This window comes from Oryza glaberrima, chromosome 3 (genome assembly GCF_000147395.1).
Source record: "Oryza glaberrima chromosome 3, OglaRS2, whole genome shotgun sequence".
NCBI lineage: Eukaryota > Viridiplantae > Streptophyta > Magnoliopsida > Poales > Poaceae > Oryza > Oryza glaberrima.
The window spans coordinates 10,888,912-10,944,936 of NC_068328.1; the positions used below are offsets into that span (position 1 = coordinate 10,888,912).

General features: G+C 41.3%; 4 protein-coding genes, 1 non-coding gene and 2 pseudogenes across 5 annotated transcripts; 4 read left to right on the top strand and 3 right to left on the bottom strand.

Moving 5' to 3' along the window:
- Window positions 1-15,077: 15,077 nt before the first annotated feature.
- On the top strand, window positions 15,078-16,385 carry LOC127769075 (aspartic proteinase nepenthesin-1-like). Its single transcript, XM_052294781.1, has one exon. It carries the CDS (start codon window positions 15,078-15,080, stop codon window positions 16,383-16,385), a length of 1,308 nt encoding a protein of 435 aa, XP_052150741.1.
- A 5,539-nt stretch (window positions 16,386-21,924) lies between these two features.
- On the top strand, window positions 21,925-23,710 carry LOC127766090 (aspartic proteinase nepenthesin-1-like; annotated as a pseudogene).
- A 50-nt stretch (window positions 23,711-23,760) lies between these two features.
- LOC127766086 (inactive glucose-6-phosphate 1-dehydrogenase 4, chloroplastic) lies at window positions 23,761-29,808 on the bottom strand. The gene is made up of 12 exons (XM_052291119.1): window positions 29,555-29,808; window positions 28,859-29,078; window positions 28,358-28,614; window positions 27,049-27,143; window positions 26,465-26,579; window positions 26,120-26,325; window positions 25,789-25,897; window positions 25,671-25,711; window positions 25,030-25,150; window positions 24,748-24,947; window positions 24,225-24,425; window positions 23,761-24,150 (listed from the first exon to the last, which is right to left on the bottom strand). The coding sequence occupies exons 1-12, from the start codon at window positions 29,636-29,638 to the stop codon at window positions 23,910-23,912; spliced, it is 1,890 nt and encodes a 629-aa protein (XP_052147079.1). The 5' UTR covers window positions 29,639-29,808; the 3' UTR covers window positions 23,761-23,909.
- A 128-nt stretch (window positions 29,809-29,936) lies between these two features.
- Window positions 29,937-35,249, bottom strand: LOC127766087 (transcription factor TGA2.2). Its single transcript, XM_052291120.1, has 10 exons — window positions 35,045-35,249; window positions 34,505-34,550; window positions 34,232-34,419; window positions 33,097-33,177; window positions 32,951-33,010; window positions 31,783-31,860; window positions 31,626-31,677; window positions 31,251-31,522; window positions 30,861-31,106; window positions 29,937-30,596 (listed from the first exon to the last, which is right to left on the bottom strand). Exons 3-10 carry the CDS (start codon window positions 34,295-34,297, stop codon window positions 30,450-30,452), a joined length of 1,002 nt encoding a protein of 333 aa, XP_052147080.1. The 5' UTR covers window positions 34,298-34,419; window positions 34,505-34,550; window positions 35,045-35,249; the 3' UTR covers window positions 29,937-30,449.
- A 452-nt stretch (window positions 35,250-35,701) lies between these two features.
- TRNAA-CGC (transfer RNA alanine (anticodon CGC)) lies at window positions 35,702-35,774 on the top strand. Its single transcript has one exon. It is a non-coding gene; the product is annotated as a tRNA-Ala (tRNA).
- A 6,756-nt stretch (window positions 35,775-42,530) lies between these two features.
- On the bottom strand, window positions 42,531-42,976 carry LOC127765322 (uncharacterized; annotated as a pseudogene).
- Window positions 42,977-52,540: 9,564 nt separating this feature from the next.
- Window positions 52,541-53,522, top strand: LOC127768129 (zinc-finger homeodomain protein 2-like). Its single transcript, XM_052293659.1, has one exon. It carries the CDS (start codon window positions 52,788-52,790, stop codon window positions 53,319-53,321), a length of 534 nt encoding a protein of 177 aa, XP_052149619.1. The 5' UTR covers window positions 52,541-52,787; the 3' UTR covers window positions 53,322-53,522.
- Window positions 53,523-56,025: the final 2,503 nt, after the last annotated feature.

Sequence of the window (56,025 nt, forward strand, 5' to 3'; positions counted from 1 at the left end):
TTTGTTCATCCCAAATTGCATACGATGAAAAAAAAAACAGATGTAGCCAAAGTCAGATGATGGGTCATTAGTTTTTGTGCCAGTTCGCCAGACATGGTCACATGGAAGTGGAACAACATTAAGCAGCAGAGCTGCAGATCGAAGCAAGAGGCCTGGGCCCTGGGTTGAGCTGATCAGCTGAACAAAATTGAACTGCAGAAAAACGCTTGGCCTCCTTGGCCTCGACCATGGGACGCCTCGGCCAGTCGGCTGAGCGCCTGCTGGCTGCTGCACAGCGTCACGACCGCCGATGAGGAACTTCACCACCACTTACGGGTTGCGCTCGCTGCGGGCCTCCCCGAAATCTCTTCTCCGTGCGTGTGCGCACAGCACCTCGCGCCACGGGACACCGCGCTCGTCGGGCCACTCGAACAGCGTCATGACCTGGAGGATGACCCTGTAAAGCCTGAGCGCCTCCCGCGCGCCGCGAGCTCATCAGCAGGCGTCGAGTGCCGCGGAGGTGGAGGCCTATCTATTGCAAACCCACCGACCTATATACTAGTCGTGCCGTGCCAGCCCATGGACTGCACACATGATCTAGGCACGACCTAGTTAGACTTGGGCCGTACTGGGCCGGCTCGAAGGCACAACAGCTTATTGTGCTTTTCCATAGATTAAGTTTATATTTACTCCCTCGGCTCTTTGGGCTATATCTTATATGGTTGTAAATAAGTCTATTTTGTAATTCTCTTCTCTTTGGGCTTTGCTTTATATGGTTGATTAAGTCTATTTTTATCCCTCCACTATTTTTCTTCGACCGTGCCATGTCAAGCCGGTCCACCATGCCAAGGCATCGGCCCATGCACGGCCCAACTATCGGGCCATGCTGTGCTTGGGCTGGGCCGTAGGGCCATATGGCCATCTATAGACCCGACTATAGATGGCCATATGGATCACCCTACACGGCACGACCCAGGAACGACCGGACCTGGGGCAAGGTCAATCGGGTTGACACGGCTCGACTTACACGCTGGGCCGGAACATGCTTGGGCTGTTGGTGTAGCCCATGGATGGGCACGGCCCAATAAGACTCAGGCCATGTCGGGCTGGCCCGAAAGCATGATTGCTCATTGTGCTTCTCCATAGAATAAGTCTATATTTCCTCCCTCATCTCTTTAGGCTATGTTATATGGTTAAATAAGTCTATTTTACATCCCTCTTCTCTTTGGTCGTGCCTTATATGGATGAATTAAGTCTATTTTGGGTCCCTAAACTATTTTTCTTTAGCCGTGCTATGCCGGGCTAGCCCACCGTATGTGTCAAGGCAACAGCCTAGGCACGGCCCAACTATCAGGCCGGATCGACACGGGCCCGACACCAATCGTGCCATGCCATGCTTGGACCGGCTGTCAAGCCTTCAGCCTTATGGTCATCTATAGATCCGATGAACTGATTTGGGTCGACTAGGTAAGATTGGTTAGGGATAACGTTGTGTTGAAATGAGGGGTATTTTTGTTAGATTGGGCTAGTGAATCGATATTTTTCTTTTTTCTAAATGATACTCTAACGGTGAAGTGAAAACAGGGTCAGACGATAAGTATGATTTTGAAAAGCGGGGTCAAGTAAACTTAAAAATGTGAGGTCAGATTAGCAGTTAGAATTTAAAATAGCGTCAAATGAGCAATTGCTCCAAATTTTACAGAGCAATTTCGTTTATGCTCCTACTTTGATATCTAAGTCCCTGTTTGTTTCAGCTTAGGATTATTATAAACTGGATTATTAGGAGTAAGCTGAAACAAACAGATAGCTTATTATGATATATTATTACAATCTATAAGCCAGATTACTATAATCTAGTAATCCACTCTAAAGGTGTTTTTTTTAGATTATTGGGTTGCTAACACCTAACAACCAGCTAATAATCTAGAGAATATGTCGGCTTATTATAATTCAGCTTATAGTAATCTGTCTCAATAATCTAGATTACAATAATCTTAAGCTGAAACAAACAGGGCCTAATACTGATTTTATCCCCAACTTTTTAGGGTTTTTATTTTTACCCTTATTTTTTTTTTGCTGAATGATCATCTTAGCCCCTATTTTGGATAGTGAAGTTAACGGTGTTGGAGACTTTTTGAAGCCAACATCCAGCCTTAGTGGCCAAATGTCTGTAACAGTTTCGTAGGTGAATACAAGTATCAAGTCCTATTCGAGACAAATTTAATCTATACAACTCAGTACAGCAACCTAAACGCAAGTATATATATATCTCTAAGGCCATCCTAACCAGAACCAGAAACTATCAAGTACTTTTCATACTTGCTATGTCATATAGACACTATATGTAGAAACTATATATTTAATGGATGGTGTCTTCAAATTAAATTCTTATCCAATCACTTTTCTTCTCTCTTCTTTTATCAACCTATCTCTTTGGTTCTTGTGTATAGATGGTTTCTTATATGAGAAATGATTTCTTCATCTTTAATGGGATTGTGACTTTGTGAGAAATGCACTATCTCTGGATAAGTTTGGCTGGAACAGGATTTCGAGAACGCTTTGGGCTGTAATTATTAGATCAGTCTGAAAGTGCATAACGCTACTGTGGAGCCGTGTAGAACTCTAGGTTGCTTTCATACGTAAAACTAAAACCGCAAAGACTTTAGCAGCCTACTACGTTATCCAATAATATCTCCGTCCCGGAATAATTCATTTTTCATCCTTCCTACTCCTACATGTACAAATACAAATAAAAAAAAGACTAAAATACCATTAATTTACCAAATCCCAATTTAATCGTTCACCACTTTATCTAGTTCTAATAATGCATTTGGTTATTTCTTTCGCAAACTCCAATACAATGATTATTAAAAATAAATTTATTTTAAATCAAATAAAAATGGAATAAAGATATAAAAAGGGAATAAAGATAAACTTATTTTGAAATGGAAGATCAAAGAAACACAAACTTTTCCCAACCATGAGACCCACCTTAGTACCCATGGAAGGTATCAAGCATTATGATTTGTGAAAGATTTCAGTACTCCATCTGTCCTTAAAAAAACAAATTTAATATAGGACGTGACATATCCTATTATTATAAATCTGGATAGAATACTATCTATCTAATATTCATAGTATCATGATGTATTATATTATGTACTACATTTGTTTTTAGAATGGAGGGAGTAAATTATATATCTATAGTTTACGACCCTACCCATCGTACCTTATGACCTTCTTAGGTTATAGCTTAGGAGTATAAGCTTATATGCATTGCTGATGCACTTCAGAGTTGATAGTAATAATTGTTTGTACATATGCGGGTTAAGTTCAGATCAGTATACTAATTCACAACTATGGAATGGAATTAGGGGTGGACAGGAAGCTCGTGGCTCGTTAGGTCACTCGGCTCGTTTGAATTTACTAACGAGCTGAGCTGGCTTCAAGTTAAGCTCGTTAGAGATAACGAGCTACCTTGAGCTATCTCGCGAGTTGCTCATGAGCCTTAACGAGCCAGAGCACATGAGTTGTGGGTCTGTGGGTTGTGACATAGCCGCATAGAATAGAAGGCCCATTACCCCAACTCGGCAACAGAAAACCCTAGCTAGTGTCGATCGGTCAATCCCCTTTCACTACTCCTCGACTCGATCCCCTTCTCGTCGTTCTCGACTCCTCTTACTACCCGTCTCCGCCACATTTATTGGCTGAACCTTCTGGCTGCGCGCGCGTCGCGTCCGCACGGCAGGGAGCGCACGCATATCGCCTCGCCTCGGGACACCTGCCTCACGATGTGGCCCATGCATCATGTGGCCTGATGATCCAACATCGACCTTGTCCTATGGGAAATATGAGTTTCATAGTGTGAAGAATTTTCCACCTTGGACCGCATCTTCTTTCGCCGCCCGAAGGAGCTGCGCCGGCGTCTTCTCTCGTCACCTTTATCTGGTCGTCCTCAGCCACCGAATAGGGATGGCAATTTCATCCGCGGGGCCGGGTCCCCTGCGGGGACTCGCCCCTACGGGGAAGAGGGCGGGTTAGATTTTCAACCCGCGGGTCCATCGGGTCGGGGCCCCGGCCTAATGCGGGGGCGGGGGCGGGGAGGTATTTTCACCTGCGGGTTTGCCTTCGGGGGCCCGAAAAAGGAGGCCCATTAGTTATTTTCCACACAATTCATGGAAAAAGCCCATTAAAATTGGCCCAATTACTACTATAGTACAAAAGGAAAGAGTCAAACCCTAAATCAATCTCTTCCTCCCAGCCGCCGCTAGGGTGAGACTAAGCATGAGATGGCGACGCGACTGGCTTGTCTCGCCCAAGCCGTGCGTTGTCAGCCTCTCCCGCCATCCCCGCGCTGTGCGCGTCAGCCTCTCTCGTCGTCTCGACGCCGTGCACCGTCAGCCTCTCCTGCCGCTCGCACGTCGTCGGCCTCTTCACCGCCCCTACGCCTCGCGCCGCCGTCCCTACGCCTCGCACCGTTGCCCTCTACTGCCACTGTCTTCTTCTTGCTGACTGGTAACCGACGCTCCTCTCCGTCGCGCGGGGCCCCGACCGGGTGACGGATCTCTTGCGGGGGCAGGGACGAGTCCTGCTTTGCACCCTCATCCTTCCTCGGGGCCGGGAACAGGTGAGGAAGTTGGGGGTCGGGGTTAGGGCCGTTCTTGTCCAACCTGGCCCCGACTCGCCCCGTTGCCAACCCTACCACTGAAGGAGCGCGGCGCCGGCGTCTTCTCTCGCCGCCGCATCCGGCCGTCATCAGTCACCGAAGGAGCGCCGTCCTCTCCTCCTCTACCGGCTTCGACTGATATGGAGGAAGAACGAGAGGTGCGGCTATGACTTGTGAGTTCTGATTTCTAAGTATCATTTAAACTGCTGATGTGATTTCTGAATATGTGATGTGATGAACTGCTGAATGCTAATGTATGATGTATCATGTATGTGTGATTGTGGTTATGTACTTGTGAAATTGTATATTTGTATTTGATTTGCATACTCAAATCACCTATGTAACAATGTATCATGCTTGCTGTTGCTGAGGCTTGGGAGCTGTTTGGATGGTTTGGTTCGCGAGCCTAACGAGCTGGCTCGAGCTTTCAAACGAGTTGAGCCGAGCTGGGTTTGTAGCTCGTTAGGATAACGAGCCGAACCGAGCTAGCTTGTTACCCTAACGAGCTAGACCGAGCTGAGCCGAGCTGGCTCGCTATCCACCCCTGAATGGGATGGAAGAGGGTTTAAAAGTAATACTCGGGAAGATAGATGAATTTTAAGCGAGGACGACGTAAAGTTTGTTGTGGCAGCATAATTTCAAGTTGAAATAAACTACTGTTGAAGTAGACCCAAGTATTATTTTTCTTATTTTCCTTCATTTGACGATGTTCTTTTTTTTTTTTCAGAATTGAGAGGGCAAAGCCTCTGCTTATGAAAGCTACTATTTCCGTTCAAAAAAAATCTCTTTCCATCATTCACAATTTATCACCAAATCATTATGTTTCGTTCCAACTAATTAATTTGAGAATGCTAGTCGGTGGACTAATTGGCTTAATCTTCCTTTTAATCCATGCAGGCTCGTGTACTATAATAACTATGTGATTCTCTGTGCTTTGTTGTGGGAACTAAGTAGGTTTTAATATGTTTTTTCTCAATAATCAAGTTAAAAGTAAAATAGATGTTAGTTATTAGCGACAAATAAAACTGGTTTGCCAAACTATGTTCGGAGAGAAATAAATTTAGTAGACCTTATAAAAGATTATATATAAAATATGACATCTCATGCTTTGATTACATGATAAATATATGTTAAGTATTATAAAATTAATGGATATGTATGTTCAAAATATTGTGAATATAATATGAAAGGTGGCGATTGAATATGCTTGCTTGTTTATTTGTAGAATTTAATGAATTGTAGATGATGTTGCATGCTTGCATGAGTTTTGTATGTAATTATTGCTAGTGGATGATGAGGTGGCATGTTTGCATATTGAGCTTTACGCTAGTAGGTTTCAACTATATAGAAACTAGCGAATACCCTGTACCTTGCGTGGACTTACTATGCGAAAGTAGTGAAATATATAAAACAACACATGTAGTGCTTAGAAGTATGCTATAACACTGTAATACTTTGGTTTCTTTAGAACACATTTTGAAGCAAATATGATTATCCAAAAGGATGATATTTAGGGCAATTGAACATCGTTCAAGGATGGTATTTGGTTTCATTTAGAAAGCATGCACCCTCTTTTAACTTCCTCTGAAATTTAATTTAGACAAACGGTTCTTATAATAAAAATTATATGAAACCTGAAAAGTATGTACTCCCTCCGTTCTAAAATATAAAAAGTTATGGACCTCAAGGTTTGTCACAAAATATAATAACTTTTTCAACAACATTCTTTTCTAAACCAATCACAATCTTTTCACCATTCAATTTTCTTACCTATCTCCACTTCTCAATCAATCACAACCTTCTTCTATTTAATTCTGCCCACTTTCTTAATACCTGTGTCCAACCCTAAAAATCCTTATATTCTGGAACGGAGGGAGTAGTAAATAATCAATGAGAATGACCTATCTTGTGTTGGACTCTAGATTTGCCTGAAGTCATGCACGGCGTAGCAATTGCTCCGTGGTAACTTGAGAAAAAGAAAAGGAATGGTTAAGCACACAAAAAGAAGAAGAATCCTCAGCTAGATTTGGGGTAAAGAAATGGCCAGTCGCCTAATTAATGAATTTTGAATATGTTCTTGATGAAGTTAACTTAGGAAGTAAAGAATTGTGAACTGTTCGCATCCTTTCACAGTTTAATTTGCTGATGCATCAATTAACACCATTACTAAGATAAAGAAAATAACATCATCTATGCATGCAGGCACTGAACCATCTTATATGCATATGCACTTCTCTTTAGCCATTTAGATGAAATCCAACGGTCAGCCTATTCTCGATGATGTGGCTACACACAATCCGAGCTAACGGTGACACTTATATAGGATTTATAGATAGACATAGAATATCGGATCACCACACTAAATCTGTGCATGCATGGTAGATCTGGAGCTAGCAATTTTCAATCATTAGAAGCAACACTAAATAGAAGTATGGTGGTCGTTTGTGTTGAGTGCTAATATGTCTCAAATTTGCTAGAGAGATATCTTTTGGGACTAGTAATTAAAAAAGACACATTAATGCTACAAAGTAAAAGAGCTAGAAATTTACATTAACATCTTAATAAGAAAAGCTAGAAATTTGCATTAATTTTTTAAAGGATAAGATTATGTGTCCATTTATCAAATCTATAGTACCATGCATCCCTGTACCAAATTAATCTATAGCTAAGATCTTCACCGTAAAATATATGGATTTATTAAATTTGAAATTAATAAATGCCAAGTTGTACTTGAATAATAATCGGGAATTTCAATGTATGTTTCTCTGAGAAATTAGTGATGACGAAGGAAAGTTTGTTTCAACAACACAATTATAGGGTTAATTAAACTACTGTTGAAGTCGACCTGAATGTCTACTTTTCTTTCATTTGACGATGTTTCCACCTCTTTTTTTTTTCATTTAGAAAGAGCAAAGCCCCTGGTTGTATTAAAAACTAATTAAACAGGATGCAACAGCAGCAGTTTGAAGAAGTATTTCGATCGGGTCAAATACCGACGGCTGTAACTGCTCTGAGTTTTCTCCCATTCTCTGCTTAGGAAGTATAGTACTCTCTATTTCAAAATCTATGCCATATTTTATTTTGTTAGAACAAGAGTTTAATCAACAACTACTCTATTACAATATAGTTTTTTGAAGCAACGATAATGTTATTAGATTCGTCTTTAGAACTACTTCCGTATAATTATACTTTTATGTCACAAAAATAATATATTAGTGAAACAATAGTTAGTCAAAGTCTCATCATAACAAAATAGAGTACTGACTATATTTTAAAATGGAGGGAGCATTCTCTCTCCACTTTTTTATTCTCTTATTTGCTATTATAGTTCTGTTAACTTTTAGACATAACATTTTACCATTAGTTTTACTATAATATTAAAAAATGTAATTCTCACTTAAAGCATCTATAATAATAATAAAACAAGTTGTAGTAAAATAAATGATTTTATATAGTTTTTTAAGTAATACGAAAAATTAAACGCCATGTTCAACCGCCAACAGCATCATATGTTTCAAAATAAAAAGTGTTTTTCTTGCTGGCTTGTTCCCTCGTGGTATTGTCATTTAAATTTAAACATTTAAATGAAAGCAAACTAAGAATGTATTATTTTGTTATGTATCAATCGACAAATATGCTAGCTTAAATTTGATCTACCAAGGTCAAAAAAAAATCTAGCTATGAGCTGTTCTTTTTGTTTTTATATATAGATGGGATTTGGAACTAAAAGTTTGTGAGAAAATAGATGGATACTCCCTCTGTTTCGTATATAAATCGCTTTGACTTTTTAGTCAAATTTTTTTAAGGCTTGCTAAGTTTATAGAAAAATTTCACAACATCTATGGCACCCAATCAATTTTTTAAAATTTAATATTAATATATTTTGATAATATGTTTGTTTTGTGTTGAAAATTTTGCTATATTTTTCTATAAATTTAGTCAAACTTTAAAAATTTTGATTAAGAAAAAAAATAAAATAACTTATAATATAAATATAAAATGGAGGGAGTATTTGATTAACATCTGTTAGGTTAGAAGCATGCAAGGGTGCATGCTTTAAGGTGCAAAAGTTCAGCTTTACTCTGATTATCGGTGTGGTCCTACATGTTATTCCTTTCAACTTTCAAGTTCTCCCAACTTGTTATCTCTAAACACTTTTGAACTGGAAATTTTTCGTTTGGTCGCAACAGTTGCTCCTGGAAGTTCGCACATGGGTACGCGCTACGCAAGAATGTGTTTCCACGCAGTGACTGGTTAAGTTCGAAGTAAAAAACCATTAAAAGCACTAGTTGCTGCTGGTATTTCTAAATTTTTGGCTGTGATTGAGAAGTCATATACAGTATACCTGTACAATTCATGGTTATACCAAAAATGTGATGTCATTCCTGTCCACTTCTAATTGGAAAAGTTCCATCTCGTTGTTCTTATCCCAGTACTTCCAACTGGAAATTTTTCATCCAATTTCGTTGTTCCTATCTATCCCTGTCCATTTTGTCATAACATTAATTTCCTCTTGGAAGTTTGCACATGTGAAGGCGCCCCCAGATGTGTTCATGGCACGACTAGTTCGAAGTAAACCATATTGACAAGTTGCTAGCTTAATGTACAGTATTATATTTCGAGTAATATGTTGTGGATTGTGATTGACAAAGCTGTGCACGGATGGAATCTAATTTTACCTTAGTTGATAAGAATTTTTATATTTAGAATTGATATATACCAAATTGTTCACGGTCAGTCCGTTGGAGCATCGTTTTCAGATGCGAGCGAACCGAAGGCCCCCACGTCGCTCTCTCGCGGGCGGCTCAGGGGGCGAAAACAACCCTAGCCGCCCGTGCCTCCGCTCCTCCTCCCCCGCCTCGCCGCCGCCAGAGCTCGCCGGCGGCAAAGCCGGCAGCGAGCAGGGAAGGCGGCGGCGAGGCCCTTCTTCTTCTTGACGACTCCCTCCTCCGGCGTGATGCAAGCAGTGTGAAGCCGACAAAGACAACCTCACCGCAGTCTGACGGAGACGACGGGGCTGTGTGGGAGGCGGCGGATCCGGTGCTCCCGAGGCCGGATCTGGCGCGACGGCACGGCGGCGGCGCGAGGCGACTGGGGGCAGTGGCAGCAGCTCGGTTTGCCCGTGCGCGAGGTAGCGCGGGGCGGCTGGGAGTGGTGGCGGTGGTGACTCAGCAGCGGGCGCGGCCTGCCCGGCGTGAGGCCTGGGCGAGGTGGCGGCGGTGGCCCAGGGCGACGGCAGCGGCTCGAAGGCTAGGAGCGGCTGTGGCGCGGCTTGCTCGGAGCGGCGGCGCCCAGGCACGGCGACCATGGCTCAGCGTGGCGGCTGCGAGCAACCCCATGGCGCGGAGGCAGCCGGGGTGCCGCTGAGCGCCAGGTGGGCTGCGCGGTGGCCGGGCAATGGGGGCGCCGGAGCCGAAGCGGCGGTAGTGTCACCGGTGTTGGCGCAGGCCCAGATAGCAATGCCAAAGGGAGCTGGCGGCGGTGGGTCGTCTTCCTCGTGGTCGGTCGGCACCCTCGCCCTTCCTGGAGCTCCTCCCCTTCTTTGCGGGGAGTGTCTAGGCTGGATTGAGGTGGCAGCTTGCCAACGGGGGAAGCTCAGGCTGCCGAAGCAATGCCACCCAGTCCCGGGTTCTCCTTTGGCCAGATCTGGCAAGGAGGCCGGCGGGTGGTGGAACGGAGGGGTCCTGGGCCAGCTCTCAGGGATGGTGGTTCGATGAAGTCGGCGGATGACGGGGCGTCGGTGCGGTGTGGTGGTGGGCGTTGCGACCCCCGTGAGGGCGTTGTTTTTGAGTCTTAGTGTCATGGTGGTGTTGTTAGCTCGGTGGCGATCGGTCTCGCTTAGCGATGGCCGGTTTGGTGCTTAGCTTCCCTCTCTGTAGCGTGTGTTTAGGCGGTTGGCACATGGTTCGGGGTGTGTGCTCTGGTGCACATCCTTCCTCAACAGCCAGCTGTCGATGTAAAACTTTTCTTGTAACCTTTCTTCCTATCTTAATTACATTGAATAACCTCCTTCGGTCATTTCGGAAAAAAAAAATAAAGGTCCGTTGGAGCCACAATGTTAGTTTATTCAGATTTAAGAACTCCAAAACAAGGAACTAACACATATGAAGTGATACCCATATTGGTAGACAACACACTAGCTTCTAAAATCCGCATTAGCTTGATTCTTACGCAGAATGAACCCATGTACACAGGGACGTTTTTGGTTGCCCTTATGGCCGCATGCAACTTGGCTACCTGGATTAGTATTGCAACCAGACTGTGTGTATGCAAATTACATCAATGGGGCCAGGGCGAGAAGAAAAAGACTTGTGAGCTTCGCTCGCCATCGTATAATTAAACGGTAAATCGCTGAACCAATGCAAACTCAATTGCATAGAGCATATTCTATACATTGTCTCAACCTACCTAAACTTTCTGTGCCGTACCAACCACACCAATACTATTCCATACCTCCGTTGGCAAGACGAGCCTTAGGCCAGTCCCAACCCATAACACTAGATATAATTTTCATAAACTTCACATCATCAAGAAATTAATACTAGACACTACTCTTCCAATGCAAACACCACTATTCCATACTTCAATTTAATGCTACTTATCTCACATAATGTCTTAGATGTTGTATAGAAACCATGTCTCATGCAAGACATGGTTTTCTTCTCTTTCCTCATTTATTCATTTGCCACATCATTTTTTATCCTAGGTGGCAACTTATTTAATGCTATGGACACCATCCTAGTCATTGGTTAGGAATGCCCTTATATTACTGGGTCGGCATATTAGGCCATTCCCAACCCAATGACTAGGATGGTGTCCATAGCATTAAATAAGCTGTCACCTAGGATGAAAAATGATGTCGCAAGTGAATAAATGAGGAAAAAGAAGGAAAACATGTCTTGCATAAGACATGGTTTCTACACAACATCCAAGACATCATGTAAGATAAGTAGCATTAAATTTAAGTATGGAATACTGGTGTTTGCATTGGAAGAATAGTGTCTAGTACTAGTTTCTTGATGATGTGGAGTTTATGAAAATTATGTCTAGTGTTTTGGGTTGGGAATGGCCTTATAGGCTCATAATATAGGGGGTGTTTAGATTCAGGGGTGTAAAGTTTTGGCGTATCACATTGGATATTATATAGGGTATCGTATAGGGTATTTGGGCACTAATAAAAAACTAATTACATAATCCGTCAGTAAACCGCGAGATGAATTTATTAAGCCTAATTAATCCGTCATTAGCAAATGTTTACTGTAGCATCAAATTGTCAAATCATGAAGCAATTAGGCTTAAAAGTTTTGTCTCGCAAATTAGTCGCAATTTGTACAATTAATTATTTTTTAGCCTATATTTAATACTTTATGCATGTGTTCAAACATTTAATGTGACAGGGTGTAAAATTTTGGGATCTAAACATGCCCATAGCGAGTTATCAGCTCGATTATGAAACTAATAATGAGCAAGTTGTAACTTAAGTGGTTGGTCGTTACAATTTGGTCTAACAAGATGGATAGCTAGATTTATCCAATATTTCTTTGATTAATGTGAAAGTTTTGCTCGATGTGCTCGATTAATATATGTATAGATAATATTAAGGACCGATAGTATAAAAAAATAATACTCCCTCCGTTTCAAAATGTATGACGTCATTGACTTTTCGCATAATGTTTGACCATTCGTTTTATTCAAAAGTTTAGTATAAATATGTAAAAGTATAAGTTAAGATTATCTTTTATTTGATGATAAAATAAGTCATAATGAAATAAATGATATTTATATAATTTTTTTAAATAAGACAAATGGTCGAACGTTGACGAAAAATCAAAGTGTCATACATTTTAAAATAGAGGGAGTACTCAGTACTCGGATAGAACCTGAAGTCCGCTTTACATCTTGGCAGTTTCATGGAATTCTAAAACTTATCTCTAAGCATTAAAACCATTCAATAAGTCATGTATAAACTTTCCACATCGTTTGCTTTGCATCCTCTGATCAGATTCAAAACGAAATTATTCTTTATATAGGTAAAAATAATCTAGGCTGCACAAGCCATAAAGAATAGTTAATCAATGGCATAAACAATTATATAATATGGTTAAAATTAAGTGTTTTTCTTGGAATAATCTGTATTTTAGAATGGACTTATTTTATTTAGGTTTATACACAAACTATACCTTATATAAAGTTATAATCCACTAAATTTAAAGCTCAACATGCAAACATACTACATCATTATCCACTAGCAATAATTTTTTATTAAAAATCTCATGCAAGAATGCAATATTATCATCTATAATTTATATTGAATTCTATAAACAACATGTAGACATATCCAATTATCACATCTCATATCATTTCCACAACATTTCAACATAGATATATATCCATAATTTTTATAATACTTAATATATATTCATCGGTATTACTTAGTTTGTTTCATGATTAGTACTTATAAACCATGGCTTTTCATCATTTTTTTCAATATTCTGTTTCGTGCTATGCAAATCTTTGCCAACAACATAATATGTCATCTATAATCTCCTACGCAGTGTGCTAAATTTATTTCTCTTCAAACAAAGCTTGGCAAGCCAATTTTATTTGTTGTTAATAATTAATATCATCTTTACTCCTTCCTCGACCGTTAATAAATATTTTAAAGATTACTTAGTAATTCCCGCAGCAAAGCGTGGAGAAGCACTTAGGTTTGTTTAGGTTTATACACAAATGTGCAACTGAAACATTTTCAGGATTTTTTAGGAAAAATGTTTATTAATAAAAATTCAAATGCAATTTCATCTGTGAGACATGACTATGATCTCATAAAAAAGGATTAACTGAATTGAGAAATTTCTGGAAAAAAAAAAGCTAATGACAAACTAGACAAATTAGGTCCAATGCTAAAATATATTTTTATTTTTTTCTCTTAAAGTATGATATTATTCAGATTTAAAAACTATTTTATCTTAGCTCAACTGGTTATGTTCCTTGTGGTGGAACTAGCCCACCCGGGTTCAAATCCTAGATTTGACACGGGTGCTCGCATTTACGGCTAATTATTCTTTCGGTGGTAGACGACATACCCGTCGACAACGATGCGCTCGTGGTGACTTCGTCTCGTCAGTCTCAAGATATGCCAGCCCAACGATGCGCCCGTGGTGACTTTGTCTCGTCAATCTCCAGATATGTCGGCCCAGTCTTCTGGATGTGCTCATAGGGGTAGGGTCTTCCGGAGGTGATCATAAGGGTAGCTAGCCCAGTGTCCTAGAGGGTCTTCCGGAGGTGCTCATAGGGGTAGGGTCCTCCGGAGGTGCCTGTGGTGACTTCATCTCGTTAATCTCAAGATATGCTAGCCTAGTCTTCCGGAGGTACCTGTGGTGACTTCGTCTCGTCAATCTCAAGATATGCTAGCCCAGTCTTCCGGAGGTGCTCATAGGGGTAGCCAGCCAGTGTTCCAGAGATGCTCATAGGGGTAGGGTGTACTTGTATGCGTTTATAGGGGTGAGTGTACACGTGTTGTGAGCGCATGTATTTGTATCGTGTTTAAAAAAACTACTTCATCTATCTCTAAAATTCTATAGTTTTGACTGGTCAAAGATAGATTAAGCAAAATAGTTTTGACTGGTTCTATGGCTAAAATGAGAATAAAAGGATAATGTAGTATTAAAGAGGTCTAAAAATACAATCTTTGTGGCACAAATTATTAGACTAAAACTACGACAGTCTTTCAGTAACGAAGCGAGTATCTTCTACGGGCAAATTACGTCATATGTTGCTTGTAGAAACTTATTTTTGTTTTAAATGCTTCACTGCATGGTGAAGTTATAATTTTGAGAAAATTTCAAGGCCGTTTAGTTATTTTTCTAATTAATATATATTGAGTCTAGCTTACACAACATGTACATTACAATGCCAGCACCATGTCATTAAGCATCACTTTGAACTAGCAATTTGCCCATGCTAACCCTAGGGTGATATTTAGTAGAATCCATGCATGTTATTAAAAAAATATTCATTTCATTAAGAAAATATTCAGTTAATAATTTATCCTTTCAAAAAAATATTCAGTTAATAATTTAATTCAGGGATTAATAGAGTTCAGGGTGAAAAGTAAACGGCACATAGAGTTCAGGGATTAATAGAGACCGATTTTAAAGTTTAACGTAGAGTTTGGGGATTAATTCGTGAAGATCAGAGATGTAAAGTGGATTTTTCTCTATAATTAATTCTTTTTTATGGGGTCTCTATAATTAATTCAGAGTTGCTAACGTTAACATGCATGCTCACGCTATATATAGAGCCAATTACGGTTGGAACTAGCAGAACAAACTGAGATCGCAGATTAGCAGCTAGCTAGTACTGCTGGCATAGGGAGCAGGCACAGTGAAAATAATAAGAAGAAACTAAAGTTCTTCTTGCACATCAGCTAATGAAGCAACCGATCCAAACGCGAAGGCTAGCTCTCTGGATCGCGTTGCTTGCAGCGCTTTACGTTTCTCTCTGCAATGCTGCGGCGACCGTCCGGATGCAGATCACCCACGCCGACGCTGGGTGTGGCCTGGCCGGGCGTGAGCTGATGCAGCGGATGGCGCTGCGCAGCAGGGCCCGCGCCGCGCGGCTCCTCTCGAGCTCAGCGAGCGCACCGGTATCCCCGGGGGCGTACGACGGCGCCCCTTTGACGGAGTACCTGGTGCACTTGGCCATCGGCACGCCGCCGCAGCCGGTGCAGCTGACCCTCGACACCGGCAGCGACCTCGTCTGGACGCAGTGCCAACCGTGCGCTGTATGCTTTAACCAGTCTCTCCCTTACTTCGACACGTCGAGATCCTCCACGAACGCCTTGCTCCCTTGCGATTCCACGCAGTGCAAGCTGGACCCGAGTGTGACGGGATGCCTCAACCTCAACCAGACGGTCCAGACCTGCGCCTACTACTCCTCCTATGGCGACAATTCCGTGACGATCGGCTTGCTCGAGGCGGACACGTTCACGTTTGTCGCCGGCACCTCCCTTCCCGGCGTGACCTTCGGCTGCGGCCTCAATAACACCGGTGTTTTCAACTCCAACGAGACCGGCATCGCTGGCTTCGGCCGCGGGCCCCTGTCCCTCCCGTCGCAGCTCAAAGTGGGCAACTTCTCCCACTGCTTCACCACCATAACCGAAGCTGTACCGAGCACCGTCCTGCTCGATCTGCCGGCCGACCTCTTCAGCAACGGCCAGGGCGCCGTCCAGACCACACCCCTAATCCAGGACGCCAAAAATCCAACTTTCTACTACCTCGCGCTGAAGGGCATCACCGTGGGGTCGACTAGGCTGCCGGTGCCGGAGTCCGCGTTCGCGCTGACGAACGGGACAGGCGGAACGATCATCGACTCCGGCACGTCCATCACGTCGCTGCCGCCACAGGTTTACCAGGTCGTCCGCGACGAGTTCGCCGCGCAGATAAAGCTTCCCATGGTGCCCGGCAACACGACGGATCCCTACTTCTGTTTCTCGGCGCCGTCGCAGGCGAAGCCGGACGTGCCGAAGCTGGTGCTGCACTTCGAGGGCGCGACGATGGACCTGCCCCGGGAGAACTACGTATTCGAGGACGCGGGTAACAGCATGATCTGTCTTGTCATTAACGAAGGCAACGAGATGACCATAATAGGCAACTTCCAGCAGCAGAACATGCACGTACTCTACGATCTGCAGAACAACATGCTGTCCTTCGTCGCGGCTCAGTGCGACAAACTTTAATTTCGCATAGACGACCTGGCTACGACGTCCGTATCGCTAGCTACTTGTGATTACGTACCTTTGGATGAATAATCTGTAATTCTGTTACGTATGAATAATTTGGATGCTGAACGGTGGAACTGCACGCCATACGTACATCCAACTCGTAATGTTAGAATACATTACCATATGTAGGCTGCAAATTCCTCTTTGAGGAACGTGTGTTGTATTCTATTGACGAGTGGATTTTAAACTTTTGAGGGAACTTCCCCTCGTTATGTACATATGATACTCAAATAGTTATCAAAAATATATTATTTTTTAAAAAAATATGTATTAACATATGATATACTCCCTTCGCCCTAGAATATAGCAACGGAGTTGCTAGAAATATGGCGCCATATGCTACAGTCGACTTTTTTTCAGCCACTTACACAGTAGTTACACCTCATTTATACCCCATTTACATATGTAATTAGTATGTAATTTTCGAATTTACATATGTAATTTTAGTACTTACATATGTAATTTTGAGACTTACATTGTAAATACACTAAAATTACATATGTAATTTAGGGACTTACAATGTAAATACATGCCGACTATTTTTTGATGAAAAATATGGCGCCATAAATATAGCTACATCCTATAGCAATCTAAAAACGGATTAGACGTATCCTAGTCCTATGAATCTGGGCATACCCCCTGTCCAAATTCGTAGTATTATGATACGTCTCATCCGGTACTAGTAGGTTGCTATATTTTAGGACGGGAAAGTATCATTTCACAAACATGCAAGTTAAAGTTTAACTTTTACAAGTCACAACAAAAAAATAAATTAAACTATAGTTAGTTAACGTATATTCACAATCAAATTTATTATTTATTTTTTTTGGATTTTAAACTCCTTGCCTTGTAAGCGGAAAATTTGAGGTAATTTTCTTATAAGAATGTGATCAAATTCCTTCATGACGACGAACGTGCTGCACTACACTAGTTGCGGTAATTGGTCCAGCACGTGATTGCGCCCTATATATACGCTCCCTCCTCCTCCCCCTCCCCCCCCCCCCCCCCCCTCCTCCTCCCCTTCTTCTCTTCCTACTACACCATAAATATTTAAATTCAAATTCAAATTTGAAATGGATATGTAAATTTTTGACTTATAAACTTTAGGTCTATATAAACTAATATTTGAATTCAAATTTAAATTTGAACGGGTATATGTAAACTTTTGACTTATAAACTTTGGGTCTATAAACTAATATTTGAATTCAAATTCAAATTTGAACGGATATGTAAACTTTTGACTTATAAACTTTGGATCTATAAACTAATATTTGAATTCAAATTCAAATTTGAACGGATATGTAAACTTTTGACTTATAAACTTTGGGTCTATAAACTAATATTTGAATTCAAATTCAAATTTGAAACGGGTGTGTAAACTATTGACTTATAAAACTTTGGGTCTATAAACTTTAGGTGTATAAACTTTAGGTGTATAAAAATACTATATATAAAAAATATTTGGATTCAAATTCAAATTTGATTTGGATATATAAACTTTGGATCTCTAAACTTTATATGTGTAGAGAATTCCCCTTGTGGTCTTGTGGAGGAGCTGCGGAGTACAAAACTTGTGTGCACTTGGTCGTTCGATCGAGAGCGCGCCGCTGCCGCGGCGGCCCGGCGGATAACCTGGGCTGCGTTTAGTTTCATCCAAAGTTTGGATTTTGGTTAAAATTGAAGATGATGTGATTGAAAATTTGTGTGTGTATGATAGGTTGATGTGATGAAATTTTACAAACTTTAGATCCAAAGTTTAAATCTAAACACACCCTAGGTAATCGGCGGTGGCTGGGTGACAAGACTATACGAGGACCCTTCGGATTATTACTTCTTCTACTACGTACCTCTAGCGGGCAGACTCGCTGTAGTTAGTGCGTGATCGTGGGTTCGAGGAGCCTACCGATCCCCAAGTTCGCAACGTGTTCAATATTTAGGCAAATGCCACCAGCCTGCCTGCCTGCCTACCACGTCCGGGCCGGGTTCGCCATGGAGGCTGCTCTTGATGATCAACACAGCTTCGTAAAGTTCGAGTCCACCAGCGAATTCCTACGGATTCAAAACAAATGGGAAATTAAATGAGGGTTGAGCATCAGAAACAACATCTCAAAATTCTACTCTTTCCATCCACAAAAGTTAGACATATTTCACATTTGAGTTTTTTTCTAAATAAGTTGTTCTTATTTGTAGTCTTTATGCATTCAAAACTTAAATGAAGAGATAAATTAAATGTTTGATTAGAACCCAAGAAGTCATATAAATACTTATTGGTTGCATGCTTGCATTTACTTCTTAATTTTATAACTTCCAACATGATTTAATTTCTCCTTGATCTTGGTGACAAAAGTAATATGTGTTACTTTCGTGGATGGAGGGATTACCTCCAAAATTTATCTATCTATCTATTTGTCTATTAGATATTATTAAGATAGCTTTAAAAGAAGGCATCATATTTAATATAGAGTGTTCTTCCCCCTCCTTTCCCAACTCGCTTCTCTCGTTTTCCACGTACACACTTCCCTAAACAGCTAAACGGTGTATTCTTTGTAAACATTTTCTATACGGAAGTTGTTTTAAAAAATCATATTAATCTATTTTATAAAAACAATTTAGCTAATACTTAATTAATCATGCGCTAATGAGTCGTTCCGTTTTACGGGTTGGAGAGATTAGTCCCCCAACCCAGAAAAAGAACACAACATAAAAATTCTGACATAAATAAAAAAAGAGAAAAATATCTTAATTGTTAGGTCATGGTGGGTTCGAATTATAATGGTATAGGTTGATTAATACAGTTGTATACGAAATACGATTATATCTATAGAAATAGAAGTTAAGTGTTGTATATGAAATCTAAGTCCATAGAAATAGATCTAGGCCCCCATGTTTGGAGGAGCTTCTGGCACATCTCATAAAATTAGAAGCTCTCCTAAATAGTATAGCGTTTTATTTAGATTCTGAGAAGTTATAGTTGTAGAATTAAAAAATGAATTAGAAGCCAAAAGCTGGAAAACCCAGCTTCTCCAGATTCTCATAAACTACTGCTTCTTAGAATCTTAAACTCCCCCAAACATACCCACTTTTATATAAAATCTAAATATGCATATAATGGTGAATTATCTAGCTCTGCGCAAAACTACACGGGGCAATCCCCTAGATTTAGTTATGGGAATTCTAAACTGCTAAATTTTTCGTAGATTGGTTAAAATTGACTTCCTAAAAACTAAAAGGTGTGGGCTCTAGAAAAATTCCAACAGAAACCGGCCCTCCTTCCCGTGATATCACATTCGATCACGTGATTAGGAGCCAAAGTGCATCCATATAAGTGGGTAACGACAATTACGGGATAGAGAGTAGGAAATATTAAAAATGAGATTAAGGAATCAGTTGGAACCGTTTTGACAAAAATCCTTAAATTATCGTATAGGGGATGATATTACAATGCTGGTCAGCTGGTGGTGATGCTCAGCCATAATAGAGTAAGGTTTGTTCAGCAACAAAACTAGTACCAATGAAGTCGGTCCGGATGACTCTTCGACGAAGTCGATCAGGACAAATAATACCAACTGCTCCGTGTTTTTTTTCCCCTTCTCTGCTTACGCTGTTATCCTGTACAGTTGTCCCAAGTGGAAGATTTTCATTTCGTCCCTAGAGCAGCTAGCTTTTGGAGGTTCGCACATCGGCACATGGATGCGGATGCGCGAGGCCAGTTCGTAATGCGTTCCCACCGCATGTTCGAACTTCGACGTCAACCATAGTACTAGTTGCTAATCTAACATATTATCTCGCATATGTGGATTCTATTGATATAACGTTATCTGTATATGATTCAATTTGCTAGGTTCATATTGATTTTATTGTGAAATCGCGCACATTCTCTATTACATAAAATGTTTTGAATTTCTCAACAAAATAATTAAGCTTCTACTTTTTTGTGCATGATTTTTTTTTTTTACACATTGAAGAACACACACCACGCAGACATCTCCCACTCACGATCCTTTTAACACACCCTCAAGAATCAAAGGCCGAGATAGATTCGTGAACATTATCAAATTATTTGTTAAAAGTGTATCCACATGCGTGTAATTAATATTATCTGTACACGTATTTAAACTATAATCTGTAGTCATCAATGTTAGCTCATTGCTAATAAATCTACGACGTAGATTTCTACATAATGTGATGCAATTGTATTCATATATAAATCCGACCGCTTATTTATTTTATCCATATTTTGAAATCCAGTTGTTTTTAAATTGCACTATCTTTGTCTAAAAATATAAGAGATTGTGATAATATAGATGCATAACCAAAATTTAAAGACAAAATCCTTTATATTTTATAATGGAGGTAATACATGTTAATTGTCATTGTCTTTTTTCTTGGGTTGTGTACATCTTAACCATGAAGAGACCGAAAATATCATGATATAATTATCTTGATTTTAATAAAAAATTATTTGCCTCTCTTCTAATCTAAGTACATTTTTTGTTGATATGGATGGCCATTTTTTTTATCCTTCTGATGTAGAATTAAAAGGAATTTTAATGTAGTAAATCTACTATCTAGCACTATTAATGTAAAATCCAAGTTTTCCCATTCCTCCAAATTGACATGTTAATCATCCCATATATCAGACACATTACTGATATGCCCTAAATTAAACTATTTGGAGAGGGTAATCCTGAAATCCCCTTACTACCAGTGCCGCATTTATGAGGTGTGTGATGTGGTCAATGGGTTAACTTTGGGAAACTGTTTTAATCACTCGGATGGACGTCCACTCATTTATTATATATCAACTAAATAGTTATGAAAAAAAAAATCTAAAAAAAATGGCAAGACATATTTTACAAGTTATATGCTAGTTAAAGTTTGATTCATTATTTTTGTTACAACTTATAAATGTCCAATTGAAACTTGCATATCAGTAGAGTGATATATTACATAATAATCTTTCTTGTAACTTTTTAAGATTTCTTTCATAACCATTAAGATGACTTGTAATAAATGAGTAAACATCGACACAAATGATTAGAATCACTCTTTGTCAAATTCCTAATAGATAAAGTTGTTTTCCACGGGACTTTTGTAATACCTGTACATTCTAAGTAGACCTAAAAAGCTACTAATATTCGGTTATCTGAGAGAACTTCTCAGCTTTCATACATTTGGTTCCTAAGAGGCTAACTGCGAGGAAATATAAATGTTAATAGGGGCAATTCTAATGGTGTGAATGTGTGGTGAGGTACTTTATCTTTTAGCGTGGAGAAGCGCGCGAGTCCAAAATTGGCGGTGAACTTACAGTAGTATTTTGTAGTTGCTGACGCTAACACGCGCATAAACTCGCAATATATAGAGTTAATACGCTTGGTATTTGCAGCACAAACGCCTCTAGCGGGATAGCACTGGCACGTACGGTGGCACCGGAGACAGCGAACAGACACAGTCAACAGGTACTTCTTGCACATCGGTCAAGCAACCGGTAGAGATGCAAAATCTAGCCTTCGTCATAGTCACGTTGCTTGCAGCGCTTGCCATTTCTCGCTGCAATGCTGCGGCGACCGTCCGGATGCAGCTCACGCACGCCGACGCCGGGCGCGGCCTGTCCGTGCGGGAGCTGATGCAGCGCATGGCGCTGCGCAGCAAGGCCCGCGCAGCGCGGCGGCTGTCGAGCCCCGCGAGCGCGCCGGTATCCCCGGGGGGTTTCGCCGACGGCTTGCCCACTTTCTCGGAGTACCTGGTGCACTTGGCCATCGGCACGCCGCCGCAGCCGGTGCAGCTGACGCTCGACACTGGCAGCGACCTCGTCTGGACGCAGTGCCAACCGTGCGCTGTATGCTTCAACCAGTCTCTCCCTTACTTCGACACGTCGCGATCCTCCACGCACGCCTTTCTCCCTTGCGACTCCACGCAGTGCAAGCTGGACCCTAGTGTGACGGGGTGCGTCGTCAACCTCAACCAGACGGTCCAGACCTGCGCCTACTCCTGCACCTATGGCGACAATTCGGTGACGATCGGCTTGCTCGAGGCGGACACGTTCACGTTTGTCGCCGGCACCTCCCTTCCCGGCGTGACCTTCGGCTGCGGCCTCAATAACACCGGTGTTTTCTACTCCAACGAGACCGGCATCGCTGGCTTCGGCCGCGGGCCCCTGTCCCTCCCGTCGCAGCTCTAAAGAACGGGACCGGCGGAACGATCATCGACTCGGGCACTGCCATCACGTCGCTGCCGACGCGTGTTTACCGGCTCGTCCGTGACGCGTTCGCCGCGCAGGTGAAGCTTCCCGTGGTGTCCGGCAACACGACGGATCCCTACACCTGCTTCTCGGCGCCGTCGCAGGCGAAACCGTACGTGCCGAAGCTGGTGCTGCACTTCGAGGGCGCGACGATGGACCTGCCCCGGGAGAACTACGTGTTCGAGGTCCCCGACGACGCGGGTAACAGTATCCTCTGCCTTGCCATTATTGAACGCGGAGAGGTGACCACCATAGGCAATTTCCAGTAGCAGAACATGCACGTACTCTATGATCTGCAGAATAGCAAGCTGTCCTTCGTCCCTGCTCAGTGCGACAAACTTTAGTCTCGTATTGCTCTGACCATAATTTGTTATAGCTGAATAGTTTGGATATGAGCAACTCTATGCCGTACAGACATCCATGTAAAAAAAAAAAACAAACAAATCTCTTCCTATTACCATGAGACTCTCTGGTGATGCAACTGGCCGTTCAATCTCTGTTGCTTGCTGTGTCAAATTCCTTGCCATGTAAACTGCAAATTTATTATCAAGATCTCACATAAGAATGTAAGATCAAGAATCAAGATATAGGGTAAGCATAAGTAAACTACGGACGATGGATTAAGCGCACTAAACAATATGCAGCATTTTAGACCCTTAAGCCAAATTTCCGTGCTCATCTCCCCACCTGGCCACCTGCAATCGCGAACAGTCCATGCGACTTGTTGACAAACAATATCTTGCCAACGAAAGAATTTGAAAGGGGCAAAGTTTCCAGTACTACGGTAGTAGTCACTAAAATCTATCAAATTATAAGCAAAGAAGACGAAGCCTAGGAAGGCTTAAATCAACATTATGGATGTTACTTTGGAATAACTCATATACAACAACTTAACAAGCACTACTCATAACACAGTACCAGAACGAGTTACGACTTACGAACTTTAGGCGTCACATGCATTTCTCCGCCTCCGCTGCCCCGGGTGGTGCAATCTGGGGAAACACTTTTAACAATCTGCAATATCGAGTACAATGGAACAAAACCATATAATAATGGGAAAAGACACTTATACCTTCAACAGTGACAAAGTAGGAAAGGAACCATTTCTATTTTTTGTTGCATTTCTTGATGAAATTTGTCAATCGGATTTGGTAATAGAAGAGGGACTGTACATTGCTGACCTAAAAACGAAAAGAATCTCTCATACATTTTGAGCAATTAAGGCCAGTTATCCCCCCTCACCATTCATCATCCAATCTGACCCCATGTTTAGCAGCAAGGTAGTACGCATTAACGGGTCCTCTACCCCCAGCCTCGTAGAGCTCAGGAGCTATTCTATTCTGATCAATCTCATGGATTAGTGGAGTTAGCACGTTCCATGCAGCAGCTACTTCATCACTGCGCATGAATAGATGACTGTCTCCATCAAGCACATCAAGAAGAAGATGCTCATACGAATCTGGCAGTTCGACATTGTACCTATAAAATAAATGAAATGATTTAATACCAGATTTCTATAGTAGATCACAAGATAACCCAAGTGTTCCCCATACCTATCCCTGTAAAGCAGGTTGAGTTCTGAAGCATCTAACTGGAGCCCAAGTCCTGGGACCTTATTGTTGACTTTCAAGAGGATGGCTTCTTCAGGTTGATCACGCAAGATCAGCTCATTTGTGTCAAGATCTATGTCATGGCCAAAGCGTTCACGATAGATATTGCCAGGAACATGGCGAAACTGAATACGAATCTCAGCTCTGGAGAAAATGAAACATCAGCATTGTTTGGTTATGATTGACAATTTGTCAAGTGATACTTTCTATTTAAAAAGGAAAAGTGTGCAAATTATCAGAAAGCCAGGCATGTAAAAGTTCAGTCATGGGGACCAAAGGATGGTGGACTGTAGAAAACAGTTGACAAAAGAGTGCATACTTGTATATAAAAGTTTTCCACTTTCCCTCGGAAACTCTAAAGGTATGAAAACAGTTTTCATATTAACACAACACCACAATTTTGAGTCCAAAATCAGAAATTAACTAGTGTAGTGATACATCAACTAATAGAACTTATAGAGAGTACCTATTTTCCATGAGCCCAATTCCTGTCTTGATCAAAAATGGTACTCCATCCCAACGCGAATTGTCAATGTACATGGCAGCAGCAAAATAGGTTGGTGTCAATGATTTTGTATATCTGTCAACTTTCACAGAGGTATCTTTCAGTTGACCAAGAACAACATCCTCAAGGTTCACCTGTCGAATTGATCTGAGCACCTTCACCTACATACAACACAATGTAGTTCTTAAAATTCTGTAGCAGTTCTGCTTGGTTAACACCCCTAATAAGTTGTAGTTATTTTACCTTTTCATCTCGGATATCCTCTCCATCAAGGCTTACAGGTGGTTCCATCGCAAATAGTGCTATTGTTTGAAGAATGTGACTATGCACTATGTCACGAATTATGCCATAATTTCCAAAGTATCTGCAATAGATGTGACAATGCAAAATTAGAGCTCTAAGATAATCACGAGATGATTGTGAATTTCTTTGAAACAGCAATGAGCTTGTCATGCACAGATTTAGTAACAACTAGGATAAAAATTGGTATGTAATCACATCAGTTTGGAAATTAACAACTCATTAAGATTTCAGTTACATAACACCAGCATATCCCGGCTGTGTGCATCACATATGATGCAGAGGCTGGGATTTTTGTTCCATTATCTAAAAACATGACACCATCATATCCGGATTGTTTAATCTGAAACAAGGTAGTGCCTAATCATGAAATGGGCCAGAGCACATTGTTTGCTACATGAGGATCAAATCGTAGAGGCTCTTTTTCCTTTATTGAATGATGCTAAAAAAACAATCCAATCACCTTTGGGGCTAGGGATGGAAATACACACTTATTAAACACATTTATTATACCAAAAATGGTGGAAAGGAAGAAATATATCATTCAACAACATACTCAAAAAAATGGATAGAGTTAAACTCACCTCCCTTGGATTTCTGCTGCTGTTTCTTCAGAAAATATGACCTGTAACAGTTCGGGCATGTTAACAATGTACATGCAACAAGATAAAACGTTGTAAATTGAGCGTGTGTAAAATTTACCTGTACATTGCGTATATAGGTGCGACTCCACAAAGGTTCAAACACTAAATTAGAAAATCTCAAGACGGTGAGATTTTCAATCAGATCCTTCCCCAAAAGATGATCAATCCTATGGGATATATAACATTTCATGTTTTAGTCGGATACATGTAGAGTTGCAATTCAAAAACAATTGATGAGACAACCCCATTCGTTCAGAAAAAGGACCACCATTTTTTTTTTTTGTAGTTGCAGGCAAAAATAATGAAATTATTTATTTTTTTAACCAAAAATAAATACTACTATAAAAGTAGCCAGTAGGAAAAATAAGATATATGACATTAGAGATAACCTGTAAATCTGCTCCTCCTCAAATCTTGACAGCAGTGACTGTGTTACCCGATGTGAAGACAAACCAGTGAAGCCAAATGGTTTCTCAATTATTATCCTATTCCAGCCTTGCATAGTTTGGGCACTGTCAGCTAGTGACAGTGCAACATCAAGAAGTGCCTCTTGGGGAACAGCAAGGTAAAATATCCTGTTTGCTGCACAATTACCCTTTGAAACAAATAGGCCTATTAATGAACCATGTACGCCCTTACAAAATGATTTTTTTTTCTAAAGGAATTCTACGTTTAAGTATAAAGCTTAAATCTGGTCTCACATAAATAAAACAGTTTTTTAATCCGAAATTTACCTCTATCTGTGACATTCGGGAATTTAGTTTCACCATCCCATCTTTGTTGTCATATCCTGCATCTATATAGTATGTCCTTTTAAGAAATTCATTTAACTTTTCATCACAGTTTTCGCTGCATATCCACAAAAAAAGAATATATGTCAGCATAAATTCCTCTTAGTTTTGGAAAGCTAGATGGCATCAGATATTTTTAAGGGAAGATAAACTATGCCTAAGTTTGTTGTAGGAATAGCTAATAATTAAAACTGCGAAAGAACTTTCAAAAGTTTTGGGGCAAAATATATCAGCGCGATGCACAAAATTGTTTGCCTGAAATAACATTCTGTCTAGTCCCAACACCACCAAAGCATGCATACATATGGGGATGGGGCCCAGCATAAACCATATTTGAAAAATCAAGGCAACTTAAAAATTGGCTGATGGCAATTATTTATCTGATTTCACTCCCATCATGAAAGAAAACCATAGTAATTTCAGAGCTAGAAAAAGAAATACAGAATTCAGCACCAATATTTTCTCTATTCAACAGTGATGACAGATGAAATATTAGATTACAACTGGGTGCTACCAAAGAGACATACTGGTGGTCAACCCGGCAGGTCAAATTGGCTTCAATCATGGATCTTAAATCTTCATCCGTTAGTGTCTTCCTAGAATACCCAAATATACCGACATTCTGCAATATAAAATTCAGAAGTTGTGATATGACAATAGGCCATATGGAGAAGCTGACAAAGAGGCGATAAATTCAAAGGTTCAAAGGTACTTAACAATTCACGAGCAAATCAATGCATTTCTATTGGCAGTTTGGCGCTGGGCTTTACCATATCTCTACTACTTTAAAGACATAGTTGTCCGCCTCCCCCTACCGCGCACAGCGTGAGCAAATCCCCTTACAAACCGAACCGACCCACCCCTCCCACCTGCACGCTAGAAAATCCCGTAAAAAACCAAACAGGCCTAACCCTCCCAACCCATATTACTCCAGATCCCGTTGCAATGCACAGGCATAGAACTAGTAAGGCAAAAGAGGGACTGGCAATAAATAGATAATGAAGATTCACTGGGCGGATTGTGCACATAGGATCATGTGCACTAAGACTACCCCATGTGTGCGAATAAGATACTTGACAGCCAGTTGATATTAGGCGACGATAATTGATCCTTTAAATACATTCATGTATCATATCCTATGTATATAGATCAAAAGTTGGATAAGAGGTTAATCACATCTAAGTTAATACCTGGAAGTCTTTAAGGACAGCCTCTAAAAAAAAGTATTTAAGGACACTTCATATATCAAAACCTATATGCATGGACAGAAAGTTGGATGATGGGTTGCCAGATAGTTGTTAAAATATGGTTGAGTAAACATAGCCCATTCAATTCTAGCATTTACATGCGAACCAGTCTTTGAACCTTTTGGGATATGTACTGCACAGGACACTGAGAACATCACAGTGGAAATAAATTAGTTTTTTCCATAGAGCTCCAACAAATATCAAACTGAAGGAAAAATTTTGATTTCTTATCTATCCTCAACAAACAAGTTGAGCATCTTGTCTTTATTCATCTGTTGGTAGGTCTATTGTACAATTGATAACCAACTCTTTCCGCTTGCTACCAAAAATCATCAAATATATTTGGGAGAAAAGCTCCTTTTACCCTTGTTCCTAACAGTCAAGTTTGATATGTCAAAACAGACTCTAGCATGTGTGTCGGTACAAGACTACGATATACTGGACTTCTCTTTACACCTATATGATTAAGACTTGCAATTTTACATATAACTAACTAGTTCAAGAAAAGGGGTAACAGACTAACATGATGACATTTGTATTATCAAAACAGATAAAAATGAGGGTAGCAAAAGCTATGACATGTCCATACCTGAGGAAGAAAACCACTGTAATACAGAGCAAATAGTGCAGGGAACACTTTATTTTTTGCCAGTTCACCAGTTGCTCCAATTACAGCAATGCAAAGAGGCGCTGCACTTTCAGGTGGGTCGTCAAATAGAACAGGGTCTTCCTTCAGCACAGGAGGATGGGTTTCAGAGGGGTTAAGTTTGTGATGCATTGAACTTTGCTCAATGACCGAACTGTCCAAAGTATCAGGGCATGTATTTGATGTTTCACCTCCAGAATCTGCATAACAGGGTACAATAAGATGTATGCCAAAACATATAGATGCAAGCAGATGTCCACCGTTCAGTTTTATAGGATGGCACATAGTAGCAAGATAGTGTGAATACAAGTAGAAATTACATCTCTACTCATAGTATGAAACAAACCGATACCATGAAACCAAAGGAATGATAGGCCAATAGCCACAGAAATTCGGTGAGTGCATGCTTGGTAGCAAAACAGAATTGGTTTTCCCAATACCAACCATATGCGAGTTGTACGTCCCGAGACATTATATTCTCAGTCAGTGGTGTAGCCTCCAACCAATCAGGCACTTTATCATTGGCTCGGACTTCTAGATTCTTTCGAAGCTGCCATCCATGCCTCTTCAAGGTCTTCCGGAACTTCAGCTTTGCAGCGATCAAACATCTCAGTCCACAAACTCGTGTTCTAAAATTGGCAGCAGGTCCTGCAACCTGCGCACACTGCACAGAAGCATCAAGCAGCAATTGATCAGAACCAAATACAAAATGATGAGATGTGAGCTAAAGAAGCTCTATCCTATTGCCAATTTGCCACTCCCCACAATACCAACTAGTCAAAAGAAAAAAAAAAAAAAGAACTGCCTCGGTCGCATGCCTGTAGTGTAATCTAACTTATCCAATAGAACAAGGAAGGAGGAAGGTTTATGCGCTTACTACAAAAACATAAACACCAAACGCAATTTCGATAGTTTGAAGCTCTCGCCCTTCCATTTCACCCATCTCGGTCCATAGAGACCAGGCGAATCGCAACAGCCATGGGTACCCTGTACCCAAGAGTAACAAGGCTATCCTCGCCCGGCGACTCGGATAACACATTTCGTCGAACAGGCTAGGCGCACAGCGCCGGAGGGAAGAGAGAAATAGGCGGCGCCAGAAGTACAAGCGCCGCCACCAACCGCAGACTCACGCGGACTCACCGGGCCGAAGCGCGAGGCCGCCGCCGCCGGCCGGAAGGACGCCGGCGCCGGAGCTGGGGAAGCCGACACCGCGAGCCCCGCCATTCCTGCCTGTGCTGCTGCCGCTCGCCTCCCCCTTTCCCGAGTCACCCGGTGCAAAGATCGTGTCGGGCTCGAGAGAGTCAGACTGGTAGCAGCCGTGTCAATCGCTCTGGCCGTCACGAGGAAATGGATAGCGACGCTGTGGATGCTTTCGCTGCCGTTGGTACTGAACTGCTTACTGCGCTGTTTCGACGCAGTCGTTATAAAGAGAACGCATTTTACTGAACTTTTATAGAAAAAAAAAAGGCAGTTGTTTTATAAATACAGTACTCTGATTAGGACAGGTATAAATCTACAAAGCTCAAAACAGTGGTACTAGCGCCCACTTGTGTGCATGTACATAATATAGACACCAAGATAATGAGTATAGGATGACCAAACAATCAGCAGAACATGTTCTACCCATAGTTTCCATTTCACCTATATTTCGGTTGTCATAAAAGAAAGGCCCTGCTTAAGTGCTTATCTATTCAGTTAGAACAATCGACCATCCCGTGCGAGATGTCCCCTTTGCTTTTCGTTTCCGACCACTGTAAGATCGCTGGGTATTCTTCCAGCCTTTATCTACCTTTTATTTTATTGCTAATACAATTGTACAATCTGCCAATCATAAATTCACCATAACTTACAAGTTACAAGCTTTACCCTACTTGTACAACATCAGGTACAACATGAAACCAAAAGGTGTCAATACAACTTGTGCCGAGGGAACTGAGCCACCAATCTTCTGCAAATGCATCCGCAATCAGTCCCGCTCCGCCGTTCCTCCCTGATCAGTTCATGAAGCATTAACGGTGATGCACCCTATGTGTTGTTACTCCCGCGGCCTAGCAAGCCAGAGAGAACTCAGGGCACGCAAACGTGAGAAGTAATCGTGTATTGCAAGTAGAGCACGGGCAGCTTGTCGGATTGTCAGAATTCGCTGCATTTGGTGTAAAGTCTGCTGCCGCAAATTGTCAGCCTGGCAGAAAGAAGATTAGAACTCTTCAGAAAAAAAAGGGTCATCTAAAACTTGCAGAACTTGCTCGGGATCAAAAGCACAAATAAGAAAGGGAACACAAAAAATTTCAGTAACTCGTCAAGTCATCAGCAAACTAGTATCAGGTTTCAAAAAAATCTTTTGCCTGTTACAGCAATAACAAGAGTGCATGCTTGCCAGAATCAGAGATAACAGAAAATTTCAAAACAGTTTGAAATATGACACATGATTTTGAAAGACGCTTACCTGACGGAGGAAATTCTCAAGGGTCCCAAGTTTGCCCATGGCCATAGCCATTTGACCCATGTAGTTTGCCACATTCCCTGAAGATCCTGATGGACCAAGGGACCCGGCCAACGTATCTGCCAAGGATTGTTGCAACGCTTCCATTCCCTGTGATAGAGCATCTTCAGCCTGCTGAGAGGACTGTTGGAGGTTCGATAGTCCCAACAACTGCTGCTCAGTTAAAGGCTCGAGCTGATTCACAAGAAGCTGAAATTTTACAGGAGATTGAAATTAGTGTTACGATGCAGTACCCATTAAAACAAGATATTAGATGACTTTTTTCTTTAGGACTAAAGTATCCCTGAGGTGTGCTTTTATAATTTTCTTATATGCAGCACACGGCTTATGCACCTTTAGAAGCTCAGAGGAACGAAAACCCCCAAGCCACAAGAAGCACCTTTCAGCAGGTGTTTTCCACATGCCTGAAAGTATATGAAACACATCAGCCTTTGCGGCAACACCCTTCAGCCTGAATATCTCATCGTAATGCGCCATTATCCCATCTACAATGAGACGGAGGTCGCTGTCACTTGCATGAGCATTTACTGCAGTCCTCAGCTCATTTATCTGCTTGTTTTGTTCCTCCAACCAACGGGCATATTCTAAATCAAAAGTCATAGCTCCTGTAGAGAAAACTTACTCTTATCAGTTCAACCCCTAACAAACACTAAAGAAGTACACACAAGTGAGCAGGTACGCGTGCAACTGTGCGTACACAAATCTTACCATTTCCACTCATAGCATGAGTTTGGTCTCCTGAGCTCGAAATGTAAATTCCCTGCAGTACAATATCCAGGTGACATTTAAAGCTACCATCTAAGACAGTGAAGCAAAAAAAATGCAGTCAACTGGAACTTAACAACATCAAGCACGAAAAACTTACTTGTTGGCGAGCTTTATTGATCTCTTGCTCCAAGCTTGCAAGTTTCAGCTTACTGCTCTCTAATTGTTGTACATATGCCTTGAAAAGGAATAAGAAGTATGTTTTTTTAGTAACAATCGGTAAATCAAGAAGTGTAGACAGAAATTAATACTAGTGGATAAGGACAATGCATTTGCTTCAATTCATGAAATTCAATTGCTTATGCCTAGAATGTAAATTCTCAAGGTTATAGATGTTACATGTACTGCATAGCTACCTGTGTATTTACTCTATTCTAGAGGGTGTTTTCTACATATCTGTATAGTTACCCTTGTATACCTGTTGGCCCAGTTAGTCCATAGTAATTCAATGCCCAGAACATTCAACAAGAAAAACATCAAAGAAAACAAAGACCCTTGCAGGTTAGTTATTTCTTGGAAGGGAAGTACCTTCTGTCCTTCTGGAATTCTTTTGTAATTCCCATAATATCATAAAACGATAAAAAAAAAGAAGCAGTTTAAGTGCTAAATAAAACATATTTGTAGGCCAACCCATTAGTTGCACCAGTATTAGCTCCCTGATTTACAAAATTACAAACATGGACTTATCTAAATTGCTACTGAAAACATGATTGTCAGCTAGTTGCTTACTTAAGCATGCATATGCATAATAGCCATCCACCAACCCACCCAGTGGTGGACCCACGATATCTAAGACAGCTGTACACTTGTACAGAGTAGAAGAGTAATCAAGGTCTAGAAACTATTCCTACTAGAGCCGGCATCCCAAAAGAAAAGGAAAATTATTTGGGGTCATGAATATGGAGTATTTTCAATAGCTATTAGCATACATATCCCTGCTAGCCTGCTATATAATGACCATTTTGCAACCAAAAAGTAGAGTTGGGTGTGCATCTGTACACCCATGACTCTCCGTCAGGTGCACCCATAAGCTCATCCATGGCATTTTCACATAACTGCACCATCATACAATTACAGTTCCCTGATTAAGCAACCCAAAGTCACCTAAATAAATTTAAGGCAAAAAAAAAATACTCGCATGCACACACATAGACATTAGACAGAGATAATATGGATGTGCATCCTTAGTTGGTGCGGAGACCAGAAGTCATAATTCCATTGTCCAAAAAAAGGACAGGTAATATGACAAAAAGTTGTGGTTATAGTACCTTTTTTCTCAGCCGACTTTTTCTTGCAGCCTCACGATTTTGAGCAAGCCGGCGTAACACCTACAGAATAACAAACATACTTCCTAAATACCATCATTAAGAAAGGATAAGTAACACTGCACAAGAAATAGGAGATAAATTAACACCTTTTGGTCCATGGGCTTGTCAGATCTGTCAGACCGATCAGATGAATTAGAAGGCACAATAGCTCCACTTTGCCCGTCTACCTGCAAAGATTTGTTAGGACAAAATTAGAACAAACATCTCAGTGTATCACACATGCAGTGTAATGAGAACTTTAGAGTAGCAGTACACAGAAGCTGGATTGATGATATCTGATAATTGTTTAGACGACTCAAGAAATTTATAGGCATTTCAGCAGGACATACGAAACATAAAACTCTTTACATGTGAAATTTAATAAATGTTTGTTCATCTATAAAATTACAAAGATGGAATTTGTCCATGTACTTTTCACACCTAAATAGAAAACATCCAAAATAACACCTCACACAAAACCAAGATAACAAAATTCAATAACCATCACTGGTAGGTGCTCATCCAATTTCAGCATTTCCAGCAAGGCATCAACTGAATAGGACAAGCCTTCTCCATTAAAGTGGAACAATTTTTGTATAAATCAGAGAAATTGGCATGGACAGTTGGCCAGTTTAATGGAAGTAGTAGTAACCAAAGTAGATTATTGGTTATAGTACCTGATGCCTCTATAGTTAGAAAGTCAACTTTTTAAAAGTTTTTACCTTAACAATCAAATTCTTCACAAAATTGATATCAAAATGATGTGCCTAGTGTCAACCCATGTTACATGTCAACAAACGTTCTGAAACTCCCAGGCAGTTTAGCACCAAATCATGTATCATCCTTTTATTTGATAAAAATATTTTAGAATAACCAGGTGCTGCATGGACATAACATTTCAAGGCACTCAAGATTAGTAGTTACTGATTGTCCAGCAGTAGTTGTCCTGTTAACTTTAGAGGTTCATAATAAATTTTCTGTACTGTTTCCTTTTGTACAATCATCTTGAGAGGGTCAAATAACCATAGAAAAAGAAGTACTTTATATCTTGTAATAAAAGTAATCCTATCATAGAACTGAAGTTCAACTCATCATATGCGCCTATGGTGCTATCCATGACCTATTATTAGACTATCAGTCAGCTAGATACAGTGCCTATGTTGTTTTGGCTTTTGTACCTAGCTTGCATAAATGATCAATCACCAGGAGCATAAACAGAGTGACAGAGAAAAGAGAAGTTACCATCTGATTCTTATCGTCGGTATCCAGGACTGTTGATGTGTCAGTCCTCGAACTAGCATCTGCCATGCCGGGTTCTTCCCAGCTCCAAATAAAGAGACAACAAATTGCTTTGTTGTCCCTTACTTGTAACAGGGATGCAGGCCACCTTCAAATGCCCTAGGATCACTGAGATGCCAGAGTCGCCACCTCTACATCAAAGCAAACGCACCGTAAAAGGCTGTGCATCCAGCAATGACAAAACCAATATCCCAACTAAGACAGCCGTATCCTTACTTCTAGCTAAGGCGCCAACAGATCAAATTAGCTGTACACGTTGGATCTGCGAAAGAATCAAACAAATGATAGTAATCAGCCAGGGTTCATCAAATAATTAAAATCAAGCAGCATGCCAAACAGCACCTTCCTTAAAAACAGTATATAGCAGATAATAATTCCGACGGCAACAGCTACCCAAGTATAGGACGACACCAGTAAGGACGAGAGAGGATTTAAGGCAAAACCAAAAAAAGAAAAAAGTACAGCTATCTCCGAGCTCGTAGCGTAAGTTCCTAAGCTCAGGGCTACCCTCCTCCTCCTCCTCCCAGCTGGTGTAGCTCACACAACAGCTTGCGAAGCTTCTACGGAAAGCAGCCGCGCGGCCAACCTCCCCAAGCCAAAGGCGTCTACAACGACAGCGCGAGATCAAAACAAGCCCTACGGACATCGAATTCGCGAGCAATCAAACCACGCGCGCGGGAATTGGATGGGATCGATCGGGCAGACCGCGCTAGCTAGCTCCAAGCAACTAACTCATCAGCGGGAAATAGGTCTTACCGAGAGCCAGCAGGTGTCTACCGCCGGGGGGAGCGAGGGGAGAGCCCCCCGCCGTGTTCGGATTCGGAGGAGCCCAGCTGCCGGCGGCCGCCGCCTGGGGCGGCTTCGGCGGTGGAGGCGGGGTCGAGACGGCAACGCGCAGAGAGAGAGAGAGAGAAATGGGGGGAGGCGCCGAGGTCGGGTTGGTCAGAAGGAAGAGAGAGAGGCGAGGCGAGGAAAGCAACCACGGGGGAAGGAGCGTGCGCTCGAGTCAAAGGGTTGAAACTCGGAGGGGTGGGGGAGAACGGGCGGGTGGCTGACAGGTGGGTCCAGGGGCCCACGGAGCAGTGGGGTTTGGTGAGGAGAGGGACTGACGAGAGCCTAGGGAGGAGGCTATTGTATATAGGCTTTCCTTGCGGTAGTACCTGGACCATTCCATCACGTCTCCCAGGCTTCCCAGCTCCTCCTGTGGAGTATACTTATTGCTGCTTCCATCTTTTTTTAGTCAAAATTGGGAGTATTAACCTTTTGTTTTATCACAGTCGCTGTGGTATATACAGTATACTCTACGCACTCTGCAAGACTGTTCTGTACAGCAAATGTGACGTCGCATTACTGCCCTCTTTGGCCATTTTTACGATGACAATAAATAAAAAACATGGTTTACGACTGCACCAAGGGGGTGTAGCTCATATGGTAGAGCGCTCGCTTCGCATGCGAGAGGCACGGGGTTCGATTCCCCGCACCTCCATTTTCTTCAATTTTTCGCTGCCACATCATTTGGATCCCACATCATTTGGATCATTGGAGTTTCTAGTTTTTTGAAAAAAAAAGTTTTCGCTGCCACATCATTTGGATCATTGGAACTCTAGTTTTTTTTTCCACATCATTTGGATCATTGGAGTTTCTAGTTTTTTTTTTACATTTATTTTAAAATTTCCCACGTCAGTTGAATAATTGGAAACTGTAATCATTTGGATCATTGGATTTCTAATTTTCCACGTACGTCATTTGGATCTTTGAAGCCTCTAAAATCATTGGAATTTCTTTTTTTTATTTCAAATTTCCACGTCATTTGGATCATTGGAACCTCTATATCATCAGGCATATGATTTGGATCATTGGATTTCTACTTCTCCACGTCATTTGGATCATTGGAACTCTACATCTTTTGCTGCCAAATGCGCGCTTTGGATCATTGGAACCTGGAAGCTTACGGGGTGTTTAGATGGGGCTAGAACTTTTTAGCCCATGTCACATCAGATGTTTTGACGCTAATTTAGAGTATTAAACATAGACTAATAAAAAAACTAATTTCATAAATGAGAGCTAATCCGCGAGACGAATTTTTTAAGCCTAATTAATCCATAATTATCAAAAGTTTACTGTAGCATTACATTGTCAAAATCATGTCGTAATTAGACTTAAAAGATTCGTCTCGTGAATTAGTCCAAGCTTATGGAATGGGTTTTGTAATTAGTGGATGTTTAATACTCCAAATTAGTATCCAAACATCCGATGTGACAGGGACTTAGACTTAGAATAAGTCCCTGGAAACCAAACAGCCCCTTAATTACCTGAAGCATTATTGTTTTTGGCAACTGCCAATTGGTCAGGTTCACATGACGGAGTACTTAGTCCATTCCCAACACAATAATAGGATTGTTTTCATAACATTAGATAAACTGTCATCTAAGATGAAAAATGATATGGCAAGTGAATAAACAAGAAAATAGAAGGAAACCATGTTTTACATGAAGACATCATGTGAGATAAGTAGCATTAAATTTAAATATGAAATAGTGGTGTTTATATTGGAAGAGTAGTGTCTAGTATATATTAGTTTCTTGATGATGTGGAGTTTATGGATGTCCAGTGTATTGGGTTGGGAATGGCCTTAGAGCAGGTACAATAGCAGGCTATAAGCCAGCTATAAATATATTTTAAAGAGATAAAGATAGTGAGAGAAGAGCAGCGGGCTATAGATCTGTAGCCAGCTGCAGCACGGACTTCAAGACGTAATGTGTGTATGACAAGTGGGACCAGATATTAATAGCATAGTAAGCAGTTATTGTATGAATGGACTATTATATTGGCTATACATAATTTGGAGTTAGTAGTGGGCTATGCTATTAAACTTGTTCTTAAGGGTGGAAGCTTGGTCGGCTACCACATGAACCCACCACAGCCATGCCGCCACGATGCCAACAGCCAACTGCCTCCAACAAACGATAAACAGATCAGGAAGAACTCGGGCCGGCCGCCAGCCATCGAGCAGCCACGCAGCAAAAGTATTTCCAACAAGAACTGGAGTATATACTACTAACAGTTTGGCACAAAATCATCTGGATGTAGAAACGAGTGGGTTTTTTTTTTCCTTCTCAAATCCAGTTCAGAATTTACTCCGTGCTTGATCAAGGTTTGTGTTAGTTAATTTGTTCTCTTTATTACAGTACGTACTAGTCTTTATGCAGTAATTTGACTTGTTTGGTTTTGGGAATTAGGGGACTACTACCCTCTTTTTGTTAATTTAGGATGTGAGTATTCAGTCTTATTCTCTGATATCTCAAGTTTGGCTTGGTGATGTGCTGCTACCAGCCTACCACAGAACCATGGATTGGCGACGCAAGAAGAGCAAAGCGCCACGATAACAGTGTAAGTTCTACTACACAGTAGCATCTGATTTCCAGTTTGAACAAACAAGAAGGTGGCGAAATATGATACCGGTAATAGTATAGTACTGATATTTTTTTTTTGACCGGTATAGTTCTGATACTTTGATGCATCAAATTGTGGAAATCTCAACCCACAATTTCTTTTTTTTTTTAAAAAAAAAACTCTTGCTGATACTGATAATAGTGGGCCGGCCTGGATGCCTTCTGTCAGATAATGGGCCGGATTCTTCTCATGGGCTCGAATCTTGAATTGTTGATGCCTCACTGAACCTGGTAGCCTACCTATCAACGGTTCCAACGGGCTATCCGCAATTATTATGCATTCGCTGTTCCGGTAAGTACGGTCATAAAATTATCTAGAACAAGAATAACATGCTTCTTTCCATCTTGATGAGTTCTTTGACGCCAAAAACATAGGGTGCGTTTGGATCCTATACCATGAATGATTCGCCTTCTTTTTCATCATTCAATGCAGCTAAAGTTTTATACCCTGCGCAGTCCAAAATGTCCATTACTTAACTAGAGAACCATGACATTAGCATGCTAGTAGTATTCTGTAGTCCATTGTCCCAGTAAAACCAAATCTAGCATGCTCAACTGTCAACTCAACTGCCTCCACTCAGTCCAAAAGCTTGAGCCCATTTTCCAGAATTCAGTGAACAATCAGCTAGCTAGGGTTCCAGATTGACATGAGGACGGTCAAACCCTGCTCTGTAGAAGGTGCAAGATAACCTGCCATCCTCAATGACTCCTTCTCCCTAATGAGAACTAATTAAGTTTGGGATGGATTATGTGCTAGTAATTAATGATGGCGTCCCAGTTAAATAATCCAGCTACCTACCCAATCACACTTAGCAGCGATGACTGCACGGTTTCTTGTTCCTGTCGCATTCCATGCACGCTGCTTGAGTCACAACAATTAATGCAGTTGACAAACAATCTGGTCAGGAGGGTAGACTTCTTCATCAGTTGGCAACAGGGCTTTGTCGCTTTGAACAGTTCTTGACATACTATGGAGTACGGACAGTTTGCTGTACGGTGAAAACGGTATGAAAATTTTCGAGATTTCCGACTGCCATTTCCGATTTGCACCAACTGCTTCAGTCGATATCGGTAATTGTCGGTGTCGAAAATGAAAACAGCAAGATCTTCCAAAAATGATAGCGGAAATAGAATGGAGGTTTTTCCGACCGTTTTGTCAGTAACTGTATTTGTCTGTAACCGTAATTGTCCGGTGATTTTTATAAAAAAAATTCCGAAGTAATCTAGCGACCCTATCAGCCCAACCCATCAAAAGCCCATGAATAAAGAAAGAATGGCAAGCTTGTAGCCCATGAGGAAAAGGAAGTGGCCAGGGAAAAATGTTGTTAACCCTAAGGGCATGTGTACTTTGCTGAACTTTTATCTTCTCAACTTATCGATGTTAAAATATTGTTAAACTTTTATTTATATTGTTCGTCAAACTTATTATTATATCATTAATCATTATACAACGGTGTTATATGAAGTGTGATGATGCACGAATGAAGTTATAAAGTTATCTTCATGCATAGTTAAATATGTGATTATGCTACACTCCGTAGTTTCCAACATGAACTTTCGACTTCCAATCAATATCGATAGATTCCGTTCCAACGGTCCCGTTTTTGATATATCGATATTACCAATATTGTTACAGTTTTCGGGTCAACCGTTCTGCTTCTGTTTTCAAGAAAAAAAATATGGAAACGTAAATGTAAATGGTAGAGTTTTTTCGACCGTTGCCAACTGTTTTCATCCGTAGTTTGCTGTAGGGGATGGAATATGGATCAAGCCATCGATTTGCCGAGAAAACTGCTCCACAGAGTAGTACTTACACCGTGTTTAGCTGTAAACTTTTCTTTTCAAACTTACAATGTTTCCATCACATCAAAATTTTTCTACACACATAAATTTCTAATTAGCTTTTCTGTCACATCGTTCTAATTTCAATTAAACTTTCAATCAGCGAAACCGTTGAGGCGTTGACACAGCGCGTACGTGTAGAAGGAATCCGTCATGCTTGTGCGCTTCAGAGTTCAGACTGAAAAAACTTGAGCTATTTTTCGTAGCTTGTGCGTGTACTGATTTGTGGTTCCAGGTTTGCTTCGTGGGCAGCAAGCTAATTAAATTGCTTGCTGCGATCCCTGAATTTCGAGGAAAAAACTTGCCCGATTGATTGCTGGCCTGTTCGACTCTCAAGTTTCTTCTTCCTTTGTCTTCAAGGTACCAATCAACATATGCATATATCTCGATACTCCCTTCGTACTCGTAAAGAAAGTCGTTTTGACAGCGACACGGTCTTCAAATTATAACTTTAACTTCTTGTTCTATAAAAATATTTATTGAAAAGTGATATATGTATACTTTTATGAAAGTATTTTTCAAGACAAATCTATTCATATAATTTTACATTTTCAAACTCAATAATTTAAGAGTTATTTATAATTTATATTCTTAAGGTTTGGCTTAAACATTGTTCTAAACGATTTCTAATACGAGTAAAGCTCATCAGTTCTCATGTGTGAAAACTCTGGATATCTTAGAACGGGATCTGCAGATTCTTGCGCATTTCCTAAACACGTTGTGCTACTCGGGGCTGTGTTTACGCATTGTCTGGTTGCGAACTAATCTCGTGCACAAAACGGAGTACATGATTAATTAATTGTTAATTAAAAAATAAAAATAGATTAATACGACTATTAAAAAAATTATTTTTAAAAAAAATCTACACAGTTTAGCTATTCAGAAAACTTACACGTGAAAAATGGAGAGTAGTAGTTAGGAGAGGGGAGTACTCCCTGGAATCCTAATCTTGGCTGTGTTTAGTCCCTTCTAAAGTTAAAAGTTTAAGTTAAAATTGGTACGATGTGACTGAAAAGTTGTATGACAGGTTAATGTGATGGAAAAAATTGAAAGTCAGGCCTTGTTCCCAAATCCCAGTAAGATCTAGACTGAGCATGCAACGTACTCTGGTAAATTCCGACAGCTAGCCTAGCCAGCAATCAACCTTGACCAGATTGACCTGTCTGTTTCAGACTGTTAGCTTAGAGCATCCCACAGATACTCATCGTATCCTTCATCTAAGGGTGTGTTTAGTTAGGGAAAAGAAAATTTTTGGGTGTCACATCGGACGTTTGACCGGATATTGGAAGGGGGTTTTCGGATACGAATGAAAAAACTAATTTCAGAACTCGTCTGGAAACCGCGAGACGAATTTTTTGAGACTAATTAAGTCGTCATTAGCACATGTGGGTTATTGTAGTACTTATGGCTAATCACGGACTAATTAGGCTTAAAAGATTCGTCTCGCGATTTCCCCCATAACTGTGCAATTAGTTTTTCTTTTTATCTATATCTAATACTTTATACATGTGTCCAAAGATTCGATCTGATGTTTTTAGGAAAAAATTTTGGGGAACTAAACAGGCCCTAAGAAATAGTGTGCATGGACGAAATCTGAGCCTCCAACGAATACACCCACCAGTCATTCAAAAATAGTAGCGCATGTGCTAAACAGGAGAGAGGATCGTTCCTTTCTCTTCACGCGATATTGCAATAGCCGCCTCTAAAACAAGCTCCCGCCTCCATCCGAAATTCCGTGGAGTGAGGGTAGAGAGGTAGCGGTGGCTCACTGGCTGGTGTAGCTGTGGAGTGAGGATGGAGAGGGAGGGGTGTACCAGATCTGGAGGTGGGCTGTTGGCAGCAGCTGTGCTACCAGCGGCCGCCATGCACCCATCCACGCCGCACCGCAACATCGGACGCTCCCGCCGTTGCTCATGCGCGCCGTCGCCCGCGCTGAGATTCACGCTAGCTTCCGTCGTCACCCCTCCATGTTCATTTCCTCTGTCGCCCCTCCACGCCCATTGTCACCGTTGCCCTTGTGCGCCCACCCGTTGCCTCTGCGTGCTCGATTTGCAGCCGTCGTCGCCCCTCCGCACATGCCCGCTCCTCACCGTTGTTTGCTGGATAAGAGAGGAAGGGGAATAGAAGTTGGGTCAGAGAAGGATGAATAGCTATGTTGCTATACACTTTGCCGCATGTATTTTATCTCGCTATGATTTTATTGTACCTATTACAAATGTATTGGTTAAAATATACTCATTTCAAATAACTACACACTACAAATACCAATGTTAAAATTAAGTCGTTCAGAATATAGCTTCTATGAAAAAATTAATATAAATATATGAGTAGTTAGAAGATATTACTAAAATATAGGAGGGTGTAATATGAAGGATGAAGTATATATGATCGGTTGAAGTGGAGAGGATATAAGAGGGAATCTTTTTTTATGACCATCCAAATAAATATATGAAGGGTCAAATTTGAATGAGCTAATGGAAATGTTCTTAGATAGATCCCAGTCCGAGCGACCATACAAATCTCTCTCTCTCTTCAAATTACCCAATTAATTTGTTCACACTGATGTATAAAACACCCTCCTACCTAGTGGTAGTTGTTGTACGTAATTAAGGACACGAACAAATACAAGCCCTTTCTAAAAGGATCTCATAAAAAAATTGTCATGTGGGATTAGGCCACTTCTAAAAACTCAATCCACAATGGAGATCACCTCAAATACTTTTCTATTTTAGTAGTTGGTTTTTGGCAATTTTTGCTACAGCATATCGTGGCTTTGCAGTTTTAACTGTAAAACACTGCGCGAAGTGACTTTTGGGGGGAAGACACTCTCAAAAGTTGGATATTTATTGGTGGACACCGCACCAATTAAAATAATAACTTCTGGGTGAGGCGGAGAGAGAAATTGCATGAAATGTCAAAAATGACCTTGGGCCCACATGTCAGCTCTCCTATCCCCTCCTTCCAATGCCGCATTGCACGTACTCGATCAGCCTCCACGCTGTCGGCTTTGGTTGCTGCGACTGCGGCGGGGACGGGGGCTCCTTGGCTGGCTTCTGTGCCTTCCGCTCCGCCGCCTGCAGCTTCGGCGTCCCCGTCGGCGTCTGCGGTTGGTTCTCCGTTGGCGTCGCTCTTCAACGGGTCCATCTCATCGGGGAGCCACGCCGGCTGCGATAGTCGCACGTACTCCAACAGTGGCACCGTCTCCTCCAACGACACCCCGCCTTCCTTCCCGCTTCCGACACAGTCCATGAGCAGCAGTTGCTGGTGGCAGCTTCCCGCCTACCCTCCGCTTCTGCCGCCGCGCCCTGAACCTCGATCCCCTCTTGTCGCCGTCATAGCGCCTCCTCTCCTTCACGGTGTCCCCAACCTTGTTGTCCTTCTTCATCGCCGGCATCACCTACACCAGCGGGGTACTTGTCTGGACGGCCGGCAACGGCGCAATCGTTGACTCGGGTGGCGCGCGCCGCCTATCGTCCAACGGCGGCCTCCAGCTCATCAACGGCTCCAGCACCGTGCTCGGGTCGTCGAACACCAGCTAGCAAGGGGTCACCGACTCACCGTTGCGCGCGCTCACCTTCCTACCAAGATGTGGCGGAGATGCGATGCGGCGCTGGAAGGAGGAGAGAGAGATAAGAGATATAGGAGAGCTGACATGTGGGCCTAAAGGTATTTTTGACATTTCACGTGATTTCTCTCTCCTCCTCACCCAGAAATTATTATTTTAATGGGTACGGTGTCCACCAGCAAATATAACTTTTGAGAGTGTCTTCCCCAAAAGTCATATCCTACAGCTGAAACCGCAAAGTCATGATGTCTGTAGAAAAAATTGCCTTGCTTTTTATAAGGCGGATTCTATATTACATTTTGTTAGCAGTATAAATGGATTTTTTTTTTACAGTCTAGACCACGTGACAATAAATAAATCAACATATATACCCTTTGCACCCACTGTTAGCCGGATATTGCTATTCCCGTCCCAAAGGCGTTAGCCCATCTCCCTCTTGTATGCCACCACGCCTTCGTCGTCCGTCTCCCCTCTCTGTCTCCCTCTCGTACGTCCGTATGATTCCCCTCCGCCTGTTGGCAGCACACCTCCCCTCTCCTTCTTTGGCCACCACTCCTGCCATCCCCTCCTCATTTTAGATTATAGAATATAATTAATATCCCGATCTTTAATGAAAAGATCAACAGTGGATTGTTCTCCGGTGACAGATCAAGCTCACGTAATAGGCTCCGCAGCAGATTGTCCTAAGGTTGAGTTTGTCGTATAGTAGGCATATCTTCTTCCCCATCCCGTCGATCGTGTTGCGCTACCTGCCACTTTCTTCTCTGGTCCTCGTCTATCGTCGCTCGAAGTTAGGTTTAGCAGGCACCCATACCCTTGCAAAGGAATGAACGTCCCCGTAGAAACACAGCCCGCATCGACGTCGACGGGAATCTAGCTCCGAGCTGGCTTTTCAAAACCATTCGTCATGTCACCGTTCTATAAATGGCCGAAGTAATCAACAGAGGTTATCTAATCCGATCCGTATACCTGGTATGCCTACCAATTATTAATCTGACCAAGCTATAATTAATTACCATCGTGTTTGAAGCTATTAGTTTAACACGATGGCGTTCAAAGTCGGTGCTGGTTTATCCCATCCGCCCCATGTTTGGACTGCGCACGAGCTGCATAATGAATTATTAACGGTGCGAGGTTCAGAATTCCAAAGGAAGTCTCTGTTCTAGTTGAACTGGAGTACCAAAGTGACACGTATATATTTTTTTAATGGAGTGGTTAATTAAGCAAACTAGTTAGATCATCGCGCTGACTATAACTTCTCTTGACTGACAGAAAACGAGAGTCATAGATACGTATTAATCTGATGATCCATAACAAATCTAAGGCGTAAGGAATATAATTATTGACACAGTACTCTTCCTAGCAAAACAACTGCACGCAGGAAAATGGGTGCGCAGAGCAATACACTCGATGATGATCTGGTTCTAATTTTACCTAACGCTGTTTTCCCTGCAAAGATGTCGAGAGAGAATCCACCGGAGAGAAAAATGGTGCGAGAGGGACAGATAGTGCAGGAAAATATCCAATGTTGCATGCATATGGGAGTTACTGCAGCAGGCCTTGGCGAGCAGTAATCCACTAATCCTGCAGAAAGTGACACATACGTAGGGATCAGGTGCAATTATTATAGTGACAGCAACTTTGGTAGTAGCCGCTGATCCACCATCCAGCAGGTAAGGAACGTCGAGAATTAACTGTCTTTGCTTCCTCCTTTTAGCTATTCGGATATGAAATGTTTTCTCCTTTTCTTTTTATCTCAACTTTCTCAAGTTTAAGAGAAATCAAATGTAGTTTATAAAGAAAATGCACATATACTTCACTTCAATAATATTTTGCACAATTGTACATAGCACTGGCAAATAAGCTAGTGAGTTTAACTTTTCCCTGTGTTTGGGAATAATGCATCCACTGAGTAAAAAAAAAAAAAGAAAGCTAAACTAGCACTCCAAAATCTTCCCGTAAATCAGTGTGAAGCTTCTATTGATAACTTCTAAAGAAAATGTTCCGTTCAAAAAAAATTAAAGAAAATCAACAGGATTAATGTTTCTTAGTTGAACAGAGCATGAGTGACATAAAAAAATTAAAGGAGTTACATCAAAATATGAGCACTGCTTAAAGCCCTTCAAATAAATGCCAAGCTTCTTGTACACATCTAAATAAGTAGTATTAAGTTTCTTCTCAAATGAAAAATAACTGTGCCCGTATTTGATGTTCAAAGAGCTCAAGGAGGGAGGATACAACTAAATCTGAACATTCCTTACTAGCTCGATGGTTGGATCGGTGGCTACTGCCAAAGTTGTAGTTAATATATAGGGACTGCAACTAATCCTAATCCTATGGATCAGTATCCTCTGCAGTCGAAGTCACGTAACTTTGTCACTGACATGTGGACCCAATGATCCCTGAGCCCACATGTCAGTGATAAAACACCGTGCATTCAACTGCAGAGGATCTCAATCCCAATTCCATACGTAGGCCTCATTATTTTGGGATACAATCTTAATTTTCATTAGCGTGTTTTTTAAACTATTAAACGGTACATTTTATATGAAAACTTTCTGTTAAAAAGTTGTTTTAAAACATAAGATAAGTCTATTTTTTTTAAAAAATATTATAATAATTAAAACTTAATTAATTATATGTTAATGTTATTTTTACTTTATCTTTATCTTCGCTGCGCCTGCAAGTGGGCCGACGACGACGGCGCGGAGTCCTGGCCTCTCCGGTGGTGCCGACGGGGAGACGGTACGTTGAGTTGAGTGATAGCGGCGGCACCATTGACTAAGAGTGGAAGAATAAAAACGATGAGATGGATGGATCGCTACAGGGCTAGCTGGAAACTTCACCCGGCAGTATGCACGGTCATTATTCAGTTTTCAGATTGCACTTTCTTTCAGACTTCAGTACAGATCACACTATCGATCGATCACACCGCGCGTTAATTCTTCAATCCTGTCTCCTTCCAAGCCGTACCGCAGCTTCCTCCCGGCCTGTTGCTGATCGCGCCGGGATTACCTTGTCGTGGTGATGATAAAACGCTGGCGTCATCGGCCTTGCGTCTGACAGGATTTTTGATTACCTGGTAATAACATGTAGTAGTTTTTTTTTTCCAGTTACATGGTTTTTTTTCTTTTTTTAGAACACTACAGTTACTTCCTCCGTTTCACAATGTAAGTCATTCTAGCATTTTCCACATTCATATTGATGTTAATAAATCTAGATAGATATATATGTTTAGATTCATTAACATCAATATGAATATGAAAAATACTATAATGACTTATATTGTGAAACGGAGAGAGTAGATGGTAAACAGACTCGCATAACTTCCCTGGAGACAAAGGATCCAGGTCCTCTACAGTACAGCAGAGAGGAACTGTAGCTATAGTATTCTGAGTCTGCTACAGCGAACCAATGCAACAAACAGTCTTTTGGTACTGTAGCAAAGTACTTTGTAAACAGTATTTTTACTGTTTGCTTGATTACTGTTTCCATTTACTGTTTAGATCTGCTGTAGCGATTTGTTTTTGACCGTTGGATGTGGATCCAACAGCAAACAACACACCCTAATGCAGAGCACTGTAGCTCCCTCTACATTCTCTCCTCCGCTGCAGAGGATCCAAATTAGGATAGAAGCCGTTTCTTGCCGGAAGTGGATTAAATCTCGTTCAAACGGTTAGTGGAAGCTACCTAAAGCTTTACTTAATTTAGGCATATATATATATATATACACTATAATAGTGTATGATAAATTAAGTCCGTTTAAAGTACGGGGAATAAGTAATTAACCTGAGCTTTTTGACCGTGCATGGGTGCCTACGTGCGTGCTTGCGGCATGTACAGCGCGCAGGAGAAAGTACCTCGCACTTGCAGCTCTACAGGCGAGGTGAATATTTTACGGGACTCCTGTTTAATGGCAATGGTTGGCAAGCTAAGCACGTTCCTGGACGGGAGATAGACACAATCTTGGACCAGAAATTATTTGTTGCATGTCCACGTTGCTTTCCGTTGATTGGATCGATTGTTTCAACGGCTCGACCGGCGCGGGAGCGGAGATCGTTCGATGCATCGAGCTGTTTAATTAGGGGAAGTCATCGGTCGGTCGGTACAATATTAATCATGGAATGCATCTGCAATCCAAATCGGATTACTCGATCCTTCCTATATAGAACATTAGCTTGGATTATTTAAATAGTCTGATGATCTCCTTTAAAAAAATAGTCTGATGATCTGGCTGTTGTTAATTAGCTAATGTGTGCGTCCATGGAAGTCAACATTGTCAATTACTTAAAATTCAATGGAAGTACAATACAACATCTCTCTTCATTTATAATGATGATGGGTGAATTTATAAGGAGAGGTTTCTAGACAATTGGAATAAACATTATTCAACCAGAGAGGAGGGAGAGCAAGATAGAAAAGATCGAAGCGGGATCGGGAGGAAAGAAAGGATAAAAGCCAGAGGAATGGGAGCGATCCGAGACGCGCTACCTACTGATTAGCATGCATCACGTGTATTAGCGTGACCGTATAAAGTAAACGTAGGCAAATATAGTAATTAGACCCATAAAACTCTACATGAGTACGTGTTTTAATTTGTTGTGTATGCAGGATTTAGTTGTTGTAATAGGATATGATTAGTTTTTATCCGATCTATCTTTGATAACTTAATATCCAAGTCATATACTCTTTGTATATCACTGCAAAGGCCCAACACAATTATACCCGCACACACAGTTTATGGTATTAAAGTGGACAACCTAGAGCTAGAGGCATCATCCTTAGGAGGAGCTATCTCACGGCCAATCTTTAATTTTCGGTGATTGTCGTTTGCGTCAAGCAGCAGCAAGCAACCTACCTCCGCACCTGATCTAGCGGCCCTAGATCTACCATCACTAGTCCTCCATCGCACCAAGGCGCTAGGGCCTCGCCATTCCCCTGTTCTCCACAGCCAACCCCACATCCTCCTGGACACATTCCCCTGACTCCGTTAGAGGATTCAGGTACTATAGTAGGATATTATGTTACCTCTCATGGATTTCTAAAGATTCAAGTCATGTGCTATTTTATATATTTGCCTCCAAGGTTCAAGACAATAATCCACAGAACTACGTAGTCATTTCTGTCGTATACGCTTTCAATTTTAAATTAAAATTAGCAACGGGTGAAGGCCATTTTTAATCTTATTATTGTTGTACAGTTTAGCTAAGGTGAAATTTACTATAGGAATTCGCTTGGATATTCTTTTTACAAAATCATTAGCCGCAATTAAGGGTCCGATCGTCTCAAGTTAGCATGCAAGTTTTTTAAAAAGATTTTTTACATGACTCCTTTTGTATTTCTAAAAACGAACAAAATTAAAAACTGACTCAAACACGGATCTGTATTTCCAAAAGAGATTGAACTTACAAACCGATTCAAATACGGATGACGTACCAAAAGTAATGGCAAAAATATCTTCAATTTTTATAATAGTAGAGATAGAGATTAGCATAATTTTTCACACAATTTTACACAAAGCTAGTTTTGATAAGGAATATTATGTGTTATACAATCCTTAGCTTTTGTTTCTATAGATATAGTTTTATTTTGAATATAATAAAATTTAAAAATAAAATTGGATTTAATAGACAAATCAGTTCTAAGTAAATTTAGATTTGATATACAATTCTAATCTTATACTACCACCTATACAATTATATCAATCAACTTACACCGTTATAATTTGGATTGATTATGATATAGCAGCGTATTATTTTAATTCAATTTTAATGTGTCAACTTTTAGGCATTTAGAGCGAACAGAATGGCTCTTTTCTTTACCTATTTAATGATATACTATAAAAAAAATAGGCTATGAAAATAATAGAGCACATATATATAAAGGCGATGGGATATATAATGATATACTTGCTACTCCCTCCATCTTAGATCATATATAGCTACTTTTTAGAGTTTTTCGCGAAGATTAAGGAGAGAAGTAAAAAATAGTACTAGTTTATCCTTTATTAATTGTCTTGGTTGGTGGGAGGGATTATGGAGAGGTGAGGAGTATTTGGAAATTTCATTACTATATAAACACCCATTGGTATTGTACATGTTGCTATTGAACTATGTTTCATGATAAAATTTAAATATTAAAAGTAGCTATATTTTAAGATGAAGGAATAGTAACTACCACTTCTTTTACGAGGGCTGCCACTTGCATTAAGAACTCTTGTTGTACTCCCTCCGTTTTATACTATAAATTATTTTTAACTTTTCTTCTAATTAAACTTCTTTAAGTTTAACTAAATTTATAGAAAATGTTAGCAATAATTTTTACACAAATTGAACATATTACAAAAATATTTGAAATGTTAGTTTGAATGAAACTTATTTCGTGTTACAGATATTATTAATTTTTTTTATAAATTTGGTTAAATTTAGAACAAGTTTAATTAGAATATACTACAACATATAGAGGTGAACAATCAAGCTGCGTTTTTTTATGACCATGCTATCTGCTAGAGTGCGGTCATGGCTCATGAGTAGTGACGAGCTACTTCAATATGATAGTACACGTCAACCAGTGTGATTTATTCTTTCATTTGAATGGTAATGGCGCAATAGGATGTGCGTGCGTGTGTTTGTACACAGTGGCAGAGGTTGGCGGCATGCAGCCGCCTATGCAACGTCTACCGTGATTTCTTACGAAATGATGCCGTGAAATGATTGACAACCAATAGAAACCTACTCCACTTCCGTGTCGTGAGTATCCGTGTTCAATGTTTGACCGTTTATTTTATTTAAAAAACATTAGTCACATATACAGGAGTATTCATGTTTTATTATCTAATAACAATAAAAGTACTAATCATAAAAAAATTTTAAATAAAACAAATGATCAAAGATTGTACATGAGAAGTACAACTACATTTATTTTAAAATGGAGGGAGTGCTAGATTTATTTTATTGTCTGGATCCATCAATGATGCCATGGCTCCGCCATTTGTTTCTGTTCGGACATGCACTTCACCACTCCCATCATACCATAAAAAACATATTTAGTATACCTCCTTCATCTCATAGAAAAACAAATCTAATACGAGATATGATATATCACAGTATTAGCAATTATTACCATTTTAAGTAGTGATCTTAGTTTTTTAAGATCCATTCCAAGACCTTTTAGTTCACCAATTCTACATATTACTATCTTCATTTTATATTTTAAGTCATTTTGATTTTTTTCCTAGTCAAACCTATTAAAGTTTGATCACGTTTATAGAAAATATAGCAATATTTTAAAAAAAATAAACACATTATCAAAATATATTAAATATTAGATTTAATAAAACTAATATGATATTTTAATATATTTTTTTAACTTTTCTATAAGGTTAGTTAAATTTGACTAGGAAAATTGTCAGAGTTAAAGTATTATTTTGCGGACTAAATTGATGAGCCTATCTTATCAATATATATCGAATTAACTTGACTAACATATGATCTTTACTCAAATCCAACATAATTAACTCCCTTTTGTTTAAAAAAAATCCAACAGAACTCAATGAATTGATGTCGTTTGACCATATTACCTTATTCGAATTGATCCGATCGTCCGTATCCCTCCCTAGTGGCTATTGCCCACCCACGGAGCTAGAGTGAAATGGAAAGAGGCGCCACATGTTTGCTTTACTCTGTTTTAGAGGTGGGTGCTTAAGTTTGCGCTGAGGGGTACTTATATGGTGCAAATTGATGAACTATAGCTAAAAAATTGTCTTTACCGGGTTTCTGGGCACCCCCCTTTAAACATGTAGCTCCGCCCCAGAGTCAGCCCACCTCTATACCCCACGTTAGCTTCTCCGTTGCCAGCGCTGTGTCCATCGATCGCTCGCCCGCCGAACACGAAGACGATCCACGTCGCCATTCTCGCCGTTGTGTGCTACTATTACGTGTGCCACACGATTGGGTCGACGGTAGCAGAGACGGCATGCATGTACATCACCATCGATATCTCCACGTTGTCCGGCGCGAAATATTTCTCCAGCGGAACCGTACGTTGACCGGAACGCCGGCAAAACTCTCGTGTAGGCTTCCAGGGCGACATGCCATCCGAGTAATCAACAGATTTATCGTTGTACGTCAAAATCTCCTGCGCCCCTTTTTTTTCCGGGAACCTTCCCTACTCGATCGATCGATTGATCTATTGTGCAGATCGTCGATGTCGATGGAGATCGATAATCAATTCATCATCATAGATAGAATTTCATTCCCCTCCTCACCAACCTTCCGACTACTGGACTACTACTGTAGTTATATTTATCGCGCTAAATAATCGGAGAAAAACCGTAGGCCAATATATGCCAATATTAGCATTAATTGACAAAAGTTCACCACGCGAATCACGAAGTGAGTTTTTGCCACGAACGCACCCAATACACTCCAATATGTCCAAAAATCATGTTTTGCTGCTATTCGAACTTTTTCATTCCGGTCAAAAACAACGCATCCGTGTGTGCCAATATATGCCAATATTGGCATTATTTGACAAAAGTTCGCCGCACGAATCACGAAGTGAGTTTTTTCCACGAGCGCACCCAATACACTCCAATATATATAAAAAAAAAAATCATGTTTTAGGGATTTTTGATCTTTTTCATTCCGGTCAAAAACATCGCATCCACGTGTGCCAATATATGCCAATATTGACATTAATTGACAAAAGTTCGCCACGCGAATCACGAAGTGAGTTTTTGCCACGAACGCACCCAATACACTCCAATATGTCCAAAAATCATGTTTTTGTGGTTTTTGAACTTTTGCTTTCCGGTGAAAGACTTCGCACCCACATGTGCCAATATTGGCATTAATTGACAAAAGTTCGCCGCGCAAATCACGAAGTGAGTTTTTGCCACGAACGCACCCAATACACTCCAATATGTCAAAAAATCATGTTTTTGTGGTTTTTGAACTTTTGCATTCCGGTGAAAAACTTCGCGTGTAATCAGATGTTCACTCGTTTATTACATGTCAATTAAATAAATATAAATAATAATAATAATATATTAATTTGTGTAATTTAAACATGCTTGTGAAGTGATATATTACTTATTAATTCATTTATATTTAAAAAAATACAATTATTATAAGCAAATTTGATATCCATCCAAGCGAATAAAAAGTTTCTCCAAAACAAGAAAGTACTACTCATGGCATAGTAGTCGCAACTTGCAACTAGCAAGCTGCAAGCTACTCCTACTACGTAGGATGGCGAGACGCGAGAAAGAAACCGTCACACCCAGCGACCGTACTTGCCTGCATGACTCTCCAACTCCAGAAACCACCAAAACCGCATGTGCCTCAATTTGCCTCCAAAAAAAACTTTACTATTCTTCCGTGGATTCGCGGAACCTGCGGGCCGAGCCAATCCGTAGCGCGGGCGCCACAGAAACCAGTGATCCCTGAAACAAAAATCACCACCCCCCGTAGTACATCAAACAATCTTTTGCGGCGGCGCGCGCCCTATATATTTATCGCGCCACCGAAGCCTAAGACCCACCACCACTACTTCTTAGATCATCATCATCATCATCTCAATCTTGTCGAGAGGTGGATCGATTGATTGGTTTGCGTTTAATTAATTGTTGGTTTGGTCGATGGAGGCAAGATCGATGGACAGGCTGAGCGTGCACCACAACGGCGGCGGCATCTCGAAGCCGTGCCATGGCGGCGGGAAGGGCGGCGGCGGCGGCGGGAAGGGGAGCAGGGGAGGCGGCGGGAAGGGGATCAAGGTGGTGTACATCTCGAGCCCCATGAAGCTCACCGCCAGCGCCGAGGAGTTCCGCGCCGTGGTGCAGGAGCTCACCGGCCGCGACTCCAACGTCGCCGACCACGACCTCGACCATCACCACCACCACCACCACCAGCAGCGCTACCACTCCTTCTCCTCCTCCTCGTTCGGCCGCGCGTCGATGATGATGCCGGCGGCTGCGGCGGGCGGCGTCGTCCCCCGCTCCAGCATGCCGCCCACGATGGCGACCGCGAACGCCGCCGGCGCGGGGCAGATGATGATGGCGACGGCGGATGCCACCGGTGGTGGCGCCGCCGGCGTCATGGCCACGGCGGCGCCCATGCCGTTCCAGAGCGTGTACGACCATGGGAACTTGCTATACGGTCAAGACTACTGGTAGGCTGGTAGCTAGCTACATCGATCGGAGCTCCGTTTCCTTCTACATGCCACACCACCATGGATACGAGTATATGTACCGTATATATACTGCTTTCTGCTGTGCATGTACGCTTGCTTCTGCCTTAGTTCTTGGTTCGATCATCTTGTACTTCCCTTGTACGATCATACTAATATGTTGTTAATATAGAGGAGAGGTTTGTAATTATGCGTTCGCTGTCTCAACTTTTAACTGATCAACTGGATATTTTTCTTCCTCTTCGCCCATGGCCGGATCTCGCGCATGGTAGCTAGCATCTACATCGATCATAAATTCATAAGCATATATAAATGAAAACATATATGATAATATGAAGCGGATCTGCAGATGGATCAAGCAAATGGTGCAACAAGTTCATACCTATTTGTTTGTTTAACTCGAGGGCAATGACAGTATGACATGGTCAGAAATGGATTGACGCCGAACGATCGATCAATCGGTCGGAATCGATCTACGGCATAACGTGTGAGCTGATATACCATAGGTCCATATGTTAAGATTGCGCGGGGCACTTGATGAACTTGTGAAGGTTGGCTAGCTCGACCTGGGACATCAAACGCATGCTGCAGCTAAATCTAACGTGTTCGAGTACTGTTCGTGTACATCGATAGTTATCTGCCTCTCATTAATTAAGTTGCAAACTGCGGAAGGTGGTCATGGTCTCATACTCTCATGGACACTCGTCGAGACCTGTTTGGCATGAGAAGGAACGGAAATACCGCTCCACTCTTGTAATGTAATTTTCAGGAGCGGAGCGATAACTCCCCTCTATATTATTCAGGATCTCAAAAGTTTTTGGTATAGTTCTCTGTAGGAAGAATTTCAGAGTAGAATCTATGCTAAATGGACCCATCGTCTCCAGCCGCTCCAAGGACCCCTGAGTCCCTGACCACCGTGCATAGTAGCCCGAAAAATGGTGCCGGTAATTTTTTTTATCGACCAGACCATTTTTTATATGACGTTTAGAAACGTCATACCGTGTGCATAGCTGAATCAATAGCGATTAAGCTGGACGAAAAACGATCGAGAATTGATGGATATGTTAAAAATATGAATGTGGTGAACTTTAAGTGCTATTAAAGTGAACCAGTATTTTTCGGTGTTATAAAACTAAAAACGTGAACTTTTAATACTATATAACCAATTTTGTCTATTTTAAAATGAACTTTGAGTAATATATAACCAATTTTGCCTATTTTAAATAGAGCTGAAATTATTTGGTTGGGCTTAAGCTTCATAGCCATGTCAAACAAGCTCTATATTAATCATTGTATTCTTTTTATCTTGCGGCAAAGAGGGGGATTAGCTTAACTAGTCGGGAACATGTGTACTATTTGCAATAGGGCTAACTCAATAGTAACTTGCTAAGATTTTAAATCTTTTTCTAAGGGCCGGTGAAAAAACTTACCTAGTGGTTCATGAACCATAGTAGATATATTGGTTTAAGGTGTTGTATGTCCATCTTTTTGAAAGTTAAATTGGGGAAATTAAGAACCGTTTTTTGTATTCTAGGTGAAAATTGGAAGAGTTTGAGAACAAAAGATTTTTTTTTTTTTAGCCTAGATGGGTCCAATTTTTCTAGTCAAATGGTAATTTGTCGGTTTGGCCCAACACTGGAGCACGTACATGATGCGATTCAGCCCATCTTGGAATATTGTCTCGAATTTCCCCAGCTTTGCACAAAACTGGCCTCACATTTTAACCAGGCCCAAGTTTTAACACGCAAAGAGATGCACAAGCAGAAGGCCTACTACTGTACTAGGGAGTGGATTTTGCAGAAATTTTTACATTTTGGTCCTTTTTGAAAACTTATTTTACAAATAGACCCCTAAAAAACTTAAACCGGAAATGGTCCTTTTTGGTACGCCAGAGTGGCTGGCGCCGTACACCAACATGGCGGCGCCAGCCACACTGGCGCCATGCCCGTGCCACCGTGGCAGTAGAGCAGTCGTGGAGGTTCTGACTAGGCCGAAAGGGGCGCCAGCCAGAGTGGCGCCGCCCCTCATACCACGGCGCCAGCATGGCTGGCGCGCCCCTCCTCTGCGGGCCCCACCAACTTTCTCCCTCCCTCAAAATTTTCGCCTAGTCTGTTCTGCCTCCGGGCAACGGCTGGCGCCTCCCCCCAGACCGCGGCGCCAGGGTGGCTGGCGCCCCCCTCTTCCCCCCCCCCCCCCCATCAAAGCCCTTCTGCCTCCGGGCCTCGGCTGGCGCCGCTCTCATGGACCACGACGCCAGGGTAGCTGGCGCCGCCCTCTCCCTAGCCCGAAACCCTTCTGCCTCGCGGCACTGGCTGGCGCCGCCCTCCTCAACCGCGGCGCCAGGCTGGTTGGCGCCGCCCTCTGCCTCCCTGCAAATTGAAGATCCATATTGCACAAATGTACCAATTCACAGTTCGCAATTCAAATCACAATTCACAGAGTCGTACGGACTAAAACAAGTTCTAATTGCAGAAATCACAATGCCAAAAGTCCATCACATAGTCCTCACATAGTCCATCACATATTCCACACATCAAACAATGCCAAAAGTCCATCCTATATTCCACACATGAAACAATGTCAAGAGTCCATCACATAGTCCTCATATAGTCCATCACATTTTATATCACATAGTGCACCATATATGTCATACTACCAACAAATAGATTAACTTCATACAAATCACTTCT

Coding starts and splice junctions, on each gene's coding strand:
- LOC127769075 (XM_052294781.1), top strand. CDS start 15,078: ATGAAGCAACCGATCCAAACGCGAAGGCTAGCTCTCTGGATCGCGTTG.
- LOC127766086 (XM_052291119.1), bottom strand. CDS start 29,638: ATGGCGGGGCTCGCGGTGTCGGCTTCCCCAGCTCCGGCGCCGGCGTCC. Junction 29,079..29,554: donor CGGCCTCGCGCTTCGGCCCG/GTGAGTCCGCGT, acceptor GCTTCTGTGCAG/TGTGCGCAGGTTGCAGGACC. Junction 24,426..24,747: donor ATTGGGCTCATGGAAAATAG/GTACTCTCTATA, acceptor CATTTTCTCCAG/AGCTGAGATTCGTATTCAGT.
- LOC127766087 (XM_052291120.1), bottom strand. CDS start 34,297: ATGGCAGATGCTAGTTCGAGGACTGACACATCAACAGTCCTGGATACC. Junction 33,178..34,231: donor CCGACGATAAGAATCAGATG/GTAACTTCTCTT, acceptor AAATCTTTGCAG/GTAGACGGGCAAAGTGGAGC. Junction 31,107..31,250: donor GTTCCTCTGAGCTTCTAAAG/GTGCATAAGCCG, acceptor GTAAAATTTCAG/CTTCTTGTGAATCAGCTCGA.
- LOC127768129 (XM_052293659.1), top strand. CDS start 52,788: ATGGAGGCAAGATCGATGGACAGGCTGAGCGTGCACCACAACGGCGGC.